General features: G+C 46.7%; 1 protein-coding gene and 1 long non-coding RNA gene across 3 annotated transcripts; one reads left to right on the top strand and one right to left on the bottom strand.

Moving 5' to 3' along the window:
• The first annotated feature begins 17,509 nt into the window (after nt 1-17,509).
• LOC146335022 (uncharacterized) lies at nt 17,510-21,984 on the top strand. Its single transcript, XR_014786165.1, has 3 exons — nt 17,510-18,710; nt 19,697-19,838; nt 20,405-21,984. It is a non-coding gene; the product is annotated as an uncharacterized LOC146335022 (long non-coding RNA).
• A 1,747-nt stretch (nt 21,985-23,731) lies between these two features.
• Nucleotides 23,732-66,998, bottom strand: YWHAG (tyrosine 3-monooxygenase/tryptophan 5-monooxygenase activation protein gamma). 2 transcript variants are annotated; one of them, XM_084823004.1, is made up of 3 exons: nt 61,644-64,880; nt 58,198-58,265; nt 23,732-36,422 (listed from the first exon to the last, which is right to left on the bottom strand). In XM_084823004.1, exons 1-3 carry the CDS (start codon nt 61,657-61,659, stop codon nt 35,766-35,768), a joined length of 741 nt encoding a protein of 246 aa, XP_084679130.1. In that variant the 5' UTR covers nt 61,660-64,880; the 3' UTR covers nt 23,732-35,765. The 2 variants fall into 2 exon arrangements, with proteins under 2 accessions (XP_084679130.1, XP_084679129.1); XM_084823003.1 differs by lacking the exons at nt 58,198-58,265; nt 61,644-64,880 and adding an exon at nt 66,383-66,998.
• Between the last annotated feature and the right edge of the window lie 5,091 nt (nt 66,999-72,089).

Raw genomic sequence — 72,089 nt, 5'->3', positions numbered from 1 at the left:
TTGCTTTTTTCCCTCCTCCTTCCGAATCCTTTTTCCTTTGGTGCCGTGTCTTTTAGATTGTAAGCCAGGGACTGTCTCATTATCAGTCTTGCAAGGCACTCTGGGAGCCTTTTTTGGCTGAAGGGCAGGGTAAAAATGCTGTAAATAAAATTATTATTATTATTATTATTATTATTATTATTATTGATGATGGTGATGATGGTGATGATGATAATGACCAGTCACTTACCTGGGAAAGGGAGCAGAACACATGGACTGTCCCTGGTAAATATGAACAGGCAAGGCATACATACACCTTGCATCAGCCATCCCAGACCCCGTGCCCAGCAGAATCATATGTCAGACTACAAACCCCATAATCCCCTGTCACCATGTACGTGCTGGTTGGGGATTATGGGAGCTGTAGTCCAACTCATCTCAAGGGTGCCAGTTTGGGAAGGCTGCCTTACAGATTTATCCAATAATAATAATAATAATAATAATAATAATAATAATAATAATTTCATGTCTATACTGCCCCATAGCCACAGGTCACAGCAATTTATCACACACACACACACACACACACACACACAGCCAGGCACAACGTTTCCACCGGGGGTTAAATTTGGGCCCCAGAAGCTGTTTCAATATCCAGGCCGAACCCTGAAACAGGCTGTCTGAGAGGACATTGATCGCTTCTTCGGAAAGACTCCTGACTGAGTCTGTGCAAATGTGATGCAGCGTAATCTATTTTCCCCACCCACCCCTAAACCCCAGGTGAATTTTCCAGGGCTTCATTTCGCTCGGAGGGAGCTGGCAATGGGTCAAGTCTCTGGCTGGTAGCTTATGCAGAAAACTCCCCTGCTGCCCAGGAAAATGCATGTCACTTCTCCATCCTCACCAAACTCACTGTTTTGGCAACCTCTTTGCCTCTGGGACAAAAGCTGCCCAAGGGGAGAGAAAGAGAAGGGGGGGGGGTGGAAGAAGAGAAAGAGACGCCCCTTCCTGCTCACTCTGCCCTGTTGCCACACTCAGAATGAGTAACTGCTTTGTGCGGGAGGGAAGGGGAGTGAGTGTTTGTGCACGCACATGCATGTGCTTTCCACTGCAGCGTGTATGTATGTGTGTGTGTGTGTGTGTGTGTATATATAGATATAGATATAGATATAGATATATTCTCACAGCTGGCTTCACATCTTCTAAGCAGATGGAGGAGGAGAGGCAGAGAGGCAGGAGGGACAGAGGGCGGGAGGGAGATGGCTGGCGCTAGGCTCTGCTGGCTGCAAGAAAGCCAAGCATGGATTGTGCTGTCAGGTTGAAACACCGACCAACCAACCGAGGTGCTGTGGCACTCCAGTGTGCAAGAAGCACAGCATCGTGTTGGATGGACCCTGAAAGACGTCGATCCTTCCTTGGGGGGGCGTAAGTGAGGACATGGAAGGTGCGAGGCAAAACTGATCAGGATTTGATCCGTCGTTCCTGGCTCCTTTTGGTTTCGTTCCTCGGGAAAATATGACAGAGCCGCGCCCAGAGGAACGGCCTATTAAATCATAACGTCACCTTAGCGCCCTTGCCTGTAGCATTGGATGCCGAGCTGTGCGAATCAGGGAAGGAATCCCCAGTTTGAACTGGGCCTCACTCCGTGGAGGCTGGAGGCTCCAAGTTTCAGTCAGATCCATTCAGAACTCTGAAGGAGCTGTCCAAGGTGCGTTGGTGTCACTGAGATCGGAGCCCCCAGCTTCCAGTGGCCTCACTAAGGGGCTTTGCGTGAGCCCCTCTGTCTTGCAGCAATACGAAGTGGTGCTGCAATAAAATGTTGCAGCATGGAGTGCTTCTCTTTGGGCTTCCAGCTAGCCAGGCAGTGAAGCCTCTGCTGGGACACTCCGTTTCATTTCTCCTGCTTCCTGGTTTTCCATCCCTACCCTCTCCAACATGCTCAGTTCTATTGGGCTGTTGGGAGGGGGGAGCATCCTGCCATCACCCCCATTAGGGTTTTTTCCTAAAGGTTTTTTCTTTTTGTTTTCTGCAAACCTTGGGTTTCTGGCAGGAAGGGGCAACGCAAGCTCCCTGCAGCTGTACCTTCTCTGGCTGGTGGGTGTGGCCAGGCTGGTCACCCCTTTGTCATGATGTTCTTCATGGGAGATGGGGGATACAACCTCCCCCCAATGACCCTCAGTCTGCTGACCAATGGCAGAGGCCAGAGTGTGCTTCCTTTCCGCTCTGCAGCGCCAGGTCAACTGGGAATTGGAGGAGAGCAGGGGTGCAGAACCAATTTCATCCTGATGGCCAAATTCAATTTCCGAGAAGCTCTCAGGGGCTGCATTCCGGTGGTAGGTGGAGCCCAAGGCAAAAAGGGTGTGGCCAAACCCTCCAAAATCCAGCATATTTGGGCTTGAAGCTCTTCCTGCCACTAACGGAGCATTAGGAGAGGCAGTTCAACCTTTTGGAATGGGGAAAAACCCGCACAAAAGATGGGAAACAACCAAAAGATTGGTGGCTGGCGGAAAGGGGGCGTAGCCAAGGCAAGAAGCAGTGGATGCTTTAACACTGCGATTTTATGTGCAGAATTTGCACAAATTGCACAGAAATTTGCACAAATTGCAAATCTAGTAAAAAAGGCAAAACAAAACCAGACATCTGCCCATCCCTAGTCTAACACTAGGTGTACAGTGGAGGCTGGTGGCTCCGATTTCAGTAGGGCTATGATTCCACTCTGGGTTTTAGTTAGAACTGGCCGGGACTCTAAAGAAACTATCCAAGGTGATGAACCCCATCCCCAAAACGGGTTCAGCACCTTCAATAGTTCCTTTAGAGTTCTGGCTGGTTCTGACTGAAACCCAGAATGGATTCGTGGCCCCACCAAGATCAGAGCCACCAGCTTCCACTGGACCCAGTGTCAGACTAGGGATGGGCAGATGTCTGGTTTTGTTTTGCCTTTTTTACCAGATTCGCAATTTGTGCAAATTTCTGTGCAATTTGTGCAAAGTCTGAGCATAGAAATTTTCTCAAATTGCCGAAGCCGCCTGTGGGGAAATGCACAAAAATGCTCGGAAAACCCATGAAATGGCCCAACTTGCTGCAGACTGACTCAGGAGCTGCAGCGAGAACCAGAACGAAGTCTGGGGTGGGGGGCAAACCTTGAAAAGTTTGTCGAGCTCCACCCCACACCTGGATTCCTCTGACATCCCTGTCGCTGAGATCAACCCAACGGAGCCTGCTGCAAAAGACACGCACGTAGAATGAAAGAATTCTGTGTGCTTCTGTTCAAGATTGCAGCCAGCCATGCCCTTTACAGATTAGTCCATTCCCTTTTCCCCCACCTCTGTGTTTCTGTCCCCACCGCAACAGCCAGCATGTCCTGCTCAGTTGTTAGAGGGTCTTTTTCCCCCTAAATCTTTTTTTTTGCTTTTGTACTTCTGCAAACCTTGCGTTTTCCCCACACCTGCTGATAATCTCTTTCTCGTGTGTGTGTGTGTGGTGCCATGTTGGCTACATAAAGATCGACACTCAGGGAATGAGTTTGCTATTAGGATGTACCAGCCTTCGCCAACCTGACACCCTCCAGATATGTTGGACTACAACACCCATCATCCACCAGCCAGCATGGTTGTTGTAGTCCAATACATCAGTGGGGCACCAAGTTAGCGAAGTCTGGTATACAGCAGGAGTGCAGAACCTTCTTTTCACTCAAGGGCTGAATTCTATTTTGGAGGCGTTCTCGGGGGCTGCATTCCAGTGGTGGGCAGAGCTAAAGGCAAAAGGGGCGGGGCCAAAAATACCCCACATCCCAGCCTATTGTAGCTTAAAGCTCTTGCGGTCAGTAACTCGGCTTTAGGAGAGGCCTTTCAGAATGGGGGAATAAAACAGGAAACCACCAGACAATCAGTGCTCAGCGGAACGAAGCGTAGCCATCTGGGAAACCGTGGAGGGCCTGAACTCCTGGCATAGAGGATGGGGCACTCCATGGAATTCTACAATTTGTGATCTGTTGGAGGTGCTACCCCATGGAGGAGAAGTGTCGGGAGCTGCCCCTTTTCAGCATGTAACTCTTTTGCTGAGGGAACTGCACTGGCTGCCCATTCGCTACCAGGCCAGGTTTAAGGTTCTAGTACTAGTGTGCAAAGCCCTAAACAACTTGGGACCGGGATACCTGAGAGAGCGCCTTCTCCCTTACCAACCTGCCCGGTCACGGGATCATCAGAGGGCATGTTCCTGGTGGTTCTGCACAGACCCATGGCCCGGTTGGAGTCCACCAGGAGAAGAGCCTTCAGTGTGGTGGCCCCCTTTCTTTGGAATTCCCTGCCCTTGGAGGTCCAGCAGGCGCCAACACTGCATTGTTTCCAGCACCTCCTGAAAACAGCACTCTTCCAGGAGGCGTTCCGTAATGAATCAGTCACAGTTTGTATTGGTATTCTGTTTTTAAAAATAGCATGATTTTAATAATTATAATATTGTGTTTTATTCTTTTTTATTGTTGTTTCATTTTATCCCTCATTGCTCACTGCTCCAGAATCTGTTTTGATGTGGAGCAGTATATAAGTATTGTAAATAAAGAAATTTTAAAAATGGTCTCCCTGCGCAAAGGGGACCCTCAGAAGTCTGCGTTAGACCATCTGGCCACAGTTTACTCTCCTGGCTATTTGCCCACTTGGATGGGATGCCAGGTCTTCTTTCTCAGCCCCTGTCCCCTGCCACGCAAGGCGAGGTCGTGCGTGCCATAGTCTGAGCAACTGCTCCTAAACTTGGCTGAGCGCCGACGTATCGGAAGCAGTGAGGCCACGGGAGACCGGGGCGCTGAAGGGAGCGGAGGACACGCGAGGAACGGAAGTCTTTCCAAATCCACACGAATTCTCCGGAACTCAGCCACCGGGGAAGTGGATGGAGAGACAAAGCGGAGGGCTTTGCACGTGTATGTGCACGCCTCAGGGATGCAAAACTCTGACCCGCTTTCAAAATGAAAGAAAAGAAAGAAAGAAAGAAAGAAAGAAAGAAAGAAAGAAAGAAAGAAAGAAAGAAAGGCAGGCAGGCAGGCGCTAAAATATAATGTGTGCATGCAGCACAAAGGAGGTGTTTGCAAACAGCTGTCTCCTACAGATACGCACATCTGGGAATGTCTGGGGCTCTCTCTTGAGTTTGCTGGCCAATGCAATTCTGTTGTTGGGGGGGGTGTCAAATGCCCGCCCTCACCTATTGCATGTCAACTTTCCACCAGCCCATCTTCCTTAAAGCAGAGGTGAGCGACCTGGCTTCCTCATCCCACCCCAGATGCTGTTGCACTCTGACCCCCATCAGCCCCAGCCAGCATGGCCCATGGTTGGGTTGATGGGAGTTGTAGTCCGGCAGCATCTGGAGGGATGCAGGTTCCCCATCCCTGCCTAAAAGCATGTCACTCTTTTAGAAAAGAAAAAGAAAAAAAAACTTTTAAAAAGCCATGCTCACCAGCAGGGGCACCACAACAGCTGGGCTCACGGGGCCAGGGCCCCGTATCTATTTCCTTGGGCCCCAAATCTATTCCCCAGTGCCCCAAACCTATTCCCCAGAGCCCCATTGATGCCAATGGAAGATTTTCTTTTAAGTGCAATTGTATCGGATGGGGGCAATTTCCTACAAGAGGAAAAGAGAGAGAAGTGGGAGTGAGGAGACAGGAGAGAGAAGTGTGAATGGGACAGCAAGAGCTGGCAAATCGCAAATGAAGAGGAGGTCCCCTCCTTAGATATTAAGGGTGCAATCCTATGCATGTTTAGACAGAAAGAAGTCCCACAACTCCCAGCATGCCCCAGGCATGCTGGGAGTTGTGGGACTTCTTTCTGTCTAAACATGCATAGGATTGCACCCTAAAGCACTTTTCCCAGACTATATAATTAAGAGAAATGAACAGCCGGGGGCGGGGGGTAATTGAAGAGGAAGTACTGATTTGGGTTGTTCGGGGAGGGGGCAAATTAAATAATTTGATTTGAGATGATGACTTGCATGAGAAATTATAATTGGCTGGCTTTGCCATTGGTGAAATTTAAATAAATCCTAGTGCTTTTTTCTAAATGTTGAAAAACTACAAATCAGCATATGCACATTGGTGTCCTATGGGGCTACGCCCCAAATCTGGGTTGGGTGCCCAGCAAGGCCCCTGCTCACCAGCAGCTTGTCACAAATGCTCACTTCAGGGAGGAATCCTCTGCACTGCAATCCCCAACCCCAGCATGGCTGAATGGACCCGACCCAGATTTATACATATTACACAGACTCCCCTCCCCACTCCTTGACCTGCAGCGCTGGCCCATTTTTTCCCTTGCTTCAGTGTTCAGCGCTTGCATCGCAAACAGGCCTGAACTAGGCAAGAATCAATGCCCCCCTGGGCCGTCAGAGCATCTCTTAAAACCACCTAATTGTGGTGATGGATGGTTGCTATTAAGGAGTTGCCAGGAACCTCATAAGCACGTCCCTCTGGGGGGTCTGTATACCATCGGCCAGAAATCAGCAGCTGCTAAAGGGCCTCCATTTACGGGGGGGGGGGTGAGCTTTTATAACAGGGGCGGCAGGCGGGAGCCTTACAGGACCCCAAGGATGCCAAATTTAAGGTAGCCTTAGACTTCTGGTAGATGATCCACTATTTTTTCTTTTTTGCCGAGTTAAAATTCACACACACACACACACACCACAAAGGTTATCTTCTGAATCAGAAGTGAGGAATCTTTTTTATTTCCTGTTGTGGGCAGTGGGTAAGGCCGTCCCCTTCTTGCTCTCTTTCTGATACTCCTATGTTCTCTTTTTTTCTTTTTCTGCCTCTCTCTCTCTCTCTCTCTCTCTCTCTCTCACACACACACACACACACACACACTCCTTTTTCTCTCTCTCCTTCTCTTTTTCAGCCACTCACTTTCTCTCTCTTTCAGCCATTCACTTTCTCTCTCTCTCTTTCTGACACCCCTTCTCTCTCTCTCTCTCTGCCACTCCCTTCTCTCTATCTCTTTCTAACAACCCCCTCTTTGCCACTCCCATTTTCTCTTTCTTTTTCTCTTTCTGCCACACCCTTCCTTTCTGTCTTCTCTCTCTCTCTCTTTCCGCCACTCCTTTCTCTCCCCCACTCTTTTTGACACCCCTTCCCTTTCACACACACACGCACTTTCTCACTCCCCTTCTCTCTCTCTGCCACTCCCTTCTCGCCCTTGCCCTCGCCCCTCTCCCTCTTTCTCACACCCCTTCTCTCCCTGCCTGCCCAGGGGGCTGCCAGGGGAGGGACAGATCACTCAAGAGAGTTCTGAATGGATTGCTTGCACAGGGCTTTTGAAATTAGTCCATGGGTTACATGAAATTAAGCGGAGGGCTGCAGGTTGCTCACTCCTGTCCTAGAGTGTGTAAGGATAAGAAAAATCTGAATAAGGCTACTCATTCAGTGGGTAGGGAAAGGGTAGGGGAAAGCCCACAGACCGCAGGCTCATGCAGAGAGGCAATAGACAGGCTCCTCCAAGGGAAGAATCCTGCAGTGTCACTGCTGCAGGAGCAGCAGCAAAATGATCTAATCAAATCTGCTGCAAGAAGCAGAGGAGAGAGAATGAGAGCGGACTTGAGGGGGATAAACCCAGAGCACAGACTCATGCTGGGGTGCTCTGGACTCCCTTCTCTACCTGTGTGTGATCTTGGACACACACGGGAACATTTAGGGCACAATCCTATGCATGTTTAGACAGAAGAAAGTCCTCCACCTCCCACCATTCCACAGCCAGCATAGCTGGCTGGACTTCCTTCTTTCTAAACATGAATAGGATTGTGCCCCTAATTATTTAATTCATTAACTTGTTACCATGCACCAATCATTCTCTTGTGGCACCGCAGTGAGTGCATGGTTTGGGAGATTACTGACTTAGTAACCAGGGTGCCCCTGTGTTCTACTTTAGAGAGGGCAGTCCTCCATTGGCAGGCATCCTCTCTGCAGGGGTGCAGAATTGCTTCTTGGCAGGGAGACAAATTACCTCCCACTGGGTCCTCTGTGGCCTGGATGACAACACTGGGCGTGGCCATGCCCTCTGATGTCACCCCACGCCCATGACCATTTGGCCTTTCTCCACGCTGGGAAGGCAGTCCTCTGGAATCACAGAACCATAGAACAGTAGGGTTGGAAGGGGCCTATAAGATCGTCCAGTCCAACCCCCTGCTCCATGCAGGAGTTAAAGTCAGAGCATCCCTGGCAGGTGGCTGTCTAGCCTCGTCTTGAATGCCTCCAGGGTGGGAGAGCCCACCGCCTCCCAAGGGAATTGGGTCCATTGTCATATTGCTCTGACAGTCAGGACGTTTCTCCTGATGTTCAGCCGGAATCTTGCTTCCTGTCACTTGAGCCCATTATTCCGTGTCCTGCATTTTGGGATGATCGGGAAGAGATCCGGGCCTTCCTCTCTGGGACAACCTTTCAAGGACTTGAAGAGCGCTATCCTATCTCCCCTCAGTCTTCTCTTCTCAAGGCTAAACAGGCCCAGTTCTTTCAGTCTCTCCTCTTGGGCTTTGTTTCCAGTCCCCTGATCATCTTTGTTGCCATCCTCTGAACCCTCTCCAGCTTATCTGCATCCTTCTTAAAGTGTGGTGCCCAGAACTGGACACAGTACTCCAGATGAGGCCTAACCAGGGCTGAGTAGAGCGGAACTAGTACTTCCTGGGATTTGGAAGCGATGCTTCTATTAATGCAGCCCAAAAGACCATTGGCCTTTTTTGGAGCCGCATCACATTGTTGGTCATGTTCAGCATGTGATCTACAACAATTCCAGGATCCTTCTCGCTTGTAGTGTTGTTGAGCCATGTATCCCCCATCTTGTAACTGTGCATTTGATTTCTTTTTCCTAGGTGCAGAACATGGCATTTATCCCTATTAAATGTCATTCTGTTGTTTTCTGCCCAGCACTCCAGCCTATCCAGATCACTTTGAATTTTGTTTCTGTCTTCCAAGGCATTAGCTATCCCGCCCAATTTTGTGTCCTCTGCAAACTCTAGTTTGAAGGTGCCCTTTATCTGAAGGGGGTTTTGGTCCAAGTGAGGTTTAAAGATCAAGAACCATCAGAAGGTAGAGCAGGCAGATGGGCCTCGCAGTACCTGGACAACAGACAGAGCAGGTAGGCACACAGCTCACCTGGTCACTGTCTTCCCAACTCAGGTGAGATGGATTGTATTTCAGCTTCTATCAGGGGTTCATCAGGCCCTTTCCACCTGTGTTGCTGGGCCTTCCTTTAAGTCCGGGGTGTTGGTTTTTATTGGCAAGTTCTGTTTATATTGAATTTACGTGGGCAATCTCTGTTTTTATGGATTTTTTTAAAACATCGTATCCACTGCGTGTGGTTCTTATCTTGTACACTGCCTTGAGAGGGTTCCAGCCTTAAAGGTGGTGTAGAAATAATATTAGACAGGTATGAGAGAGAGAGAGAGAGAGAGAGATGAGATAGATAGATAGATAGATAGATAGATATTATAATCATTATTTCCACATTTACATCTATATGTATACATTAGCACAGCCTTCCCCAACCTGGTGCCCTCCAGATGTTTTGGATTTCAACTCCCATCAGCCCCAGAAAGTGTGGCCAATGTCAGAGATGATGGGAGCAGTAGTCCAAAGCATCTGGAGGGTGCCAGAATGGCAAAGGCTTGTCCATTACAACAGGAACAATGACGAATCTTGCAGCATCTTAAAGGGGTAACCCATTCGTTATGGCAGAAGTTCCCGGGCACTAGGGTCCATCTCGTCCGATATGGGATGATTCTGGATAAACACAACCTGGGCCACCCCGCTCTTTCCTTTGCGCAGCTCCAACGAGATGGCTTAAGGACAGGCTGTATCCAAATTGGTTCAACAAATGGATGAATGGATGAGGTCAGTGGAACAATGCTGCACGTTAGATACCGCCTAGTACGGCCTGTCATCTACGAGATGCTGTTAAATGTAGATGGCTATGGCCCATAATCCCTGGGCATCTAATGCCAATATCGAATATCCAGGAGGGATGGAAAGACCGTCCTTAAGTATTTGCGATTAGGCCTGCCACATCCCAGCAGACCCGTACACTGGTGCCTCTCCATTCTGAGACCATCCACAGGGCTGGCCAGTACAGGATCTGACCTTTGGTCAAAGATTTCATTTTATCAGGTCCCTTCTAACCCAGGCTGTGATGATGGTGGCTCCAATTTCAGTGGGGCTCTGAATCCATTCTGGGTTTCAGTCAGAACCAGCCAGAATGCTGCAGGAGCTATCCAAGGTGCTGAATATTTTGGATAGCTCCTTTAGAGTTCTGGATGGTTCCGACCAAACCCCAGAATGGATTCACAGCCCCACCGAAATTGGAGCCACCAGCCTCCTCTGGTTGGTGCTTTCACAATTAAGTTGTGCTCCCTTGCGCTAACCTAATGTTGTGCTAAGAATCTCGGGGCCCAGAAGGACTGACATTACCATATGGCACCCTCGGGCAGGTGCCATGGCCTGGCAATGAGCCCTGCACCAAAGCCTCCCTTAAAATATAATGCGGGTGTTTTGCAGTGGAAGCTGGTGGTTCCCATGTCGGTGGGGTGGTGAATCTGCTCCGGGTTTCAGTCAGAACCACTCAGAGCTCTAAAGGAGATGTCCACGATGCAGAGCTCTAAAGCTCCTTTAAAGTTCTGACTGGTTCTGATGGAAACCCGGAGTGGATTCACAGCCCCACTGACATGGGAGCCACCAGTCTCCACTGGAGGGAACTCAGTAACTGGGGAAGGGGAGGGGGAATGTGATGGAATATCTTGAGAAAGGGTATGGCTGGCTGGCTGGCTGGCTGGCAGGCAAAGGGTCTGAAAATGGAACAACCTAAAGCAGAGACTAAGAATAAATGGTCAGTTCTCAGAGCAACTCAGGTAGAAACCCTCACTCCAGTCAGATTTCCTTGCTCAGCGCAGGAAGGGTGGAGACTAGGGAGCTACAGATTTTGTTAAATCCATTCCATCTGTGTTTCACGCATCATCAGGCAACTTTTGTTCTGTCATCCACTCATTGATGGAATTGAGTAGAAGTAAAACATCTTTTTTAGGGATGTACAAGAATTTCATTTCTGTTTGTGCTTGTGTAAGTGCGCACCTCTGCTGGTGCGCATCAGTGCTGATGCACACTTCCCAAATTCCCCCCCCCCAAGTTACAATCCATGGAATCCATCCAGTTCAGAAAAAGCCAGTCCACTGTGGAATGAAAGACAGCTATGTTTTGCTACCTTATGGGAAACTGTGTGCTTGTGTGCACATTTGATAATAGCATGACATGTTCGTTGATGCTGGATATTAATTTCCTTGCCATAAAAGACTCCTTATGCAGTCATGGCCAAAAATGTGAATTTCCCTTATAGGTTAAAGTATAGGCTAAATGCACATTGGGGGGATTTGTGCATGTTCATGTGTGTGAATTTGCGCAAATGCAATTTTGCACAAATTCAGAAACAAAAAGAGTTCTGATTCCGTCGATGGGTGGACAACGGAATGAAAGGCAATTGACAATCTGCAAAACATAGACAGAATGGATTTTATCCAGCCCATTCATCCATAGCATCAAGGCGTTCTCAGTAAACACAAGTGTCCCTATTTTCATGTGTGAAATGTCTGAAGGTATGATGCGCATTTAGGATGGTGTCAGACTGAGGAACATTATCAATGTGCCTCCAGTGGGTTAGACTAGATGGCCTTTGAGGTTCTCTTCCAACTTTATGATTCTATAATAAAAGCACAAGGAAAGGACACTCTAGCAGTTTCCATCCGACAAAAGAACAAGAGCCGCCAACTGCTAGTCGAGCTAAAACACCAGCAAGGGAAGATTAACCTGGCCACTTATGCCTAACTTCCTTCTGGCCTTGAAAACTAACCTCCTTCCTCTGCCGTTTCTTTCTGCTCCCCTTCCCTTATGTGTCTTTTTTTACGTTTGTAAGCCTGATGCAGGATCTGTCTCTCAGTTTCTTATTTAAATTGATGTGAGTTGCTTTGAAAGGCAATAATTGCCCACAAAGCAGGGTGAAAATGTAGTCGGTAGATCAATAATAATGGGTCAGCAGCACAAAGATGGGGGGGGCAGCTTGGGGGTAGGGGGGAGACAGTTTAAAACTGGCGAGGGGACAGCCTTGCATCCACAGATTAACTCCTAACAAGAAATATTCCCATGCTGGGATCCAGAGGAGCTGATCCAGAAGACCTGGCAGCTGCCATGCTCCAGCAGACGGAGGGAAGGGAAGCAGGGCCACTATGTCGGCTCAGCTGAGAAGCCAGGTCCATCAGGCCCCTCTCTCATAGCATCAGAGAAGAGTAGGGTTGGAAGGGTCCTGTAAGACCATCAAGTCCAACCCCCTGCTCAGTGCAGGAATCCAAGAGCATCCCTGACAGGTGGCTGTCCAGCCTCGTCTTGAATGTCTCCACTGGGGGGGAACCCACCGCCTCCCCAGTTCATGGGATTCATTGTCGCATTGCTCTGACAGTCAGAAAGTTTCTCCTGATGTTCAGCCAGAATCTGGCCTCCTATCCCTTGAGCCCATTCTTCTCCATCCGCTGTCCCCTGGCAGCTGCCATGCCATCGGGCTCCAGCAGAGGGAGGGGAGGGCAGCAGGGCCGCTCCGTCGGCTCAGCCAAGGGAAAACTGCCTTTTCAGTCTTCCTGTCCTTGAACTGCTTCCATTCCAGCTAGTCATTCTAAGAACTGTGATGTGGCTGCAAAAAAGGCCAATGCGATTTTGGGCTGCATTAACAGAAGCATAGCTTCCAAATCCTGGGAAGTACTAGTTCCCCTCTACTCGGCACTGGTTAGGCCTCACCTGGAGTACTGTGTCCAGTTCTGGGCACCACACGTTAAGAAGGATGCAGACAAGCTGGAGAGGGTTCAGAGGAGGGCAACGAAGATGATCAGGGGACTGGAAACAAAGCCCTGTGAAGAGAGACGGAAAGAACTGGGCATGTTTAGCCTTGAGAAGAGAAGACTGAGGGGAGACAGGATAGTATCTTCAAGTGCCTGAAAGGTTGTCGCAGAGAGGAAGGCCAGGATCTCTTCTCGATCATCCCAGAGTGCAGGACACGGAATAATGGGCTCCAGTTACAGGCAGCCAGATTCCGGCTGAACATCAGGAAAACCTTCCTGACTGTTAGAGCAATACTAGAATGGAGCCAATGACCTAGGGAAGTGGCGGGCTCTCCCACCCTGGAGGCGTTGAAGACGAGGCTGGACAGCCACCTGTCAGGGATGCTCTGCCCTCCCTCCCAATCCCGCTTCCTTTTGCGTCTTGATGTTCAGGCTGCAAGCCCCAGGGCAGCCACTGTCTTATTATTGATTTTTTAAAAGCCGCTTGGAAAGCCTTTGGCGGCCGAGGAGTGGTGTAAAAATGGTTCCGATGAATTTTTAAATATCATTGGGACAAGCACAAAATGGGAAGAAGATATAGAGGAGACCCGAAGCAAAGGAGGACTGGGCTCTCTATCTTCCACAAGGAGGGAGAAGAGGGAGTTCTGCAAGGCTGTAGTCTGGATAGGGTGGTCATGTGTCCTATTTTTCAAAGGACAGTCCTCTGTTTCAACGGCTGCCCAGCATGGCTGGCTGGGGAATTCTGGGAATTGTAGGGCTTTTTTCTGTTGAAACATGCAAGGATTATAGGACTTTTTCTTTTGAAACATGTATAGGATTGTAAGACTTTTTCTTTTGAAACATGTATAGGATTGTAGGACTTTTTCTTTTGAAACATGTATAGGATTGTAGGACTTTTTCTTTTGAAACATGTATAGGATTGTAAGACTTTTTCCTGTCAAAACTAGGGATGTTAGAGAATTCCGCCACAGATCCCAGGGAGGCCGAAGTCCAGTGAATTCGGTCCCCCGGAATCCATGGCAGAATGGAGCAACCCGCCCCACAACCCTGCGAAAGCCCTGCGAAACGGAGCCTACCTGGCTGTGGCTCCGCCGGCGGCGGCAGCGGCTCCAGCCGCTGCCAGGCTGTGGCCATAAGTGGTGGCTGCTACACTGGCCACCATTTGCGTCCATGGCAAGCCATGATAGGCTATGTAAGTATCTACATAGCCTATCATGGCTCAGGGCAGGGACGCAAATGGCGTAGCCACCGCCATTTGCGTCTGTGTCTTTAGCCATGATAGGCTACGTAAATATATACGTAGCCTATCACAGCAATAGGAAGGAATGCAAATGGCGGCCGCCGTAGCCACCACCATTTTCGTCCATGTCTTTAGCCGTGATAGGCTACGTATATATTTACATAGCTTATCACGGCTAAACACACGGACGCAAATGGCGGCAGCTACGGCAGCTGCCATTTGCGTCCCTGCGCAGCCCAGTGGCCAGATGTCCGGCTGTGGGCAGCCCCGGCCAGCGGCTCCGCGGAGTTGCCACGGAACGGAGCTGGCCGGGGAGGATTCCGGGGGGAGGGACGGAGCGCCTCCCCCCCACCGCAGATTGCCCGGCATGGAGCCAGGTAAGAGTTTTGTACATCCCTAGTCAAAACGAGGGTAACGAGTGGGGTACCGCAGGGCTCAGTCCTGGGCCCAGTGCTCTTCAACATTTTTATTAATGACTTGGAGGAGGAGGTGCAGGGAATCCTGATCAAATTTGCAGATGACACAAAATTGGGCGGGATACTTTGGAAAACAGAATCAAAATTCAAAGTGATCTGGATAGACTGGAGCGCTGGGCAGAAAACAACAGAATGACATTTAACAGGGATAAATGCTAAGTTCTGCACCTAGGAACAAGAAACCAAATGCACAGTTACAAGATGGGGGATACGTGGCTCAACAATACTACAAGCAAGAAGGATCTTGGAATTGTTGTCGATCACAAGCTGAATATGAGCCAACAATGTGATGTGGCTGCAAAAAAGGCAAATGCTCTTTTGGCCTGCATTAATAGAAGCATAGCTTCCAAATCCTGGGAAGTACTAGTTCCCCTCTACTCAGCACTGGTTAGGCCTCACCTGGAGTACTGTGTCCAGTTCTGGGCACCACACGTTAAGAAGGATGCAGACAAGCTGGAGAGGGTTCAGAGGAGGGCAACGAAGATGATCAGGGGACTGGAAACAAAGCCCTATGAGGAGAGACTGAAAGAACTGGGCATGTTTAGCCCTGAGAAGAGAAGACTGAGGGGAGATATGATAGCACTCTTCAAGTCCTTGAAAGGTGGTCACAGAGAGGAAGGCCAGATCATCCCAGAGTGCAGGACACGGAATCATGGGCTCAAGTTACAGGAAGCCAGATTCCGGCTGAACATCAGGAAAAACTTCCTGACAGAGCAATACGACAATGGCACCAATTCCCTCGGGAGGCGGTGGGCTCTCCCACACTGGAGACGTTCAGGACGAGGCTGGACAGCCATCTGTCAGGGATGCTCTGACTTGGATTCCTGCATTGAGCAGGGGGTTGGACTCGATGGCCTTGTAGGCCCCTTCCAACCCTACTATTCTATGATTCTATGAAAACATGCATAGGACTGTAGGATATTTTTCTGTTGAAACATGCATAGGATTGTAGGCCTTTTTCCTGTTGAAACATTGATAGGATTGTAGGATGTTTTTCTGTCAAAACACGCATAGGATTGTAGGATGTTTTTATGTTGAAACATGCATAGGATTTTAGGCCTTTTTTCTTTTGAAACATGCATAGGATTGTAGGATGTTTTTCTGTCAAAACATGCATAGGATTGTAGGATGTTTTTCTGTCAAAACATGCATAGGATTGTAGGCTGTTTTCTGTCAAAACATGCATAGGATTGTAGGACATTTTTCTGTCGAAACATGCATAGGATTGTACTGTCAAAGATGAAGACTCATGAAAAGGGACAGCAGGCTTAAAGTTGTGTATCCACACTTGGCACCTGGGCAGCAGGCACAGAGGTCACCTGGACAGGAGTTCCACAGCTAGAGTGCCACCACTAAGAAGGCAACTTCCATATTCCAGGCCACATTCCTCAAGGCCACCTCAAGCGGCACCTCCCCAGCTGATCTTCAAATCCTGGGTTGGTTGGTACTGGGGAAGGCTGGGCTATAAACCTTCAAGGTTTATAGCAAAAGCAGCCAAAAGTCTTGTGGCACCTGAAAGGCTAAGACATTTAATTATGGGATAAGCTTTTCTGGGCTGCACTCCACTCTGTTTATAAAATTACAGTATTTTTGTATTTTTTATTTGAAGTATTTTTGTCTTCAGACAAAAAGGCTTCCCACAGCAGCTACGAAGACTCATATTGAGAGAGTCCCCGCCCCCAGGTTTATAATCTAAATGACACGACACAAAAGGAAAAGGGATTCGGAGGGAGGAGGAAGCAAGCAAAACTCAGGCACCAGCTCTTCGTCTCAGAGTTCTTATAGGTGTTCTTTTCTGGCAGAGAAACGTGAAATGAGCTTCCTGCAGCTGTCCTTTCTCTGGCTGACATATGGGGCTGGGTTCATCTTCCCCTTGCGGTGATGTTTTTCATCACGTGCATTTTTTAAAAGTAGCTGTTTCTATTCTCGTATGTTTCTGGGACTGACAGTAAAACAGACACTAAGTGCGCAGTCCTATCCAGATAGATGGCCGCCTCCAAAGTCGGAGGCGACCGCCTATCCGATGCAGGGCAGAAGCACGGAGGGGATCGTGCTGCCTGCGAAGTGCGGAAGCAGGGGGAGGTCAGTTCTCCGGGAGCTGACCTCAGAGCGTGGGCTCCGGATATCCTATGGCCATCTAGCCGCTGACTGGCAGCCACAGGTTTGCTCCCTCCAGGCGCAATCCTATGCACGTTTATACATCAAAAGGCATCCTACAATTCTCAGCAAGTTGTTCTGTCTAAACATGCATAGGATTGCACTCAAAAACACACAAACCTAGAAATACATTGGGCTGAACAAGCAGGCTGTTTAGCAGGTTCCCCCAGCCTAGCAACCCTCCAGATGGGTCGGACTACAACTCCCAGCATCCCCAGCAGCATGCTGGGAGTTGTAGTCCGACCCATCTGGAGGGCGCCGGGTTGGTGATGGCTGCTAGAGATGTTTCTGGGACTTAGGAGGAATTCTTATAAGCAGGAACTGCAGCAGCCCCACCGAGTCCAAAAGGGTGCAGCTCAGGCCCCGAGTTTTCAGCACCCAGCACAGCAAGTGGCTTCGGCCAAAGATCCGCCATTCAGCACTTCTCTTAATGCCGTGTCCTCCTCGGTGGCACGGAAAGCCCTCCGCACATGCTCAGGAGCACTCTTCAAGCTGGGGCTTTTTCCACAGGGGTTCGGAGCATCCGGAAGCCTAGTCCCACAAACGATGCCTCCCCTAGACCTCTTGCGCAAAAGCTGGCTGCGGTCACATAAAGCCCCACACGCAGAACAAGGCGCAGAAAAGATGTGTGAACTCCCCCCCTCCCCGCCTTCTTCCTTCTGCCACAGTTCGGGGAGTGCCATCCCTGCCTGCACACATGCGCGCATATGCACACGCACCCTCCGAAATGCTCCGGCCTTAGCAACAGAGCGGTGATTTGCCAGCCAGCTGCACACTCCCTCTTGCCGATTGGCTGCCGAGGCTGTGCAGGGATTGGCCCAAACCGGCTGTGTGTGCAGCACTCTGTGTGTGTGTGTATGCGCGTGTGCGCACTGCGAATTGCGTCAGGCCCGGAACAAAGGGTGTGGTGGAGCGGGAGGGTGGTGGAGGGAGGGAAAGTGGTGTGTTGCAGTCCTGTTGCGCTGCAGATTTTTGCAAAGAAGGGAGGCGAGGCCGGGGTCTGCTTCCGGAACTGCCACTCCTGCGCAGTGCCGGCTGGAGGCTTTGGAGGGGACGAGGCCCCCTCCACGGCCCCCCTCCCTCAGCGAGTCTGCCTCCTCGCTGCCAGGGTCACCTGCTGCTCTTGCTCCTTGTCCCCCTTTTCCATCCTTGCGACCACTTGCTTGCTTGGCAGGAGGAGACCCAGGGAGCAAGGAGGCCGTGGCATCTCCCCCTCCTCACCAGGGGCTCTCGTCAGCGGCCCCTGCCAGAGTGTGGGCCCCCAGCAGTTGCCCAACTCTGCTGACCCTTGGCGCCAGCCCTGGCAGGGAGAGATATCCCAGAGTGTGCTGATTCCCAGCAGAATCGGCGCCGTTTCCCTGCAGGATGGGTCTCCCGACAGGGGGCTCTGGCCAATGGGCCCGTCCTGGGGTGTGGGCCCTCGGCAGACGCCTGACCATGCTTACCCTTCACACCAGACTTGCTCCTGCTGCCCCTCTTTCCCCGTGACGTGGAGCAAGCAGGATGCGTCCCTTGCAAAAAACACAGCCGTCGGGCCAGCAAAGGTCTGGAACAGACAGCACAAGCGTGCTGGATCTGTGCCCCCCTCCCCCGGCATCTCGCAGGCAGAAATACGGGGATGTTCCTGTGCACGTGTAACGGCCGGAAGGCTCTTTGCTGCCCACTGTAGGTTTCGCTTATTTGCCCTTCAGCATCCTGTTCTGCACCCATCTGAAAGGAAAGAAGGCAACTAGGGCTAAGATTGTCAACTGACCGTGGGGAAAAAGGGCCTGACCTACTCCAATGCCTTACGCCAGGGGCAAGGGTGGGGACATCAGGCTTGTGGGATCTATTTTGTTTTTAATTAGAAACCTCCCCCCCCCCAAGATCCAGGCGCAAAAGGCAAACACTTAAGATTCAAGAACAGAGCGCCTCTGAGCATGTGCAGAGAGTAGGAATTCGCTTTGAGTACCAGAACTGAGCTGAGCTTCCAGGCAAAAGCCGAGACTCCTGGTTACCCCAGGCGTTCTTCATTTCGGCAGCTTAAGGTAGGTGGTGGTGTGGAAGGAATCATTTCCCTGTGTTGCTGGCGTTAAGCCATTGGGCGCCGGAAGCTCTTGAAGTTCTACTGCAAATCACCCAGAGATCTCCCAGTAGATTGCGGCTGACCTTCTGCCCCCCCCCCCCGCCAGAAACAGGCCCTTGAGGTAGAGAAACCACAAAACCGCCGGGAGGACTTTACCACCTGAGAATTGCCTGCACACGCATCCGCTCTCAAGGCACAGCTGCACTGGGAGGCTGAAAAGTTGGCAACCCTGGTTGTTCTTACCCACCAAGTCAAACAGAGCTCACCCGGCCTATCGGAGGCATATTGTGTCTGATCCTCGCTGCTTGCTTGGGACTGCAAAGAAGGGAGGGCGAGTGTTTGTCAAGGACCCTGAAGGCCATAATTAGAATTACCAAAGAGCTTTGGCTCTCGGGTGGTACAGAAATGTAAATAAAACTGATCACTTTGTGGCAGGCTCAGTCAATTTGTTTTTAATTAGGGATGGCAGAGAATTCCGCCACGGATCTCGGGGAGGCCAAATGCCAGTGCATTCTGCCCCCCGAAATCTGTGGTGGAACGGCCTGCCCCCCCCCCCGCGGATCCCCCCGGGACGAGACTTACCTGGGGTGGATCTTCCGGGTGGCTGCGGCTGCAGCTGCAGCGGCTGGTCTACCGACCAGCTGCTGCCGCCGCCATTAGCAGGTAGTTGTGTTGTTTTTTACACCCTCGTGATAGGCTATGTAAGTTTTTACGTAGCCTAAAACGTCTGGGTAAAAAAAAAAGCGTACGCAAATGGTGGCGGCTACGGCCGCCACCATTTGCATTCCTTATTTTGGGCTGTCTTAGTCTATGTAAATAATTACGTAGACTAAGACGAAGAAAATAAGGGGAACGCAAATAGCATCCACTACGCTATTTGCGTTCCCCTTATTTTCGCCATAGCCGCCCCCATTTGCGTACGCAATTTTGTTTTTGTTTTTTTCCCAGAGCCCTCCGCGGCCGGAAATCCAGCTGCAGACGGCTCTGGCCTGGCTGGGCCTGGCCGGCTGCTGAGCCGGCCAAGGAGGATTCCGAGGGGGGAGGGACAGAGCGCCTCCCCCCCCCCACCATCAGCATAATCCGTGAACAGGTAAGTGATTTTCGTACATCCCTATTTTTAATCCTCTCGGTCATGTGCCAGATGAGAGAGGAGTAATGCAGGACCTCCCGATCCCCCACTATCTGACTTCCTCGTGCCTATTATTATTATTATTATTATTATTATTATTATTATTTTAAAATATGTTTAATTTTAAGGAAAGGGTGGAGGAGAGACTAAAATCAGACAGGAGGCCATATTATCTCACACACAGCCCTCCAGATTACATCAGGGCGTGGGGCCCAATCAGCTCCCCACATGGCCTCAGGCGGGGCAGCTTCACCTGCCCCACACCTTTCTCTATTGAGGAGGACGCAGGGCAGGCAAAGCTCTTGGCACCCTTCTCAACTTCCCAGTTGGAATGGTGAGTGCCACACTAAGAGAATCGCCGTTGGTTATCTCCGATCCCTGGCTGGAGATAACAGCAGGGATTCCTCTCCCCACCAGCCCTGAATGGGTGGGGCTTAAGGGTAGGGGAGGAGCCTCAGCAGAAGCCCCACAGGCGTGGACGTTCCCCATCCCTGTGTTAAAGCATTGCTTATTCATTTCTCCACCAGGCAAATGATCTATTTGGCATGACAGCGAGATGGAACCTCCCTGGAGAGAAGCAATGTACCTCTGCATTGCAGCTTGAGGAAAACACTTTTGCCTCTGTGCTTTGCTCATTGGCTTTCCAAGAGGCACTTGGCTGACAAATGTGGGGAGCAGGATGTTAATCCAGACAGACAGACCTTGGGTGTGATGCGGGGACCCAAGCATTATTTTTAGGTGTTGTGGGGGGAGGGGAGTACAAATTTGCAACACCCCCCTGCACGTATTTTCCAGTCCCATATATTTAATCTTATGATTTGCATTTAAAGCCATTCATAGCGGTGTATGCGAATGTGTGCGCATGCAAAGGAATGAGGCATTCGCTTGCATATATTTTGGGCCTCTAAATCCTAGCAGCAGCACTGGCAGCCACTGTCCCTGGGATCAATGTGGCTAATTATTATAACACTGTGCCCCTCCCACCACCTCTCTTTCTCTCTCTCTCTTTCTCTCCCCTGCCTATAGGGATTCTGGGACTGGTAGTTCTGGAGAGAGTGGGTCAAATGGGGAAGCACCATTTCCTCTTTTCCAAAGAGGTAGCCATGGTGGTCTGTTGCACCCAAACAAAAAGGGGTCTTGTGGTACCTTAAAGACTAACACATTTATACTGGCATAAGCTTTTGTGGACGATAGCCCCCTTCCTCAAGTGCATGGAGAGTGTCATGTTTTTATACAGTACTTGCCATATATTGTATAATACAGGCTAGCTGGGAATGATGGGTGTTGCAATCCAGCACATCTGAAGGGCATCAGGTTGGAAAAGGCTGAACTGGTTTAATTGCACAAATACTCTCTCTGTGTCCTAGAGAAGGGCCCGATCCAGCAACTCACTATTCAGATTGTGTCTTGCTCGGCTTAGGAATGTACAGATTTTGTTAAATCTGTTGTGTCTGTGTTTCACCCATTGTCAGGCTTCTTTCATTCCATCATCTGCTCATTGACTGAATCGGATCTTTTTTAGGGATACACGAGAATTTCATTCCACATGCGCATTTGCGCTAATGCGCACTTGCAGTAATACGCAGTAGCGCAACTGCAAATTTGTGCAAACTCCACCCCCCACACACACCCCGGGTTAAAAACAAAACAAAAACAGTCTGCAAGTCCACAGAATCGGTGTGACTCTGAAAAAGCCAGTCCGTTGCACTATCCGCAGTTTGGATGCACAGAAGTCCAAACTCATTTCAATCTATTGTGAATTTCTCCGACATCCCTAGCTCTGCTTAACACTGCTGTCCTGACAAGCTCCAGCAAACCTCACAAGATCTGGAAAATGGGTACATATACTCAGGGAAATAAGTTTCCATACACATTTTGAAGCACCATCTACAATTTAGACTATTTGTTTTTCCCTTGTGATAATGGGGTTGCTGGGGGGTGGGGGAGCAGACCTGTGGACCCCAATAAAGTGTGCCGTCCCATCCCCCCCATGCTTGGGCCCAGTCTGATTCAGATGGGATCTTCTGCTATATGTAGCATCTCATGGCCCGGTGCAGATCACTATTACTATCCACTAATGAAATAATAATAATTCACTGTAAGGTTTTATATTGTGTTTTACTATGTTAATGTATTTTATGGTTTTAAGTTTTGTTTTGTGAATGCCCCAGGGAACTCTATCAGGCAGCATAGAAATGTAATACATACATACATACATAATTCTTGCACCTCAAGCTGCAGTTAAAGGCACAAAAGCAGGGTCTAGTGGGGAATTTTAAAAGTTGGCAACCTTAAGCAGCCACTGAGCATCTGCTGGGTGGGGAGATTGGCTTCCTAAAACAGCACAAGGCAACCTGGTGCCCTCCAGATGTTTTGGACTGCAATTCCCATGGTCAGGGATTGTGGGAATTGTAGTCTAAGGACTGGGTGCATCCTATCTCGTCTGATCTCAGAAGCTAAGTAGGGTCAGCCCTGGGTAGTACTTGGATGGGAGACCGCCTGGGAATCGGGCTGCTGCATGGAGCAGGGGGTTGGGCTTGATAGTCTTGCAGGCCCCTTCCAACCCTATGATTCTATGATTTAACTATGATCTATGAAAACATCTGGAAGGCACCAGGTTGCCTATTCCTGCCCTAAGCTAGGGGTGGGCAAAAGGAGATCTCCAGATGTTTTGGACTTAACTCCCAGCAGTCCTGACCATTACTTAGGCTGGCAAAGGCTTGTGGGAGTTGAAGTCCAAAACATCTGGAGATCTGTCTTCTGCTGTGAGGCAGTTCGGTGCCCTTCTAGCCCCCACTGGAGAGCCGCAACTATGCCCACCCCTGCCTGCCATGAAAAGGTGACAATCTGAAACAAACATTAACTGTCCCCCCACCCCACCCCACCCCACCCTATACAGTTTAGAGGATAAGGTGACCCTCCCTTGCCTGCAAAGCCCAGTAGAGAGGTACTGAGAACATGGGAGCATGCTGAAGTACGGTGACACAGAGATGGGAGGAGACTCCACCCATTGAGTTTCTGCCTGCATTTGTCAATGAGCAGCAGCCCTGCTGGGGCCTGGAGTGCAAACCACCAGGCGGCGGCAGCAGGCCACTCACAGCCCCATGCACATACAAGCATAGGTGTGGTGTCACTTGTGCCAAAGCTTGTGAGCCAAAGCTTGTGACACATTCATTTCTCTGCTGTTTATATCAACTTGCTGTTTACCAGCCAGTGTGGTGCAGTGGTTAGAATGTTGGATTGGGACTGGACAGACCCAGGTTCTAGTCCCCACTTGGCCATGAGGCTCAATGGGTGACTTTAGGCCAGTCACCGACTCTCAGCTTCACCTACCTCACAGGGTTGTTGTGAGGATAAAAGGGAGAGCGCGAGGAGGGCCATGTCAGCCACCTTTGAAACAAACAAATGAAACCCCATTTTATGTTTACTGGCTTCTGACGATCGAGCTGGTGCTGAAAGTAGAGGAGCAGGTTTGAAAGCAGTCAGCTGGCAACCCTCCACCCCGCTTCCCGTTTAGCACCTCTCCTGGGCCAGCTCCCTGGGGAAAGGTCTCCCTTGGATGGCACTAGGCTCCCTGATCCGCAAAGCCTCTTTGCTGCTAATCCAGAGACAAAAATGAGCGAGTTCGGCCAGCGGTGGAATTGGTGGGATGCCGCCTGAGCGTCAGAAAAAGGCAAATGAAATGGTGATGGATTGATTTGGTGTTTTTGAGGGGTGGTGATTGTGCTGTTCCCTCCATACTATCAAGGGAAATGGAGGACAAGCAGCTCTGAATGCCTCAGAAAGAGAGGTGCCTGCGATCAGAGCGCCGTAGAAGGTGCGGTTCTTAATTCCAGGAGCGTGGGTGAGGGAAAGGCACTCTGCATGTGCTCAGAACTCCTTTATTACATCCCTTCCTCTAAAGAGGACAGAATGCCCATGGAACTTTAATGGCCTGAGGGGGCTTTAAATGTGGGGGGGGGATTAGAGAAATGCATGGATGGTGGGTCTTCTTAACCACCAGCCTCCAACACACCAACACACTCCACCACTCACACCAACACACTCCACCACACACACACCAACACACTCCACCACACGCACACCAACACACTCCACCACACGCACACCAACACACTCCACCACCCACACACTCCACCACCCACACACTTTTTTTGCTGGAAACTAGATGTGCTTTGGGTCGCATCAACCCGAAGGTGGCGGCCCCGACGAGCGCACTCCAGGCAGGGATTGGAAATTGCTGCCACTGCAGCGGCGGGAGGTGCCTGGGGCAAAGCACGCCAGCACAGCCTTTCTGCATTGCAGGGTGGTCATTACTGCAAAAGGACCACGAAATGGGGGCGGTGGGGAGGAGAGGCGACTGGGTCAAGCAAGACGCAGACACGGGGCGGGCAGCAGATCTGGGGACGAGCACGCCTATCTCCGAATTTGACATCATTGGGAAGGGATCCTTTTTCACCGATGCAGAAACCCAGCAGGCGTTGCCTTTGTGCGACTCCGTGCCCCGGCAGCGTGCGTGACAGCCACTGACTCAAGCGGCATTGAAAGAAAATAAGACACATCTGCCACAAAGTGCAGGGGTTGCAGGGGACCCCCACACCCCTCTGTTTCTGTTTAAGTGTTCTGTACTTCTGCACATCTCAAGGCTCACCTGAACATGTCGACACCGCCTTTTTTGTTTCTCGGTGGCCCCGTTTTGGCACATATGCGGTCGGCACAGAGCTGCGGAGTTCACAGTTGGAAGGAGGGATAGCCCTGTGCCAATACTTAATGTAAGCTGTCAGGGCCCTGAGCATGTCCATTCCCCCTCTTGCCCCTGATATTCAAAGATGCTAGAATTTCTAACACCTTGGGGATGGAGGCCGGAGTGCATGGAACTGGAACTCCAGCCATGGGCCTACCCTTGCCCCAGGGAGGTACCTCTCTTCAGTATGCCCACCCTCCATGCTGCTTCCGTGAGTCAATAAACTGGAGTCCACAGTGAACAAAACACGAGTGTCAGTTGACATGTTTCCTGGCGCTGCGCCTGTGCTGTCAACAGCCAATAAAGAGCTGAGGAAGAGCTGGTGACCCAAGCCACCAGCCTTCCGTTTCTATGCCTCCTGTGCATTTAAGATCTCTGGAAAAAGCAGCACAGAAATGCAACAAAGAACAGAGCTTCACCTGTCAAATTTCTGCCTTTTGCCCAGCTGTTAAAAGGCACAAGAATTTTGCCCCAGGGGAAGAATAAACAGCTGGAAAACCTAACCCCAGGTATGGAACATCAGACTAAACTGGGCTCAGATTAAACTCTGACCAGGAGTTGTGTTTTTACAGATTAATCCCTCCAGGGGTTGGATCCCAATTTAGTCATGCTTAGAGTAGACCCACTGAAATCAACATGACGAAACTTAGTCATTACTTACTTGCCCTATTGATTTCATCAGGTCTATCCTAAGCAGGACGAAATCTGCACTCAACCCCAGATGTGTTGGAGTGCAACTCCCATCATCCTCAGCCACTGGATTAACCAATGCCCCAAAGGACCTTGTCTTTTCTCCAGGTGTAACATATCACTGCCCTTTCCAGCTGTGTTTCTGTAAAGCAGGGGTGGAGAACCAGTGTCCCTAGTTGGACTGCAACTCCCATCACCCAACCACCAGCCATGCTGGCTGGGGCTGATGGGAGCTGGAATACAACACATCCAGAGGGACACAGTTCCCCCACCCCTGTGAAGAACATTTGAATTGCTTTGCAGGAGCAGGGCCGGGCTCACATATCTCGTCATCCTGTTTCCAACAACCACTTAATTCCCAGATTTCTTCAGGCCGGTTGTCCCAAAGTGTTGCATGCACTCATGTTAATGGAACAAACAAATTCAAAGATCTTCTGAGCCTCAAATACCCACTCACGGAGGAGGCTGTGCGCTGCAACTCTGCATGAGCCACTGGTCTGAACTTGCCTCCTCCCCAAGTAACCCTGCCCCATCTCCATCCAGCATAATTGCAGCCTCCAGTCACTCCGCATAGGCAGAGGATGGCCCACCCTGAGAGGCTGCTTGTTGTCTCTCTAAACGAGTCACTGCTGTGGAATGGCTCCCTTCCAATCTGGCAGCCTGCCTGGAGCACTGGTTTAGACAGAAACATGACCCTGGCCTTGCCAGACAGGTGGGAAACTTACAGCACTCCAGCTCTTTTCGGATTCCAGCTCCCATCAGCCCAGCCAGCATAGCCAGTGGTCAAGGAGAATGGGAGTTGTTCATCAAGGCCCCAGCTCCTCTGTCTCTGCCTTGCACCCCCCTGAAAATAAATCTGCTTGCAGTAGCTCATTTGTAGCTCCAAGGTATCAATGCACACTTGCGCCAAAGTTTGGCAAAGAGGCGCTTTTTCTTTTAGGGACAGTGGGGTGAGTCACCCATGCCAGACAGAACTCTGGAGCGAAACAGACACGATGGTGGGGCTGCCTATGTTAATCATCACAATCTACTCATGAGCTCAATTTAAAAGCTCCCCCTTCCCAATAACTCTTCTGGGATGGTTATATTCCTGGAAATATAGTGAATAGGGTTTCCGACGGTGCACAGCTCCTGAAACACCCCTATGGCTGCAGAAACCCTGAGCAAAATGCTCTTTCAGCAGGCCAAACTGGGAAGAAATCGGTTTGCCACATCCCTAGTCAGTGCTTATTTAATTTCATTTCTATACCGCCACATACTCAAAGTTCTCTGGGTGTTTAGATGAGCTTAATGTTTGTTGCTAGAGTTCTTCAGATTTCCATGTCTTCCACCTGATCCGTAGACCTTCAAGGGGGTGGAGAATGATCCCCTTGAAGGTCTACAGATGACCTTCAAGAATGACAACCAACCCTAAAGTGCTGCAGCCCTAGTGAACAGGGCCTATCATTTTAGGTGCTGCTGTCCAGGGAGTTGGCAGATCTTTAACAAAGTTCTGCTTTGCTTTTAAAATCAGAGTGCGGAGGAGACCCAATACAAGGGTGATGTTATGCCTAGGGTGAGCATAGGGGTGTTCCAAGTACACAAGCACACCCCAATTTTAATCTTTTTAAAATATTGATATTTCTATGCTTGTAATTTGTTTTCCTTTTTTTTCCACGATTCATTTTTGGTTTTGTTAAATTCACAAGAAAAAGATTAATTTAAAAAAAAAATTGAGAGGTTGGAGCAGGAAGGGGAGACTCCAACTCCCATCAAATTTTCAGCAAGGAGAGCCAATGCCAGGGAGGACGGGATTTGTAGTCCAACGCTGTTCTATTGTTGGATGTTTTGATGCTGCTGTTACCTACCTTGCGACGTCTTTATTTTTTAAATGAAGGGCATGAGAGAAATAAATAAATAAACATATGGAGAGCCACAGGTTTCCCCCTCCTGGGTTAGAGGCTAAGCAAGACACAGGCCCCAGAACTCTCACAACGCCACCAAAATCTGCCCTGTATTCCCTGGATCTCTGGCAATGCCTCCGACACCCACCAAGGTTTAAAAAAAATAAACAAGCAGAGACCAGAATGTTAGCCTTTTGGCCTGATATTAACATCCAAGGGAGTGAGACCACTGCCATGATGCAAGGTGAGGTGCCAGAAAGAAAGTGTAGCAGAATGCCTTTTGGGGTCGATACCTACCATCCCATGTTCATTAGTATTTGGATTTTTCCTGCCACCGGCACCGAAATGTTTTGGAGCCAGCCTTGATGGGTAGAGGCAAAGCTGGTGTGTGCGCGGGCCATCAGCACAGAGGTATGTATGCATAGTAGAGAGCCGAGCATCAAAATGAGGTTGGTTGCATTATTGGTGCCATGTAAATACTCGTGCTATGAACTCTGTACCCTGAAAATGTCTCTCTAGGCACAATGCTGTCCCGGTGGCAATCTCACCCTTACCACCACCCTGAAATCTCTGGCCAAGAGGCAACCAGAAAATCTTCTAAAGAAATCCGAAACAAAAGATAAGCAGCACACGGATGGCATGATGTAGCACTGGTACCATTTTGAAAGGCCCATCTGATGAGACGGCAAGTCCAATAGCCCACCGCAGAGCTTCAGCATCGCCCCCTCCGAGTGACCAATTTCATCCCAAGCCGCAGCTTGGCCAGTGCAGAACTGGTGGCCTAGCCTCATTTTATCTAGGTTGGTTTTTCCAGGGTCCACCTTCCAAGGAAGAGGATGGAACCTTCCTTTCACAAAGCAAGGCCATTTTGCCCTTTCAAAAGAAGCTCATTTGCTGTAAGAGAAAGGGACTCTGCGTGCAACTGAAGGCATGATTATTTTTGCAGAGACAACAGCACTACATGCCAGAGAGGAGAATAAGCCACTCCTGATGAGTGCAGTTTGAGAGTTGTGCTACCTGGATAAGTCAAAGGTCCCCTCTTGGCTCATGCTGTTTATCAGCTGAAGCAGAAACCTATCAGCTACCCTGCCAAGTTCAAGGTTTTGCTGTTGGCATATAAAACACTGAACGCTTGGGACCGGGTTACCCGGCGGATCGCCTTCCCTGACATAGACCCGTGCGACCGGCAAGATCATCGGAGGAAGCTTTGCTGGCCGCGCCGTGGCTGCAGATTGCCAGCTGGAAGTCGACTTTCTCCATGGTGGCACCCACCGTATAGAATGCCTCCCCCCTTCTCTTGTTTGGGAGGCGCCAACTGCAACATGTTTTAAGCACCTGTTAAAGACCCACCTCTTTACCCAAGGTGTCCCTGAACAATGGTGCTGCCCAGTGAGGCTGTCGGCTCATTATTGTGCTTTTAATGTTGGTTTTAAACATTCTAACCGATTTAGATATAACATCTTTTTGTATTTATTGTGCTGGCTGGGGGATTCTGGGAATTGAAGTCCAACACATCTGGAAGGCACCAGGTTGGGAAAGGCTGACTTCAGGCGCAATCCTATGCATGTTTAGACATCAAAAAGTCCTACAGTTCCCAGCATTCCCCAGCCATAGCTGGCTGGGGAATTCTGGGAGTTGTAGGACTTTTTGATGTCTAAACATGCATAGGATTGTGCCCTTAGAGGTATTTTTTAGATATGGTGAGCAGTATATAAATTAAACAAAAAGACAATCTCAAGTAACTGCTTTGGAAGCTCACAGGGAGGAAGAGAAAGATGGTGCAGCACAGTGGCTGATAGGAGCTACAGTTGCAAACAGCCCCGCTGGATCTGTCCAGAGGTTCGTCTGGACCAGCATTCTGTTGCCCAGACAGGCCAGAAGGATGGCTCCCTGAATTTCACCAGCTGAGCATGAAGGGGAACGGCTTTCCCCAGCATCCAAGGCTCAAGATACACCACTGTCGTTCACAGACCTACCCTCTGTGAAATGCGTCTTGATCCCCTTTTAGAGCCCTCCAGAGACAACCGGATTTTGTACACTATGAAGTACTTTCATTACAGGCCACAATTTTCCTTCCATGTTGTATTTTAAGCTCTATTTCAAGCAAGGTATGTGAAGTTACCATGGGGTACATTGTCTTTTATCTTTGTCCCCATTTTGATACTCAGAATTACCTTTTTAAGAACTGTGCTAATCCATAAATTGTCCTCTTCGGAGTTCAGCTTCCTCCTGGTTCTGTAGCAATGCAAGCATCTGAGGGGGGGGGAGAGGAAGCCATGTGTCCTGGCTCTAGCATGCCTGCCCAGGGAGCCCAAACACCTGCAGTTCCATTGTAGCCAACTAGGTAGTTAAATGCTGCTGAATTGGTGCTGTCCTATCAGTAATTCTCTCCTAAATATTAGTTACTGGCTGCAATAGGTTTAAGCTAAAATACACAGGACTTTTTTTGGTATTTCAGCCTCGTCCCTTTGGCCTTGTCCACTACTGGAACGCAGACCCCAAGTGCTTCTCCAATATGAAATTCATCTCTGACTGAAAGAGGTTCAAGCAGTGATCCTTGGTGACAGAACAGAAGCATTACAATTATGCAAGCGTCCTTTTCTCCCGTGTCAGCGTTGGGAGGGCGTGCAAGATGTCATTGAACTGAGAAACAGAAGTGGTTGCAGTGGAGGAAGAGCTGGAGACAATGTGGCATCTGGCTGCCATAACAGTGAACAGAAAGCCAGCCAGTGGATAAGCTGGCCAACTCCCCTGTCTTTGAATTAAAAAGGAAGCGGGAAGCCATGAAGAGAAACTCATCCCAGTGACTTAGCTGGAAGAAGGCAGTGGCACCACAGGCCTCTCGCCTCCTCTCAAGCATACAGCAACACCAGCCGCCCAAAGCATTATGGCTTTTTTTGCCAAGAGAAACAGCTGCTCACCGCCACTGCCACAAAACATGGGTGCTCAGAGAAAAGCATTGTTTTCGAGCATTACTCTTGACATAGGCAGCTCTCTGGTGGAGGAGAATGCCTCCGGCATTGTAGGTGGTTAAAACATGGCTGGACAGCAACCGGAAGAGCAGTTTCTGCAAGTTTAGGAAATGCTTCAAGATATTTCGTTGCCCTCTTTAAGCTGGCTTTGAGTCTGCCACTCATTCTCATTCAGCTGGGCAGGACGAGGTGGGGAAAGGACACAAGAGGCTGAGTGATGGGAGATGCAGCCAAGACTACAAAGGAAAGGCAGGGACACACCATCCTTCTGCTATCCCACACCATCCTACACTGCAACACATCCGGAGGGTGCCAGGTTGGGGAAGCTGTCCAACTCCAACGAACAGCTGCAGGGAAGTATTGCTCACTTCCTCTCATTTGGGTTAATTCTCACAGCTGCCTGCTGAGAGAACTGGGCTAAGGCAAAGGAGATAGCATGCCTGTTAAAATTCACACCCACACGCACATCACCTGTCAGCTGGCTGGTGCAAGGTAGGGGGAAGTCACAGAAAAAGGAACAGTTCACGAAGCCCAACTCATTAAAAAGGTTGCAAGTGCATGGGATTAGCTAGAGAGCTCTAGGGAAGAATTCTGCTCTCTCCTTCAACTGGCCCTATACAACTTGTTTCCAGCAAGATTCAGAGCACAGCTGCCAGGCTGTGTCACAAGTGACCACTGGGGGCCAGACAAGATCCCTCTTGGGAGTTTCAAGAAGGGACTTAAATTCATCTTTAGCTCTAGTTAAGCCTGGACAGAGTTGAGATCCAGGGTTTTTGAACACAGAGGTTACACATCTGGCTCCCGTGCCTGGCATCTGTTGCAGCCTCCCCCAACCAGGCGCCCGCCCCGCGTTTTGGATTCCAATTCCCATCAGCCCCAGCCAGCACAGGCAATGATCTAGAATTGTGGGGGGTTGTAATCCAAAACATCTGGAGAGCACCCAGTTGGCCAAGGCTGGTGAATGGTAAGTTATCTTATGATCCAACATTTTAAAACATGTATACAACTTGACATTGTCGTCCCGCTTGCTGGCAGGAAGTCCCACAGGCGGCTTGTGTTTGTATCAAGTTCCCAGGTACTACACCTTAAAACAGAGGTGGACAGAAGGTAGGTTGTAGACCACTTGTGACCACCTGGTGCTCGCTGGAGTGCCTGCAACAAATGCTGCGTCTTGGCCTGATGCAACAAGGCAGAGTATGCACAGAGTATTGGCTATACCAGCCTTCTTCAACCTGGTGTCCTCCAGATGTGTTAGACTACAACACATCTGGAGGACACCAGGTTGGGGAAGTCTGAGCTATATACTGTAGCTATTCAGATACCATTACTATGCACTCTTGCTTTATGAAATTTAAAGGAGTCACTCAGCCAAGACTGAATCCTGAAGTCAGACTTACCCCTCTTAAACCCACGCTCTCACTTCCATTTCCGTGGGCGGCGACATCAAACCTGCGTGTTTTGGGACCCACAAGAGCTCTCTAAGGCAAGACCGCCAAAATCTCCAAGGATTACGTGCCTCAAACACCACCTGCACTACCATCGTCGTTTTCCTTCATGTCAGAAGATGCTGCAAGGCAACAGAGGCAGCCTGGGATTCTAAAGGGAAATCGCAAAGTTGGCCTGTCTAATTAGCATTGGTTTTGATGTACATTTTTTTTCAGAATTCCCCAATTTCACTGGCCATGTATTTAAAAAAAAAAAAAAAAAAACCAAGTGGGGGATGCAGTGGTGACTCATTTTATCCTACCTGCTAGACCTTCTGAGTCTTACATCCAAGGCAAGAAAAAGCAAGCACAACCTATTCAGGGAGCATATAGTAACATGGCACATTAAAGCCACTCATTTGCCTAACCTAGCCTTTGCTAACCTAGTGCACTCCAGATCCTTGATAATATGCTACATGCGCCCGATCTCATCTGATCTTGGAAGCTAAGCAGGGTCAGCCCTGGTTAGTACTTGGATGGGAGACCGCCTGGGAATCAGGCTTCCTGCGCTGAGCAAGGGGTTGGACTCGAGGGTCTTGTAGGCTCCTTCCAACCCTATGATTCTATGTTTCTATGTGTTGGACTGCAAGTCCCATCACACTTGGACGGTGCCAAGTTTGGGAAAGCTGGCCTAACCCCATTCATCAAACAGGCTGTAGACCTTTCTGGCAAGAAGTGGGCTTTAGCTTGCTTCCAGGGAAAGGGAAGGTACGTGAACTAGCAATGACGTGAAGGCTCTTGCCTTCACTCCTTGTCCTTAGTTGCTTATCCTTGAGCGTCCGCTGAATGGGCAGAGCCACCTCCGCTGAAAAACACGCATATGTGAGATGGTCTGAAAGCATGCGCTCAGAGTTTGATTCGTGATGGCTATTTTACAGACGAAGCTTTCACCTCGTAGGTGATGAATATGAATATCCTAACTGTGCCAAAGATGCCAAAATCCTTCTTTGGGAGGATTAAGTGGGGAAAGGTTGTGACACCCCTTGTTAAAGATATTTTTTAGAGATGACAGGATAGGATATTCCCAAGTTGGGCTCCATAATGAAAAACTTGCAAGATGGTGCTTGTGAAGAAGGACACTTAGCTATTATTTCCTTACTACAATGGACCTGTGGACCAAACAGCACCTCACCCCTTTAGACAGAATTCCAGGACAGGGCAGAAGCTTAGAGGATCCTACACATCTAAGGCATATTTTGCACTCAGAGGATACAATAGCAGCCAGGAACATTCCCAGACCCCCTGCCCATAACTAGCAAGAAGGAAGCAGACTGTAGCACAAGACCATAGTGAAGTAGCAGTGACATCAGATCTGTAAGTTTATTTGCTCAATGTACGACGGCTACATAATGACTCACATTCATGATATTCCATCACTGAGGAAAACTGCTAAGAATGGTCCGTGTGTGAAATAATTCCTTACAGAAACACGGAGTTGGAAAAATAATCACTGATTAGACCTTAAAAAGAGTTCACTGCATAACATGACAGAAAAGCACAAACAAAGGCTCATTCAAAGAACATAGTCATTTTTCTCCTACACTGTAATAGTTATAATTTCACCATGACGAACACCAGACATTAAGATTAAGCTAACACTGGTGTTTTCTTTTGCTTTCCTTTTTTTTAAAAAACAAAATAATATATAATTGCATGTCACTATAGCAACATCCATAACAGATCAGTTTTGTTACGATCACTATTTGGTAGAGCAAACTTTACCCCCAAAAAGGAAAAATAAAATAAATTAAAAAACCTTAAAAAAAATTGTTGAAGACTATTGTCATAGGAATACGTAACATCTACAGTATAAGTTAATAAATGTCAAGCTACTTTATAGAAATACAACACCAGCATGCACAATATTGTATCAATAGAGTAATGGAGCAGTTATTCATTTCACTGGAGAGACAGTTATCATAGGCAAGTGCATTTCTTTAACAAAAAAATTGAAAGAAACCATTCAAGCTCCTCGCAAGTCCCCAACCCCCCCACTCCTTATTTAGCCCTCTTGTGCGATCTTTTTCCCCTGCATAAGGTTTTCCTAAAGCAGCCAGAGCTAAAAGCTGGGGGAAAAAATCAAGGAAGGTTTTGTAATTCCAGTAAACCACTTCCAAATCAAAGCCAGGGACACGCACAGCTCACATGACATGATTGCAAATTAAAAGAGAAGCCTAAAAATGTCCTTCCAGTCCATAACACTTCCTAGAGGTTTCAGTCAGTTACCCAAGTTGCGAGCCTCTCCTTCTTGTTAGATCCAACAGGATGCAAGAATCAGGATACTGGCGCGGCACTTTAACTGTGGCAGCCCAGAATGAAGAGTCACTGAATGCAAACTGTCACGCTGCAACGAAGTACAATTAAGTTTTTTTTTTAAATGTATCTGCATTGGATGCATTGATTCCGACTAAATAGCATTTTGCCAGTATCAACCCATTTTAAACTTTGACTGCAGACCACTAAAGAAGCTCATCCCATCGCCCAGGTTCACTGTACCAAACATAACAATAACAAAACCCACTATACCACCGTGTGAAACAAGATGTTCTGTTTCCACAAAGGAAGACAAATGCGGTTTGTACAATGGGAGTCATTAGCAGCCAGTTTCCTTCTGTGGAGCTTTTGATGAACAAAAGCTACATAATAAAACACAATTCAAGAAGGAAAACAGCAATGAATTTCCAACTACCATGATTTTTTGGTGAAAAAGAAAAGGGGGGAGGGAATGACAGAATATTTCCTGATCAGCTACAGTATTTCCCCTCCTCCCCCAGCAAATAAAGACTTGCAGATGTACAGATTCTATTTTAAAGTACAAGTTCTAGAGTGCCTAAGATTTAGGTGTGTGTTTTTAAAAAGGACATTGGCAACAAACTCATCTTTGTGGATTTCTCTACCAATCCAGATTGTTTCACTTGTACCACAGGCTTACAACAGATCAAAGCTCCACCTCCAGTAAATACAAAGGAGAAAAGTCTGGGGAGATCTGCTGATAACCTTGAAGTACAGTAGGAAAAACTCGGGCTATGAGCAGAATGGCAGCATGTTCCCAGAAGAAGGCTATGACACGCTTCTCTTCCCCCACCCCCACTTTTTTGTTTTAAGGGAGGCATCAGGATGATCTTGGAAAATACCAGAATCATATGAGACATACAGACCTGAATTAGCGTAAGTCAAGCAGCATTATATTTTAGCAGCTTCCCCTGTGTCCGATTCAAATTCTGAACCCTCTTTTGCTTTGGACTCTTGGTACTTTATACAGCCGCTTGCCAAGCACCTATTAAAATGGCTAGGAATTATAGTGAGATGAATGTTCCTCAGGCAGCATTCAAGCATCTGGGGAAACTGAATAGGGTGGGGTAAGCCCATCCACAGGTGCAGGGCTGGAGGAGGACGGCAAGCCAGAAAGAACAAGCAAAGCAACTTCACACTCAATGGCTTGATGTCAAATATGGCTGTCATGTAGAAATACTGTAAACTGTAATTTAGTGTTAATACTGCAAGCTATCTTAAGCATCTTGACAATAAAGTGCCAAGGGGCTTATGTTTTCTTGAGTCTGAGGTTCTCTCTTTTAAAATTTTGCAATAATGAGTGAGGGGGTGTTCCAAAATTTGGAGCAGGTAGTAGAGAGAGGAGAGACACAGCTGTATCTTAACAAAAGTGTGTGACATTTCAACTGAAAAGAGATGGATGGAAACTGGAACCACAGAACTGCTTCTCAAACAAACAAAACAAAAAGACAACAAATCAAACAACAAAAAAGAGGGCCATTCCATTCAAGTTAGTCATCATCAACTTCATGTATGTCTAGCGATTAAGATAACTTAAGGACAGCTCCCCTTGAATTAATAGTCTACAGAACAGTCCATATGCCATTGTGAGGCTGCCATTCCTTCCATTCCATACCAGCACAACCAGCCTGACTTTCCACTAGTGGTGTTTTGGCAAAAGTGTCAAAGAGGCAATCAAAGACAGGCTGCAGGGAGCCTCCCTAGAAGGTTGCCCACTCTTTTCCCCCTCCCCCACCCCTTGCCCCCTCCCCCCCACTCGTGGGAAAAAAAATAAAGACTGCAGTGGTAGCATCAGCGTGCGGCTGCCAGTCCATCCGAGGGGTCTAGTTGTTGCCTTCGCCACCGTCATCATCTTGCTGGTCGCTTGTCCAGAGCGTTAGGTTATCACGGAGGAGCTGCATGATGAGCGTTGAGTCCTTGTAGGAGTCCTCGTTGAGGGTGTCTAGCTCGGCAATGGCATCATCAAAAGCCGTCTTGGCCAGGTGGCATGCCTGCTCGGGGGCATTCTGGATCTCGTAGTAGAAAACGGAGTAGTTAAGCGCCAGGCCAAGCCGGATGGGGTGAGTTGGCTGCATGTGTTCCTTGCTAATCTCATGAGCTTCGCTGTACGCCTTCTCAGAGGATTCCACCACAGTCGCTCTCTTCTCCCCCGTGGCCACCTCAGCCAAGTAGCGGTAATAGTCCCCTTTCATCTTCAAGTAGAAGACTTTGCTCTCATACTGGGTCTCACTGCAGTTCTTGATCAGGTAGTTGTCTAGGAGGCTGAGCACATCCTGGCACACAGCTTCCAATTCCTTCTCAATCTTCTCACGGTAAGCCCGCACCATCTCAATCTTCTTCTCGTTGCCATCGGCAGAGGTTTTCTGCTCAATGCTGCTAATGACTCGCCAAGAGGAGCGTCGGGCTCCAACTACGTTCTTGTAGGCTACCGACAAGAGGTTCCTTTCCTCATTGGACAGTGGCTCATTCAGTTCCGTCACCTGTATTCGAGAAAGGATGACACAACAGGACTGTTAGCCTTTACTTCTTGATTGGAAGCTTGTCACTTCTAAACTCAACTCACCCCTGCAACAGATCTCTCACCAGCACAGGAGTAGGCAGAAAGTGGATCTCCAGATGGGACTTCAACTCCAAGCATTCCTGACCATTAGTCATGCTGGCAGGGATTTCTGTGAGTTGAAGTCCCAAAAATCTGGAGATCTGCCTTCTGCCTACCCCTGCTCTAGTAGATATCACAGATTTTGGATTTTTAATGAGGTGTCATTAAACACCTTTAACAGAGTTCTATCTGAACGGAACATGACAGAACTGGAGAGGGGAAGGATAGAAGAGTGGGTAAGAATACAACAGGTCTAAATGCTTTTCAAGTGTTCTAGGGAGCAATATGTTAGCTATTCATATATATGACCAGTAGCTGGTTCAGAAACTAGAATTTTTTTTAAAAGCGGAAACCACTGTGGTTGACCTCCTTGATATGAAAATATGGTCTTATTTTGCATTTGTAGACTTCTACAAACTCTTTCCCAAGAGTTCACAACAGTGCCTCATACAAGAGACAGAAAACTTGGAGGGCCTTTAGGTTGAATACTGTCAATAGGAGCAACTAAATTTAATTCTGAGGACTAGCAGGAAAAAACTCTAATATGCTCCACTATGGGAATCAGTTTGTGCATGTTTTTTAAGCTACTGGTAACAATCCCACCCAATTGGGTACAAAGAAAAAAAATCACACCTTGCTTCAGGAAAGAAAGTAAGCCCCACAGACTACTAGAAACAATTATTAGCTCCCAAACCCAGGAAATATGTGTGGATTGGGGGCACTAAAAAATGGGATAGGAAGATGTAAGCTAACTGATTTTTAAGATGTAGACGCTAGTAATGTTATTTTACTAGGGGAGAGGGGGGTGGATTCATGAAGGGTAAAGACAGCCCAGAACTAAAGAAGAACCCGAGCCTGGAAAAACAGTGCTGGAAGTCAAAACCACACAGTAAGCATGGGAAAAGGATACAGGAAGAAAGCCACCAGGGATGGACAAATATGCTAATAGAGATGTGAGAAATGCTCCAGAGATAGGGCAAATGGAGGAGTTTGAGAGGGCAGTGAAGTCAAGACCACTGAGACCCTATGTCCACTGATTTTCAACCTACACTCCACAGCCCACAAGACCTAGAAATTGTTGGTAAACAAAAAAATGAACTTAAAATTCAAGATATTTGGACCACCACCAGTTCCTAAACTGGCAGGATGCTATGCTGCACAAAGGGTAGCTGAAACCCTCCTAAGATTCAGCATGGACAACATGCCTGAGTTTGGCAAGCAGGTGCCCAAAACACAACTTTCACCATCCTAAGCAACAGCGCCACTGTTTGAAGTACAAAAAAGCTGCCCTGGCAAGTGAACCACATCATGTCAACACAGGAATACAACAGCTACCAGAGTCCAATAAGGAGAAGTGCCCGGCTCTAGCACCCCTGGCATTCTTCATTAATGCAACGAAAAACCCACGCTACAGTCCTTGCAGAAATTCACCAAACGAGAGCACAAGCTCTCCACACAGCTAACAAGGCTGCCATCTTTGAGTGCATTAAACAACTGCAGGTTGCTTGGGGAAGAAGCATGTAGTGGTCACTGAGGAATATGGGGATGACTTGACAAATGCAAGGTTGCATGTACTTCCTCGCATCCCTAATCAGAGGCAGACATCAGCAGAGGCTGTCACACTGCAGCCTCCAGCAAGAGCACAAAGATAGGATCTCTGTGATGACAAGGCAAATGGATATCATATTTAAAAATGTCACTCTCCCCCCTCCAGGAACTGTGCACGCAGCAGTTCTCTATTTTGGGCCATGAAGCAATTAAACCTTTTGATAATTTGTTTTGGACAGTGTTGCAGGGAGCTATTTGGAGCTAGTTGGGCTTATTTTAATTAGACAGCCTTAACCATGCTTCAGGGGACATTGTCTCTTGGCAGTTACCCTGATATTTGGTATCTTCTGAGAAGCAAAACGTGGCCTCTATGCAGCTTACAACCCCGCAAAGGGATGGGGTGTCCACTTTAGGTGGGCAGTGTTGTGTATGAACTAATCCTTCTCATTTAGGATATTTCTGGAAGATCCAAGGTCTCCCAACCTTCTTGGACAAAACCCCTACAACTTTCAAGGGTTGCACAATGCAGCCCTTGTAGTACCCAGTTAATTTTATCCCTGACTCTTTAAGGCTAGATAGTAACTACTGGAAATAAGGGTCCTCCATATACAAGTAACTAGCACCCTAGCAACACAACCTGCCAGATTCTACAGCTTACAGCAGGTTTGTAAATAGCTACTCACCTAGGGTGAATATAATGTTCGCCCTCCTTGCCCACCACAGCTGTTAATGTGCCACAAATTAACTTACACGGATATGCACCAGCAGGCGGGCAAGTAACTCCTACACACTAATTTGCAAGGCTGGTGTGCAGGGCAAGTGTACCTGCCAATAATGTATCAGCAGTGTAATTTAAACCTTTCTAATGCTCCAGTTTACCCATACGCAAAAGGAGCAGCCAAATCTTTCTATATCTACCTCTCTCAAAGTTTTCATGGCATAGCTGGAGAGATGCACACATTGACTGCTCGTTTTTCTTTCTACCAAAGGCTCCATAACAAAATGGCATATCTTTGAAAGTATCCATTTTCTCACTCCATCCATAACCCATCCAATATTTCAGCCTTCTCCAACCTGGTGCCCTCCAGATGTGTCAGATACAACTCCCAGCATCCCCCAGCCTGCATGTAATGCAACACATCTGGAGGGCATCAGGTGGGGAAAGGCTGAGATATCTGTTTTACAAACTGGAGTCAAACTTTAAAATGGACATTCTTCCTTCTCTGATTTAATGGTTGAGAATTCAACTGTTCACCAGCTTCACTGTCCTAAGCTGATCTTGGCCAATGGAATAGAAGCAGGCCTGAACAGATATGTCCACTGGCTTCTTTTTACATATGAAGTTCACCTCAATTAACTTAAATGGATACAAACAGAACATGAATGCGAAGAAGGACGAGAGACATTTTGGCTGGCCTTAATCGCCAGTCCAAAACCTCTGGGGTTGCCAATACATGTGTTCCTCGGGGGAGACGGGGCTTAGAGCCCCTGGCCTGTAGGTCTGCAAGGCAAGTCCCTGCTCTCCTCTCGTAGCTCAGAGCTGGGCAGGAAGTTGACCTCAAGTAAGCACTAAGCCCGAGAGGTTTCTCTGTTCACTGCTCTACAAGCACCTTTGTGTCTCAGCACAAGGTGTGGGAGATCACAGGGAACCACACCAGGATTAAAAAGTGAACTCACCCATGGAAAGTGCATAGGCCTGCCCTGTTACTCAGATCTGCCTCACTGAGACCATTCTGCAGGTCCCCCTGCTGTCCAAGGTGGTGGATGGTGACTCTTGATTGGGCCTTTTCACAACTGTGGTGCCCTGACTCTGGAACACTCTCCCTATTAAGGTTTGCCAGACACAAACTGACTTTTTTGAAATACTATTTTCATCTAGCTCTATGCCCAACTACTTCTGTTGCATGTTTTTATATCGGCCTTCACTGATTTGGCACCCTCCAAATGTACAGGACCAAGACTCCCATCATCTGCAGCCAATGAGGCCAAATGGTCATGCTGACTGGAGCATGATGGGAGTTGCAGTCCAACACACCTGGAAGGCGACAGATTGGTGGTAAAGGGTGTTTTACATGATTATTTTACTGTATATCTTTTTAAATTTTGTGTTAGTCACTCTGGGAGGCTGCTGCCTGAAGAATGGGGTCTAAATCTCCTAAGAGAAGGGTAACAAATATTTGTGCATGGGAGTAGGGTGGGGATGTTCAACTCTACAGGCTTTGGTATTTTCAGGTGCCACCCCTTCTCTCTCTCTCTGCAGTGACCGATTTTCTTGCATTCTAGATCCATTATTGTTGCTAGGGAACATCACCTTTGTCAGCAAAGGCTTTCCTGAACAATCACTTTGCCTAATAATGCTTGTAAGCACGGAGGAAGAATCCATGCCACTTCTGCATTCTAACAGAGTAGCACAGATGGCACTGAACATTTCAATAGCAATAGTGACAACTCTGATTTATAGGCTACTTCAGTGAAGTGTCATTCAAACCAGCCTCAACAGACTACTTCATTTTAAGGTATATTTTTCAAACTTTTTCAGCAACCACCCAACTTTGATAACAGGCATGCTTTCATTGTAGTAAAACATTTAACTCTATGGAATATTACACTCTAATTCTCAAGTTCTCCCTTACCATAAGGATTCTCTTAGGGACTAGAAGAGACAGGAGATGCTCAGCACCTCTACCAGCTATCAGACAGAATGCAGAAGCAACTTTGATCCCATCTTTCCTTGCACTGCAACGGACCTGTCCAGTGACAAGCTAACAAAGCACTGAGCATGCCACATACCAATATGAAGTTGAAAAACCAATAAGGATTAGCTAGTACTAAACAGGGCTGAGAGAGAATTGTGTTGTTCAAACTATGGTTTAACTAAACTATGGTTTAACGTTACTAAATGAGCGTCTCTGGCACAGCTGTCAGATCAGAAGCTTTTGCTTCCATTTTTAACTAACCAGTGCAGTTTATTGTAATATCCAAAAGTAGATGAAATATGGTTAGTTTTAGCTATGGTTTACAGAAACAAGCCAACTTCCTAAACCATGGTTTGAAGTTGGCTTGTTTCCGTAAACCAACCAACAACCCAGGATGGGCTGCTTTGGAGATGCTGGGAGAAGGAGTCATCTAAAAGCTCCTCATTCCCTGCTTGACCCTGTTCAGGAACACAGCTTCCCAGCTACAATTATTGGCAGGAAACCAGCAATCCTGGCAGCTTAGCTCAAGTTCCCCCAGCCCCCACTGGGATGCTGTTCCCTATAGCCCAGCTGATCATAGTGAAGACTAAACAGTTTTAGGTTCAGATGCAACAATAAATCACAGTTAACTGATAACAGAAATGAAAGCTTCCACAGAAATTAACACTACTCTGCATCAGACAGGTATCTGTAGAACTAGGATTTCTCTAATGCTTACATGTTTACTTGCAAAAGTCATACATAGGAGAGAGCTCTGCTGCTTTTCTGCTAAGGCAGGATAATAATAAACCAGAAAGGTGGTTTTTCAATCAGCAGTTAAGCCCCAAACCCCAAGATTCAACTCGCTGAGCTTTAGAACTAGAAAGGAAATAGCCACGTTTGGCACCATACTCATTGTAATTTAGTATCTCTAGCTAGACCAATGTGATGGTCTGGTGCCAAGACTGTTGTAGAGATACTGTTACCAACCCCCTTCAAAAGGAATTTCTGCTCTAATTTCAGGAACTATTAAAGTAGCAACTGTCTGTATATAACTTCCTACCCTTCCCTAACCTAATCAGGGAGTGATCACCCCCAGAAGTTTTAGTGGAGTCAATACTCACAAAAGCAGCAAATTCACTCTCACCTCTCTAACACGTGCATCTCCACAGGTCCAATATTCCCACCATCTGAGCAAGCCTTTTCTTCAGAGGTTCTTGGAGACCTCTTGAGAGTGTTTAGAGAAGCCTCAAAGCTTCACTAGGCATTTAAGTCCACATTCTGAAAATGGCTTCAAATAAAGCTTGAAATTGCCAAGGAAGGATTTAAGAATGCAAGACAAATGGAAGAATTGTAACTTCTCTCCTAACAGGATGTTTTTGTAGCTGCACACTTATATATGTTATGTGCCAAAATGAAATTTAAAATTTGAACATTGTACCTGAAACACTGTACGAATTTCCATGACCCATGTCCACAACAGAGCAGAAGTGACACAAGGTGAAACACGCCTCCAAAGATGGCTTTCAAATTCTATGCAAATGAAGCAGTGTGTTCCAACAGGCAGGGTGGTGTAGCACTTAGAGCAGGGATCGGGAACCTCTGGTCCACTGGCCAATTTTGGCTAGCCCGTTTGGCCCACAGGAGAAGCCGCTCCCCAAAGAGCGAAGCCAGGTGTACCTGGAAGGACTGTCTGAGAGCACTTCACTCTTACATCTTTCCCACATGGGGAAGGAGAAGCAAAAGGATGTAAAATTTAAGGAAATTTGAAAGCCATGGGGGGGAAATGGGGGGGGGACAAAGGAAATTTTGGGGGAAACTGAAAATTAAGCAATATTTTTAGCACTCTTTATGGATCTAAAGTCACTTTGTTGCTTTAGGACAGCCTTCCCCAACCTGGTTTCTTCCAGATGTTTTTGACTTCAGTTCCTATCATCCTCAGGCAGCATGGCCAATGGTCCAGAATGCTGGGTGTTATAGCCAAAAACATCTGGAGGGCACCAACTTGGGGAAGCTGCTTTAGGAATGTAAATTATATTATGTATATCTTGGTTTGCTTATAAAATTATCATTAAAACTAAAAATGTGTAAAAGTAAACTCAGTAAATTTGTAATTATTGTCTGAATGAAGTATTACTTTTAAATTTAATATGCCAAACATAATTTTATGAGCAAAGCAAGTTATACACAACACATTTTAGGTTCCTATTTTATGTCTAACCAACAGGAACTTCAGCAAGTAGTCCCTGAACCATCTGAATCATCCTAGAGGCCAAAAGAGGCAGGAAGACCTGGAGGCAGAGGAAGGCTGATGTACTGAGTTTGTTCCTGTTTATAAGCAAGCTTAGGGAAAATCCTAAACTTGTTCCTGTTCGTTGGTGGAACTTAGGGAAATCTGGTCTGAAGGAAAAGCTACTGCGATTTTATTTAGCTGGGAAAGAATCAGCTTAGGAATGGTAAGCACCCATATTTAAGAAGCTTTTAAGCAATCTCAACCTATTATTTGAAGAATGACATTTGATTCAGTTTTGTAAATAATTTCCATTAATGAACATATTATTTTTGTTCATTTTGAAAGGCTGTCTCTAGTGGTAGTGTCAGTCCCTTGCCTATGCCATAGGATTGAGGTGTTGTTGTTTTTTTTAAGGTAGAGAGGGTTTATTCTAGTGGCACCAGTTAAAAAGGTTTTTATAACTGAGGCAACATTCCCTAGTGATGAGGTCTAATTAAGAACTTAACTAAAACTGTGGCAGTGAGTTCTACAGACTCAAGCCTCAAAGTTAATTATAAAGAAAGAAAAGAAGCACAGGTGGGATAACCCACACGCTATTTCGTCGCATATGGTGGCAGTGCTGGGACAGCCTACAGTGTTTCTTTCACATATGAGTTTTAGATTAGAACTACATTAATTGACCGCTATAGCATCTAACCAGAACAAGCCCAGAAACACAGGACTATATAGAAAAAAACCCAAACTGTCAAGAATGCATATGTTCTTCCATATTATGATATAGTGACTCTACTCACATGTTGGGAAACTGAGTATGACTTGGAGCATCTCTAAATGTCTATCGGTAAGAGATAATTAGATTAATAGTTTTAATAAGGAATGGAAGAAATAACTATGCTGAGAATCTTACAGCGAGGATAAAAAAACACTTTCCCCAACAGCTTCATTATTTCCAGACATTTTAAAGCCCTAGTCTTTCTATAAAAGTCTTATTACACAGTTTTGAGACATCATCTGGGGGAATAAAAACTGGGGAACAATATATAAACACCGTGTCTTAAATATTTTATTCATCATTCTAAAAGAAAATATTTCATAATCCAAAGCTGTTCAATTTTTCAGAAAACAACAAAAACAACCCTTGGGGGGAAAAGACCATTTTCCCTAATTTTTCTGGGCCTTCACATCTCTACTGCCAACTGAAGCACCAGCTGGAAGCGCTCCAGCCAGTGCTTCAGCCATGGATACAATAACATCAGGGGCAGAGCCATGACCCCGGACATCATCCGACCCACAGGGAGTCCTAGTTTCCCACCCCTGCTTTAGTGCAGGGGTGGGCAGAATTCAGGCTTCTGAAATCTACTTTTTTTTTTATTAGATCACCAGGATCCATCAACTAGAACCAAGCATTTGCATAGTGGCTTACGCGGGTATACACACTCTTAAGACTTGAAGAAGGGTATCTTGGACCATACTCAGCTCCAGAATTTGTTTTCATTACCAGAACTAAGCCTTTCCACACAAAAATCTACTCCTGTTTTCCCCCCTCCCCAAGTTTTCTTTGTCTCAGCACAGAGACTTTCAGTTGTTGCTGTTATGAAAAACTGGAAGCCAGCAACCCTTGCTGATCTACTGCAAGTCACCCAGAGATCTACCGGGTGATAGAAAAGGCTGTGTAAGGCAGAAGCCACACCGTTAACTCACTAGGATCTTCTACAGAGTCACCGCCTGGGTCCTATTTTATGTCCTCTAAATACTGAAGTCCTACAGTGTATTCCACAGTCAAGCGATTATTATTTTCTTATTATCAAGGAATAATAAGAATAATAATTACCATGAAAGACATTGAATCTCCCTATTACGGCATTTGCTTCCAGAAAAATCTGGATCTTTAGTCTTCAAAAAATGGCCTTAGGTGTCCATGCATTTGTACAGAGAGAAATAAACAGAGGTCATTAAACTCAATGTGCCCTTTTATATAGCCCCCTTCAGCTGTTCAAAATAACCTTGTGAAAGGGGGAGTGGGGTTGTGCACGTTAGCCCCACTCCAATGTCCCTTTGGAGGGATCTTCAAGTCTTCTACGCTCCTTCAGCAGAACACACTTAGAAGCCTCTGAGGGATCAGGAACCCTGGTAATGTAGGGTTACTGATTACACAGAGGCTTCTAAGTGCATTCAGCTGAATCCAGATAGAAGATGCACAAACATCTGAAGTTCCCTCCCACAAGACCAGGGACATTGGGGGCAGCCTTGCTGCCCTCTCCATGTACTCATTTTTATCTATTTATTTAATTTATATGCCACCTTTCTTCCATTGTGGAGCTCAAGGTGGCTGCATATGGTTCCCAGGTAGCCTACCCTCCAAGCACTGACCAGATCCAGACCTGCTTAGTTTCAGTATGGTGGCTGCCTCATGTGCCTTCAGGCATGCCCTGGAGCCATTTTGAATGCCCAAAGAGGGCTTCACACCACCTAATAAAAGGCTCTTCCCATACACACACATAGCAGACCACACAATCTACCACCTATGGCATTAACTGCCACACAATACAACAGGTAGCTTTTGCACATTAGGTCCATCAGTGGGTACCAGTGGCCTGCAGTGAAAGATTTAACTGATATGAGAAATTCTCCATCTACTCTTGCCCACCTTTTCCGGCTCCTTGAGTCACAGCCTCCAAAAATCCCTCTTCAGTTCATTCAACTCTTGTGGACAACAGCATGGAATAAAACCCTCCTCCTGTTCCCAAATATGCATGAGAAATGAAGACCTCATTGGCCAACACTGAATTGCTTAGGTCTTTCTTCCTTTAATGCCATGATTCCCTTGCAAGGGGATTCTGTGATGTCAGATGGAACACTGGGTGGGTGGAGGCAGGGAGAGAGTCCCTGGAGTACCCCTGCCTTAGTGGCAAGGGAAAATTGGAGCCCTAGAACAATGAGGGGACTGCCAAGAATGGTAAAGGATGGATCTGGCAAGCACACACGCTCACATACCTTAAAGGGAAATGCCTGCAGTGAGCCAATGGAGTGAGTACCACCCCTGTCTATTCCTTGGTAGGCCCTGAAGTCTCACATTTATCTCTATCTCCGTCCCCTCCAAGTGTCTCTCAGGACTCCTCAACAAGGCCCCTATCGCCCCAAGGAATACACTGTTCGTTGAGAGGCTTCGTTGTCACAAGTAAAACAGGGGTACATGAGCCATTATAGCCAGGAATGGAACTGCCATGGCCTGGATACTGGGGACAAACAACATGATAGCACCAACGTACATCTGGCTGGCCTGCCACAAGTCAAAGACAAGAATTCTGGGTTATGTGTTTAGTCTGACTTAGCAAGACATTTCCCCATGTCCAGCAAGAACCATACCAAGTTGCTTTCTACACTGGCACTGACCTCATTATAGGAAGAAGCATGCAATTGCTCTAGGGGGCTATTATACTCCACAGTTCCTAGTGTACATCAAGCCAAGGTATGGACAACCTTGAACAGCCATCCTGCAGCAGATTTCTGGGCTATGGCCTGCTGTTCGCAATGGACCTTGCTACCTTAGCCTCCAAAGCACACAGTTCAGGTCTAACAAAGGCTTTTAGGTGCACACACTGAGGTTAGTACTTCCAAACTGCAGGGGTGTAACCTGCCTCCATGCGCTTACTTCTTAATCAATTGAGTTGCTTGAAAAAAATCTAAGTCAGCCTCCCCCAACCTGGTGCCCTCCAGATGTGGACTACAACCCCCACCCCCCTCATCCTCAGTCCTCATGGCCAACAGTCTGCTACCTGGAGATTGTGGGAATGGTAGTCCAACATTAACAGAAGGAAACCAGGCTGGGGAAGGCTGGCCTAACCCCATTCGTCAAACAGGCTGCAGACCTTTCAGGAAAGGAGTGGGATTTAGCATGCTTCCAGGAAAAGGGATGGTACATGAACTCTGCTAATGTCTGGCAAAAGCCATTTTCTGCTGCTTTTATGCAGGGATATTCCACAGATAGGTGGAATATGGGGGGGTTGAAATCTCCTACAACCAAGGAGCACAAATGGAGACCCTCTCAGAATGAGCCATGCACCCACTCATTAAACCCCCCACTGCCTGTGAGCCAGTGTGGTGCAGTGGGCAGTGTCAGACACAAATCAAGGAGACTTGGGTTCAAATCCCTGCTCAGCCATCAAACTCTCTGGGTGACCATGGGCCACTCTCTCCACTCAGTCTACCTCACATGGTTGTTGTGTCCCTGACTTTATCCTCACAATGCGCACCACCTTGAGCAAGTGTCTTGGAGGAAAAACAAGATACAAGTTCCTACTACTACGCAGGGGGGATTTACAAAGGCGGGTCCCTTCTAGGCCACAGAGGTAGTAAGGCAGGTGGGCTAACCACTTTTGTAAGCTCAATTGCAAGGCTGCTGTGAACTACTCCCAGCTCTCCGAGGGAGTCTTCAGATTCTGCAGCAGGGCTGGGAACCAGTGGCCCTCTAGATGCTGTTATACTCCAATTCCCATCAGCCCCTGGACAATAGTGAAGTACGATGGGCGAAGCAGGTTATCAACATCTAGAGGTCTGCAGGTTCCCTGCCCCTTCTCTACTGTGTGCATGATAGAGGCAAGGGAAATGGCCCAAAATATACAGAAAGAAGTCTCCATATGGGCATCCAAAAAGGCAGCCATGTCATAGAAAGGACCTGTTCAAGCGCAACTGCCTGCGCCACTTGAAAGAAAGTGCCATCACAAGGTAAAGATGGTTTGGATTACTAACCAGATTTAAAATCATTGGCATGGTTAATTCACGTGTCTAACAATTCCAAGATTGAATCTTCCTTGATACAGAACTCATATGTTTCCATTCATGGGTTTGAGGGAATCTTCCACTTTTCAGCATTGTTTCCATTCTCACAGACCTCAGTGCCAACACTCTTACGTGACACCCACCAACCAATATCCACCGAGTCCATCCCTGTTTCCCTTTAGTGTTTCCCTAAGCTGGATTTTGTAGTCCTGCCTTGAGTAACTAAGCCAGCATGTGTGGGGCACTGCTTCAATTCCAGCAGAACAGAGCTTACCTAATAGTTTCAGAATGTTCTCACTATGCTACAATCAAGATTAAGTAAGAATGGGCAGAATTCTGGAGCTTGAGCAATTCCAGCACAAGGCCAGGACCTGCTGCTTTCCAGAATGTTCTAGGACCGTTCTGGAAATTTGTGGGAGGGTGGCAGAGGATAGCTCAGATTGCTCTCAGCTGTGCTACACCCACTTCCCACATCTGGAGGCCGCTGGACACCAAAGGGGCAGCAATATCTCTGAAGGGGAGCATCTCTCCTATGAGCCAGGAGCTCAAGAACTTTGCTCAGCTTCTGAAAGAAATCCAGCTAGTGGGGACAAGGGAAAAGGCTTTTTCCATTGTGGTACTTAGATTATGGATATTCTCCCTGGAGAGGTTAGGCTGGAACCCTCATTGTACATACTGAAGTGGACATTGAAAACTATTAACTTAAGCACTTTAAGTTACTTTTCCTCTCGTTTTTTATTATAATTCGTTTACTGTTTGGTTATACTTCATATTATTTTTCCATGTTGTTTTATCTGAATGGCCATTTTGCCTATGAAGGTACAATATACATTTTAACATAAATAAGAATATGTTTCTTACAGCAAAAATCAGTTGCTTTATTTTGATGCTCTCTGCTTACATGAAAGTTTCACAATATGGTTTTTGGGGGTATAGAAATTTAGTTTCTTAGCGGCACATCAATACCAGTAGGTAGGCTCATTCCTTATATACCACTTATCTAGCCAGCTAGTTGCTTAAAACAAGAACAAAAAAAAAATGCCCTCTTCCCCAGATGCCCAAAATCAAGGCAAACATGCCTGCTTCAACTGGATGCAACATCTTTACAACATTCTGCCTTGTGAGGCTTTGCTTCGAGTCACCCAAGTGTTGGCACGGTAGGCAACAACCTGCTGCTACAGTCTATGCTGCATTAGTCTACACCAGCGGTCTTCAATGCAAAGCCAGAGGACCACTGGAGGCTTCACGTCACCTCAGGTAGAGCTCCCCGCCTCACTCTCAGCATCTACTCACTTTCAGTAGGGCCTCTCTAACTTTATCTTGTCTGCCTTGGTGATGGGGCAGCTCCTATGATCTGGGCTACTGGAGGTGGCTTTGGGGCTAATCAGCTGTAAGGCGTGAGGAGGAGGAGAAAAGGATAATGCAGCTTCAATCAGGCAATTACGTGTGGTATGGTGGGGGAGGAGCCCAAGAGGCAAAGAACAATGCGATTGGCTAACTGCAGCGGTAGACAATGCAGGTGGTGGTGGGAAATTGTGTGGGTGCAAGAGAGGGGGGACCTGCGCTGGGAGATTTTGTCACACTGAGTAGAGCAGAGCACTCTGTCAGTGACACAATCCATCCCAATCCAAGGCCTGAGTCTATCAGAATTGCCTGCCTGGTGACTCCGTGATTGACCAATGAGGCCTTGCTTGGATGATGTGGAAGCAACAGGGAAGAGAGGCCAGAAAAGACTCTGAGCTGAGTCTCATGCCTAGCGTTGTGCTTGACTGGACAGAGGGGCGCACCCATGGCCTCGTTGGTGGTGCCAGGAACCAAAGTGACTCCTGCTTGAAAAGTAGTGAACATCACTGGTGTATAGAATCAAGGAGGCTCTTTCTTAGCATTAGTTGCTATGAACAGGTAAGCCATTCAAAACAGGTGAACATTAAATGAGCATTTCCCATAGCCATTTTGCTTTCATTATTCTAACCAGAGTTCCTACGACAGAACTCATTGACTAGAAAAGGTTTTAAAGTGCATAAATAGCCATATTGGTCTATGACAGAGAAAAAAAAAACACCAAAATCTACAGTTTTTCTTCGTTTATTGCATTTATTATTTATAGCCTGTCTTTTTTTCTCTTGCAAGGAACCCAAGGAAGCTTACATGGTCCACCTCCTCTCCATTTCATTCTCACAACAACTCTGTGAGGTAGGTTAGGCTGAGTGTTCATGACTGGCCCAAAGTCACCCAGCGAACTTCATGGCTGAGTGGTGACTAGAACTCGGGTCTCCTAAGTCCCAGTCGAGCAGTCAAACCACTACACCACACTGGCACATTGCCTCAGTTGAGCAAAATCTTTATTAGGACCAACCAAAATATCAGTATGTGGAAGAACTCAAATTCTGCAGAACTCAACAGGCTAGGTGGTACAAAAAGCAGGGGGATGGAGGAAAAAGGGAAAGTGCAAAAGTTAGGCTGGATGCTGTGGCCACAAGGTCTAGCTTTCAGCCCTAGTCTCAAGATGATTGTAGATGGAATGAATTCATCACTGCTAGGTGCTGCGGGTATCAGGTTACTGCAATGGCTGACCTGGTTTCTGAAAACATAAAGACTGGCTGTAACCTAGTCTCTTGCCTTGGGCGAAACATATATACTGACAGAAGCACATCCTCACAATCCAAGTTTAGGAGGAAGTCGGGGCTGTTTCAGGAGTTCCCCCATCACCTCAACGTTCACCCTTCCTAGAAACATTGTGGGCCTCTGGCACTGTTACTATCTTTGTTTGTGGGAGCATGGATTCACTAGTGACTGAAAAAATTAACATCTGAAATACTTACAAACAGACACCCAGGAATGAGTCAGACAGGAGCATGCCAACTGATTCTATCAGACAGTATGAATAATTTTAACGCTTCTCTCCCTGAATGGCAGAGGTCCTAACCAAACAAGGGTGCAGAACCTCTCCTGAGGGCCAGATTCAATTTTGGAAAAACTCTTGGGGGCTGCATTCCAGTGGTGGGCAACACCAAAGGCTAAAGCAGTGGGCCAAAGAGAAAGAGATGGGGCTAAAATACCAGCATACTTTAGCTTAAAGCACTTACTAACTTGGCCTTAGGAGAGGGATTTCAAACTTTTAGAATGGGGGGGGAAATGAACAAAATCTGGGAAGCCTCCAGACCATTGGTGGTTGGGGAAAAGGAGACACGACCAGGTGAAGGAGGCAGGGCCATCTAGGGAACCCAAGAAGAACCAGATTGGGGCTCCCGGCTTGAAGTTTTGCACCCCTGAGTTAAAGCAATTGTGTCCTATTCCTATGAAGTGAAATGACAACACCTACGCTAATTAGTGATACATTATCTTACAACAGCATAACTGCTAGTCTCAACTGCTTAATGAAAGCCTGTTCCCAGTGCAGGTATCATGAAGAGAAGCAGTTTACTTTATTTCAAAGACCAAAAACCTAGGATTGTTTTCTCACATTAGTCACCCTACCGAGGCAGACCACTGTCCACTTCTCAGTCAGGATAGACAGTACTGGGCTAATTGCACTGGAGTCTCAAGGCAGAAGCGTCTCTTCACCTTGTTGAAATTTTAACTGGAAATGCTAGAGTTGAAACTTCCTTCAAGCCAAGCACCGACTGAGCTGTGGCCCTTCCCTTCACGGCTATCTCTAAGTTCAGGAGGTACATCACAGCAAGGCTCTCACATCTTCAGCACTGCGGTTTTGGTTAAGGGGATGATGAATACAAGAAATGTCAAAGTTGCTCAAGCAATGACAGTAAGGGGTGCAAAGATCTAGAATCATGGAAGAGTAGGGTTGGAAGGGGCCTATAAGACCCTCGAGTCCAACCCCCTACTCAGTGCAGGAGTCCAAGTCATAGCATCCCTGACAGATGGCTGTCCAGCCTCGTCTTGAATGCCTCCAGTGTGGGAGAGCCCACCACCTCCCTAGGCAATGGGTTCCATTACCATATCGCTCATTGCCTTTACCTCCCTCCTCCTGAATCCTCAGAGATGTCTGGTCGGAACTTATACATAGTAGTAAGGTATATATCAGACTAACTGCTTGACCTATTAAGATGCTGAATCATGCAAGATCTTTCAGCTTACATGGCCAAGCTGCTGTGGCCAAACAGGGAATTGAATCCAGGTCCCCCCAACCTATCCGCTATACCACAAATGCATACTAGTGGATCACGAATCTATCACTGAACAGTTCTTAGATAAGGTAGATCGGGGTGGGCAATGTCCATGGGTTGCAGGGGGGGCACAGCAGTGTGCTCCTTGTTTCTCTGCTGAATGGGACTTCCGACAGACAGCCAAACAAATGCTAGTCAGGCTGTTGAAGGCCCCGTTCGGCGGAGAAACACTGAGACTGACACTGGCTGGCAGGGCAGAGGGAAGTAGAAAGAAAAGGGTGGCTCTGCCCACTCGCGAATGCAGGCCACCAACCCCCAAATTGACTTCTCACATGGGGTACTGGCTCTTCACAAGAAAAAGGTTCCCCCATCCCAGGGTAAAGCATTAAAGACACAAAAATATTTGGAAACCAAGGAAAGGCTTGCCTGAATACAGAAGTGATGATTACCTCCATTTTACTCATTCAGAAAGTATGAAAAATGATTCCGGACATATTTAGTGCCAGGGAATAATGAAGTTCCTCTTTTACAAATTGCACAGAAAAGGGGGGAAAAGAGGGGAAAGGGAATTTACTGCAGTCCTGAACAGAAATCCTTTTCTCAAGCTTCAAATGACACACACACACACACACACACACACACACACAGAGAGAGAGAGAGAGAGAGAGAGAGAACCTGTAGTAAATCTCCCCTCCCCCTAGACTTCATTATGAAGTTAGTCAGTTATCCAAACTTAGACCTTGCTTCACTGCTTTAGGAAACCATGCCATGGCATTTAATAACATCTGATCTATCCAATGGGCCCCAGAGTTCTACATGACCTCACCGAAAGCTTTAATTTGGGTCTAGCTAAATGGTTAGAGATCTAATTTTCCAGATGCATTAACAGCAAGAAGAATGCTTTGAAGTTGGTAGTATGTGACTTAATATTGGAGTATTATGATATCCTTTGGACTCTGAGGTGAAAAATATAACTGTCTCAACCTCACCATGCAGTTACACCACACCCATTTTTAGAATACTACTTGTAAAATGTGTATCTTCATCGCTGGAGAAAGGATAGTTCTGATTTCCTCAAGTTTCTCTTAAGTTTCTTTAACAGGCTATGAAGGGCTTAAAACCGGAAAATATTTAAAGACAGATTTGCAAGCACTCTAGCAGTTCATATTGTTAATTGCTGGCAAGTCAGTGGGCCTGCGGGGAACCACCCCAATCATTCTCTCCTGTGCCTTAGGAAATTAAGATGGGTGGGCCCAGTCTACCAGTGTCATACCATGCTTTCACTCTCCTGGCCAGCAGCCAAGGCTTGGCCACTGTAGTACGTTTTAAATTTGTCTACCCTTGAAGAGGGTTCAGAAGCTGGTGTGAGCTTCAACAGCTTTGTGCCATGAACATACAAACACTTATTTAGAACATACAAACACTTATTTGCATCAGCCGTCCATTTGCTTTGGGGCACATCTCAAGTTGTTATTTAATGGCCTATGTACAGCATTTCTCAGGCCTCCCCCCTTCAGTACGTGCCCTCTGGCTGCCAACCCTTCACAAGGTGTAACAAGCAGAGGTAAGAGTCTTTTGAGCAGCAGCATGGGCGCTACACCAACATGATCCCCAATCTGCCCAGATGACCCAATACAAGGTGTAAACACTCTAGACCAGTAGTCAGGTGGACAGGGAGCCTGCAGAGGGAGATCGAATTCCTACAGACCAGAGCAACCCCCCCACCCCCCATGCATACCCTGAAGCTGAACCAAGTACCCTGGTGGGCAGAGCTGGGAGAGACTAACTCCTCCCTGCTCGGTCACCCACCCAGGACTCCATTATGCATGCCAGATCTGCTGCCTCATCCACTATTAAATCAGGGATAAGGGAAGTCTTATTTTGAACTGAACTGGCATTTAAAAGCAGCATCCAGGGACCTGAGGGTAGGAGGACAGGGAAACCAACAAACCTACGGGGGGGGGGGGCAACATGGCACAGCCATTAACTGCCTGAGCAATGGTCCCCTAACCTGGCTAGCCCTCTCCCAATGCCATATCTCCCTCGCCCTGTAACCACACTAACTGGGGCTCCCTCATGCCTGCTCTCACCCTCAGCAGGATCTAAACAGCTCCATTAAAGGCAACCAGATTCTCCTGCCTGCCCAACCCCTCTGTGACACTCCAGCAATCACCACACAACCACAGCATTTTACAGTACAGACTGTAATCATTTGAAGCGCCTATGATTTTAGTAAGTATATTTTTAAGTAGCTGGCACAGTTTAGTTTTGCATCATCTCATTTGTATTATTATTCAGTCATTCAGGCAATTATGGAAAGAGAACCTCCATGTACATGTGGTAGCTCTCTCAACCACAATCCTACTATTCACACAGACTATTTGCTCTTGGCAACCTCAAAATAAGCACTAATCGTGCAGAGTTGACTCATGATTTTTCAACATCATGGGGCTTCTACCTTTGCGAGATGGATGTGGAGTTTTAAGCCTGAAAGGTGTACTTGTTCTGCTCTAAAATCCCTAAGTCTTTCTTGGAAGTGATGCCTCCTGGTCGTTTGCCTTCCATCACACAAGTCCAGGATGGGGTGGGGTGCCTAGACCATTCAGCCTACAACCATTATGCCGCCTAGTTGGAGATCACATACCCAGAGTTTGCTACGGGGTGGATCTCTCAAGCACTTGATTTTGTCAAGCGGCTGAATGATGCCGAAACATTTCCTCAAGCCTACAGCAGCCCTGCAAGTCATTCAAGCATCCTCTCTCATTCTCTATAGCAACAGTACAGATGGTTTAAAGCTTGGACAGAAGATACAGGATGTGCCTCGTGTTTTACTAGTCTTTTTGTTTCCCTCAGACAATGTCTGTCTGCTCTTCAAGAGGTGGTCTTGCTCAAAGGACATATTAGTTTTCGCTTCTACTTGTGCTTGAATACTGCCAGAACAGCAGCAATGTTCTCATTGTGTTTTTGGTGTGGGGAAGATTTAGAAGCACTCGTCTGGAAAGGTTTACGTGTTATTCGCAGTTTATTTTTTATTGCTTATTCAGAATATTTTTGAATTGCCCCTCTACTCAATGAAAGCTCAAGGTGGTATACTTGAATACAAAGAATAAAATACTTAAAAATTTAAAGAGGTAAAACACTTTAAAACTGGACAGTAATAAAAACAGAGAGCAGCACTGACTACTAAAAGCTCAGTGGGATGATGTTGCTTTCACAACTGGGGTGCTGTTATGCAAAAGGCCTTGTTATAAGATGGGACATGCAACAGGGCCTCGGATTATAGCTTTAGTTTGGTTTCTGGTAGATACAAATCCTCAGAAGAAATATTAAGAGTTAATTTTGCAATAACGTAATAGGCAAACCATATGAGGTCACCACATGGCATCTCTGTGGAAACAGGCAGGATCATCTCCACAGTGCCTTGGGTGTGATGCACCCATTGTATTTTCTTAGTCTGTTGAAAAACCTCAAATACACACTGCTTCATGTGAGGTACTTTAGCAGTATTCAAACTAGAGCAATAGAAGTAGAAACAAAAGTGAATGAAGCCAAAAAGATAACACTTCAAACATAAATTATCTGCATCACAACCTCATCCGAAATAACAGACAGAGGGGGGAGACTACACTGGCATCAGTTTTGCTACCCATATTCTGTTCTTATTAAGAATTCTTATTACTTTCATTAATATAAAATGGACATGGGCCGAAAACTCATCCAATACAGGAAGAGAGAAAAGGGCAGACTACTAGAACAAACAGTCAGAAGACTCTTACGAGTCCCCTGGACTGCAAGGAGGTCAAATCAGTCCATACTAAAGGAAATCAACCCTGAGTGCTCATTGGAAGGACAGATACTGAAGCTGAAGCTCAAATATTTTGGCCACCTAATGCGAAGAGAAAACTCTCTGGAAAAGACCCTGATGCTGGGAAAGACTGAAGGCAAAAGGAGAAGGGGACAGCAGAGGATGAGATGGCTAGATAGCATCACCGATGCAATGAATATGAACTTGAGCACACTCCGGGAGAGAGCGCAGGACAGAAAGGCCTGGCGTGCTATGGTCCATGGGGTCACGAAAAGTCAGACACGACTGAACGACTGAACAACAACAAGACACACAAGAGGCCAAGTGCAGAAGAACAAAGAGGATGATGGGGTACAGGGGAGAGGCAGAGGGAACACGATGCAGCAGCATATTCCGTTCAATCTTGAAACTAAGCAGTAGTGTTGCTATGGAGAAGGGGAGGGACCGTGCCCACAAACGCCCTCATGTTTAGTGGCCTAAAATATTTTAAACCTACGAATGTCTGCCTACAAGCCGCCTGGTTTGAGCACTTATGAGCTGGATCATTAAGTCCAAGCCAAGCCAAGCCTCCATGACCCCACAAATTTCAGGCGTTCATATGTGAGTGAGGCAGCATTGAAACTAGTTATATTCTTTGCCCTTTTGCCAGGTTGAACTACCTCTGACCCTCAGCTCCCCTGCAGCTGCCTCAGAGTCAGATGTTCAAAGAGTCTGTCTTTACCCCAGTGGTCATGGCTACACTTTAAGGCGTGACCTCACTGCCAGAATACAGGTCAGTTGGAAAAACAAAGGGTCAGGGGAGACACGATAGAGGTGTACAAAAGTATGCATGGTGTGGAGAATGTAGATAGGGAGACGTTTTTCTCCCTCTCTCAAAATCCTAGAACCCGGGGTCATCACATGAAGGTGATTGGTGGGACAGACCTCTACACACAGCACAGAGTCAAACTATGGAATTTGGTGCCACAGGATGTAGTGATGGCCATCAACTTGGATGGCTTTAAAAGTGGGTTACACAAATTCCTGGAGGAAAAGGCTGTCAATGGCTACTAGTCCTGATGGCTATGTGCTACCTCCAGAACCAGAGGCAGTGAGCCTATCTGCAACAGCTGCTGGGGAACATGGGTGGAAGGGTGCTGTTATGCTCATGTCCTGCATGTGGGTTCCTGGTCAACAGCTGGTTGGCCACTGTTTGAATAGAATGCTGGACTAGATGGACCCTTGGTCTGATCCAGCAGGGCTCTTCTTGGACAGCAGCTTTCACCTTACTCCATGACATGGTTACATATGCATCAGCACAGAATCAGATGGATCTACAATTTGATTATCACTGAACTTTTTCAGAAAACTGGTTGTTCGGTAAGATGCATTCAATTTTTGACAAACACAAGTTTTATTCAGCAGGCACTCTACTCTGTTGCATCAACACATTTTCAAGGATTCCTAGGAATTCTCATCTGGGCATGGAGAAGTCTGCCTTGTAGCAACAGGCCACTTGTGTCAACACATCCCCTACGTAAGTGCAAACAGTGATGTTTGAGACAGTTCTAATACAGCCTTCCCCAACCTGATGCCCAGCAGGTGTTTTGGACTTCAACTCCCAGCATTCCTCTCCACTGGCCCTGCTGACAGGGGCTGATGGGAACTGAAGCCCAAAACACCAGGCTGGGGAAGGCTGCTCTAGAATCAAACTTGGATATTCTTCCGATTAAAAAACCAAACTATACAGGTTTGCAAGCAGCACATCACAAGGTTTAAGACTTGTACAATTGGCACCTCTCTTTCCCAACTCTTTCACGGAGCTCATGAGTTACCTTGCACATGCCCAATACAACTAGGCATTTCTGAAATATTAAGCAACCAGCTCATTCACTAGTTTGCAGAAGCATTTCATACACTGCCTTGAATATAAATGCAATAGAAATACACCTGCACCTATTCTCACTAAGCTGCGCTTGGGAGTTGAAACAAGGACTGGCAACATCCTTGGCGAGACGAAGGAACTTCTCTCTTGATTTAAAGATTTGTCAGATGAGAGTAGAACAAGACAGAAGCACAAGCAGGATAAATGTCACCAGAAAGTAACATACACAGACAGGGTGAGAATACAGAAGTTTAAAAGCTAAAAGCCTTCCTATACTGACAGACCAGCTTCTCAAGCAGATCCCATTCTTTGTAAGCAGCGGCTGATCAACGCTTTCCATTTCAGTAGTCTGCTATTTCCCTAGTCCAAACAGGATGTTGTCTACAAGGCTGAACCTCTTACCTTAGAACTGCAGTATTGCAACACTATATAGCTACCCTACAGTATAGCTTCAAAAGCCTATAGATCTTTCAAGCTATATAACTAGAGTTGCATAGCTTGAGAGAAGCTGGAGATCATCTTGTTCATCATTCACTACAAGATTCTCCATGCCAAGTGCTGCCAGTAGGTTAAACAAGATCATACGACCTACAGTACACCACATGAACAGCAAAAGCACCGAAGATACCTGTTCAGGACAAATGAAGGATTTCAGCAAAACTTGTAGAGCATAACTTATTGGAACACTGGCTCCTACTGTAAGAAAAAAAAACCCACTGAGTATGTATGCTATTTATCTTTCAAAAAGCAAGTAATCAAGAAGACGTCACTAAAGCTGCAATCCTATACACTAGGGGTAAGCAACTTGTAGGCTAAAAATTTGGAGGGCCACAACTCCCAGCCCTATTCAGCATAGGCAATGATGAGGGATGATGGGAGTCCTGGCATTCCAAGTTGCTCACCCCCATTATACATTTTTGGCTGGCAGTCACTGAATTCAATGGGGCTTAACTCCAAGTAGACACGTATAGGGTTCGTTAAATAATCCATAAGCTTTATTGTTTTAAACTGTTGTATTATTGTACATCGCCCAGAGTGGCCAGGTGACCGGCCAGATGAGCGATTATGAAATTTAATAAATTAAATAAATTAAAAAGCCACCTTATAGAAACTGGAACACTTTTTACTTTTAGGACACTAGTTAAAGAGAGCCTTCTATGACTGCTTAATGCAGCCTTCCCCCAACCTGGTGCCCTTGAGATGTTATGGACTACAACCCCCAGCCATTCGTGGCTGGGACTGCTGGGAGTTGAAGTACAACCTGGAGGATACCAGGTTGGGGAAGGCTGGTTTAAAGCATTATTTAGCATCAATTGCATCAACTGCATATACAGTAATTATATATTATATACAAGAATGTATTTCTGAACCATTCTAATATCTGAATGCCAAGTTCTTTAAACACCATGGCAGAACTCCCCTACCATACTAAGGACAAGCAATGTTTAAACATGCAACACTAACAAGTGACTGGAAGGAATCACTACAACATACCACTACTAGTTTACTTCATTCCTCAAAACCTTTCATTTACCTTCCATTGCTGAGCTTTGAGAAAGATGGTTCAATAATTAATCCGTTTCCCTTTTAGGAGTCATGTCAAGTCAAGCTGACTTTGCCACCAGATGCTCATCTTGGCCTAACACCACCTTTTCCTCAGGTTACCAGATGCATCAACCCAGTGGTAGACAATCTGTGGTTCAGATCTGGACCACCACTATTTGATCCTTTCATGTAACTAGCTAGCCAGTTCTGTTCACACCGGCAAATGTGTTTGGTGGCAGATGGGGGATAAAGGAAGAGGACCGCACACTGCCCTAGACTGTCCTCCATGCACTCCAGTTGCAGGTCACTCTTTAACATCTGATTTTCACTACAGATACTTCATTTTCCTTATCAACTCAACTCAAAAACTATCACAACTTGACAGAGATTACTATTCTGACAGGAATTAAACACTGTCCACATAGCTAGGGCTGGTCACTTACCACCATGTATTACTTCTTGACCTAACCAAGGCTGGGAGTTGCAAAGGGCAGATATCTGGTCTATCTTTGTATAGCTATAACACCGTCAGTGTATGGTGCATTAAAGGTCACTTGTAACATCACACTTTGCCCTAATGCTATTATTACCTTTTGGACACTTGGTTACAGAGAAACATTCAAAAAAGGTTTCATAGTACTTCTCATTCCAAAGGAAAGAAACACAGCATCCCTTGTAAGTAGTTTTCCACCAAAAAGGGGGGGGGGGGGGAGAGCAGCACAATGCCTTTAAAAGACATGCCTGGTAATTAAGATTTGGTAACTCTGAATGTAAGAGGCTGAATCAAGATACAGCACAGTTATTGAGTTCAGGGAAGCCTAGTAAATTTTAACCTCAATGGTTCTAAAGGACACAAACATTTAATTTCAAGAAGGGAAAACACGTAAGATAAAATGGCCAGAACTACAGAAAACCTGCAAAGCTAGCAAGTGACTGGCTTTACCAATTACAGATGAACTGATGCTAAAAATAAAGGCCCAAAGGCCTTAATTTATCACGGCTCTTCAACTGAAATCTGAATGAATTCCAAATAATTACCAAGATGGAGCAGATAAAATGCCAGATGCCCAAGGCTGTTAGGGAGAGATAGTCATCTAGGCATCATACAGCTCTTATAAATTAGGAATTGGCAAGGACTTCATCTCCAGAGACTCCATCTCCATTACAACTAATGGGTATTGATCTATATATCCTGCAGTAGGCAGCTGTATGATAACATGAAGTTGATCTAGAAGTAGCATGCTGAAGCATCCATTTCAGAAATGCATTCAGCACATCCTGCCTCAGCACCAGGGGCTGGACTAAAACTTAACGGAAAGCCTTCTCATTTTAAAAGCTCTTGCATAAACCATCCTTTAATGCCAAATGTAGAATAGGTGCCACCCTGTGTACCCAAAGCAAATCGGACTCCTTTCTCCATCTGGAACGATGCAAAGTGGACCACCCCCTGTTGTTGACTTTATACCAGTACCTTGTCATCAGTCCAGGTTCCTAAACTGTATTCAGCTTGATCTGCCTTAACACCCTTCTCCAACCTGGTGCCCTCCAAACGTGTCGGTCTACAACTCCTATGGCCATGCTGGTAATCATAGGAGTTATAGTCTAACACATCTTGAGGCTACCTGGTTGGGGAGCCTGCCTTAAGATGTATTTCTTAAATGTTTAGACTAGCAAGTAAGCCAGCTGCCAGTTTTAAGAAAAGGCTGCCAATGACATTATGTAGACCTTCAGATTATGTGGATGCAGAAGATGCAGGACAGCGCATGCAATGGTCTTGGCAGTTTAGCAAGACAGTTAATAGTAGTGTGCTGCCTTCAGTATTTGGCCAGCCAGCACATGTAGCGAGGGCCTGAAGAGCAGCCATGCTTCTGAGCCTTCCTATCAGCACTTTACATCTATAATGATCAGCAAATTAATGTTCCTCTATGAATTTGTCACTGCTGGATAAGGATATCAATGGCTACTAGCCATGATGGCTATATACTACCTCCTGGTCAGAAGAAGCATGCCTCTGAATTATAACAATTGCTGGGGAACAATTGCAGGAGAGTGCTATTGCCCTCATGTCCCGCTTGTGAGCTTCCCATAGATATCTGGCTGGCCACTGTGAAAATTAGGATGCTGGACTAGACAGGCTCTGCTTATGCTCAGGTAACTGTATTTAAAGGACACAGCATGCCTCCACCACCATTTTGTGCAGTGTCAGTCTTCGATAAATCCCATACTAAACAAGTCAACTAAGAAACTAACCACAAAACTGCAGTCTGTCAGGGGCCCTGTATAACTAGATTAGGATGTGGGTGCATTTTAACTGTAGTGATGGGGCACTAATACTCAGTAAATGTTGTAAGGTATCCAACATTAATAACTATTCCCTTTTGTAGTGAAGGCTTAACTACAGACATACAATCATGAAATTAAATGTATTAGTTGTGAAAGGACAAACTGAGGAGGATCCAGCATCCGGCCGTTCTCTGGGACCAGTTGCCAATCCTAAATTCAACCACCACACTTACATTTCTGCATTACCTTGGACAAACGCCATTTGTACGCTCTCTGCTACCACCTGGGTGCACTGCAGGTTCTATTGTTACGCGTGACATCATTCTGTTGCTACGGAAATGAGTGCAAGTTCGCAAGTCTCCCACACAGCTGGATTTGGGGTGGAGGAAAATGGTGTGGGATATGAACTAGAGGAGATGGAACAAAATGTCAAGCATAACTATGTCTGATCTATTAGATGGGTTTGTAATTTCACTTCCAAGTATAACAACCCAAATGTTTGTATTAGCCATAGGAGGAGGAAGTGAGTAAAGACTTCCGAAGAGCCAGATGCTAACAGATGAACTGGAGATGCTGTAAAATCCAAGGCTGTTGTTTTAATTAATGTTTCCCCTTCTCTTACACACACAGACCCCATAAACACTTTCCTAAGAAGCCCAATTCTTGCTAAGGGACAAGAAAAAAAAAAAAAAAGCCGGAAGGCAACAGGAATCTAGAAGGCTGCCAGAGAAATCAGCCTTCAAGAAGCCATCAAATGGAATGCGTCTATCGTAATATACAGGGTCTAGTATCTGCAAGCAGCTGTTCTCAGTGAGATTACTCTGTAAGCAATGACTGGCATCAAATCATACTGCAGAGACGGGCTGTCAAATATTAACACAGTACCACCATGCCACTCTGCTGATCCTCACCACCCTCCATTCCATTTATATTGCCAGCTGCATCTTCCTCTGCTCCTAACCAAGCTTTGGTATCATCATCTGCTTGACAAACACAAGGTTACAACAAAATGGTGCAATAAGATAAAGAGCAGCATCTCAGGCAGACTGCGACAATTCCGGATCAGTATTCACTGTTCATCAGAGGGAGGCCACGCCAGCTTCTTTTAAAGGCTCAGACCTGACTAACAAGGCAAATATAAAGAACTGTTCTCCCTTTAAAAGCAACCCCTCCCTCCCTCTCTCCACCCAGTCTAGCCTCTCTGCAATATGACAAATGCAGAATCTTCTGGAATGACTTGATACTGCCTCCCACGATTGCTTTGTTTGCAAGATCAGATCAAAGATTTCCTTTTTACTTATTGGGTTGTCAAAACAGATGACTTTTAAAAAAAATAATAAAGTGATTTATAACATTTAAGAATTATGCTCTATGATCAGCTATTATTTTAAAGTGTAAAAAATATTAACACATCTTGGCTTAAGACTGAGCAAATCTCCAAATAAACATTTTTAAAAAGCTAACCTAGATAAAGATTAAGATTTAACTGGAGAAGGGAACAACTTGTCCTCCTAAATGCAGCTGTTTCTCTCATCAGAACCCTGGGAGAAGGATGCATAATAGTGGAGAAATAGCCCAAAGAAAATATTTACATACTGGTTAACCTACATATGTTATAGTCCATTGAGATTTCTCCTTGTAATACCCTTATCCCCCAAAAGAGCGTTAGATGGGAAATTGAGGGGGTGGAAGATGTGCAGATCATTATTATGCTTTTGCTTGTTTAAAGCATGATCTTTGCACGGAAGGAAGCTCTGTCCTGTCATGAGGCAGATTAAGGGAGAGGATGGTAACGATTGTGGGTGGGGGTGCCTCTGGGGGGGGTAGGAGGTGGGCACACTAGCTGAATTAATGGGAAAGGCTGGCAGGGAGTGGCAGCGCCCTAGCACCAGGGGGGGGGGGAGAAAGGGGGGGGAAATGGACTGAGTATCCACACTGAAGACCTTACAGAATTCCTAAGATTTCTACAATATGGTGACACGGAGGGAGGGGCACTAGTAAAGGTGACCAAGAAAGTACCCATACATAAATGCACCGCGCCATCCCCCACCTTTCTCAAAGCAGCAAAGAAACCATTTTAACTAGGCCCAATGATAAAGCAGAATAGCACCTTCACCCCATCCAAGGACAAGAAAAAGAGAAGGAGAGGGAAGAGGATTATGCCCATTATGAAGCCACCCGATAAGGGTATGAAATAAAGCAGGAGCTTTAGCACATATGGTGCCTGTAACTCCCAAAGACATTATAGGGAAAAAGGGGAGAACAGAACAGATCAAATATATGAATAAGGCAACCTGAAGAGACCAAAATGGTACTCAAGTATTTCAAGCCTGGCTACTGTAGTTGTAAAAGCAGAAATGAGACATTTGGAGCACCAAGCAAACTATTATATGATTAAAAGGCAAAAGATGCCTTTTTTAAAAAAAGTGTGTGTGCGGGGATATTTCTTCAGCATGTGTAGAAAGGTATGTTTGCCCTCAAAGGGGGGGGGGGGCACTTCCTCTAGGATAGCAATGGATTCTGTGAATATGGGGAAATTTCAGCCTCAGAGGAGGCTTGGGGGGAGGGGAGAGAAAAGCAAGTTCCCTTCCCAGCACCCTTAACAAGGGAGGGGCATTCACTCCAGATGTGGATCAGAAATAGTATTCTCATCCTCAAAGGTCCATTCCCCCCACCCTCACCAACTACATTATTATTTCAGGCATCACTGAAAGATGACATTTCTGCCAAAATATTAATATGCAGACAGCAGAGAACAATAGGGTGTGTGTGTGGGGGGGGTGTATACATGAGCTGTGAGGGTGTGGATGGGGTTTAAAAATGATATCTGCCCCAGGGAGGGGCACGTGCTGCAAAGAAAGGATCTCTCTCTTTCCCCCCCACTCTAGGCGTGGCAGAGCAGGGAGGAGAAGAAAGAGAGAACAGGTCTTGGCTCCTTGAAGCCATTTCTTCCATTCCCCTCCCCAGGAGACATGCATTTGGGGTGGGGATGGTAGACATAAGAAACCACCTTGCTCCCCAAAGCCTTTTTGGGATAGGGCAACAGGGATGGAAAAGAGTGGTGGGAAGCGGGGGGGGGGGATCAATACTTTATGGTATTGTAAAAAAGAGAGGGAGACACGCAACCAGATCTCCCTCCCATGAAGGCCAATTCCCCCACCCCCCAGCATGCATTCCCCTCCCCAAAAGATGATTCATCATGAGAAAAGGCCTTTTTCTCCAGTCACTGTGCCACTGGGGGCAGGATGAGCTGTAAATCTAAATTAACGCATAACTAATTGGGGACAAGGGGGAGGGGGTGAATAACAATAAATCTAAATAAATCCATAAACAGGCAGGAGAAAGGGGGGGAGAGAATGAGAACAGATCTAAGTGAATTCATAAAATAAGTGGGAAAGGGGGGAGAAAATAACAATACCCTAAATAAATACAGGTAACGGGGGAAGAGAATGAGAATAAACCTAAATAAATTCATAAATCAGTGGGGGGGGGGGAGAGTAACAATAAATCTAAATAAATCCATAAACAGGCAAGGGAAACGTGGGGGGGGGGGAGAGAATGAGAACAGATCTAAGTGAATTCATAAAATAAGTGGGAAAGGGGGGAGAAAATAACAATACCCTAAATAAATACAGGTAACGGGGGAAGAGAATGAGAATAAACCTAAATAAATTCATAAATCGGGGGGGGGGAAGAGTAACAATAAATCTAAATAAATCCATAAACAGGCAAGGGAAACGGGGGGGGGGGGGAGAGAATGAGAGCAGATCTAAGTGAATTCATAAAATAAGTGGGAAAGGGGGGAGAAAATAACAATACCCTAAATAAATACAGGTAACGGGGGAAGAGAATGAGAATAAACCTAAATAAATTCATAAATCAGTGGGGGGGGGGAAGAGTAACAATAAATCTGAATAAATCCATAAACAGGCAAGGGAAACGGGGGGGGGGGAGAGAATGAGAACAGATTTAAGTGAATTCATAAAATAAGTGGGAAAGGGGGGAGAAATAACAATACCCTAAATAAATATAGGTAACGGGGGAAGAGAATGAGAATAAACCTAAATAAATTCATAAATCAGTGGGGGGGGGGAGAGTAACAATAAATCTAAATAAATCCATAAACAGGCAAGGGAAATGGGGGGGGGGGGAGAATGAGAACAGATCTAAGTGAATTCATAAAATAGGTGGGAAAGGGGGGAGAAAATAACAATACCCTAAATAAATACAGGTAACGGGGGAAGAGAATGAGAATAAACCTAAATAAATTCATAAATCAGTGGGGGGGGGAGAGTAACAATAAATCTGAATAAATCCATAAATAAGGGGGGGAAGGGGGGGAGAGAACAGCAATAAATCTAAATAAATTCACAAGTAAGTGTGTGAGGGAGACGGGAAAGCGCATATTCAAAAGGACCATTTTCTCCTTTTTACCCGTTTTCGGGGAAGGGGGGGGAATTAAGGTCCCTTTCCGGCACCCTGAATTCCCTCTGCTCTGGATGAATCCCCTCCCCCAGCCTAACCCCCCACCCCATTCCTACCTCCCCCAAAACAGCATTTCACCGCCTTTTTTTAATTTTTATTTTTTAAAGGAAGCATTCCTCAAATCCCCCCTCCCGCAAATTATCCTTTGGGGCAAAGAAGCCCATTACCGCGACCCTGCAAAGAAAGGCCGCTTCCCCTCAGAGCACCGCAGCCGTCGCCCACCCACCCAAATTCGAGGAGCAGGCGGGTTCCCGCCCCCCACTCAAAAAAAAATAGCCCACTGCGCCCCCCCAAGATGATAATATTGCTCTCCCCTCCCTCATATATCTATATACACTGGGGAGGGGGCCGAAGGGGAAAGGATCACCTCGCCTCGCCCACCTCAGGGAGGAATATTGCCGCCCCCTCCCCATTACCAAGGGCAGCGGGGGCCGCGCGCGCCCCCCGCTCCCCAAGCCGGGGGCCGCGAGGGGCGGGGGCGGGGGGGCGCGTCGACTCACGTTCTTCATGGCGGCCGCCATGTCGTCGTATCTCTCGGCTTGCTCGGCCAGCCGGGCTTTCTGCACCAGCTGCTCGCGGTCCACCATCTTTACGGAGCTTTTTCGGGGCGGGCGGGCGGGCGGGCGTGCGTGCGTGCGTGCGCGCGCGGAGAGGGGGGGGGAGTTTTGTCTTTTCAGTAAATGAATTAATAAATTAATAAATAAAGATTTGTGTCGGGGTTTGTTTGCGTTTGTTTTTTTTTCCCCCCCCCCCTGCTCCCGACCGAGGCTGGAAGAAGAGCCGCGTTGAAGAGAAGAGAACCGCAAAAACAAAAAGGAGGAGAGGCGCGCGCCGATCAGGCAGGCAGGCAGGCAGGCGGTTGGTTGGTTGGCGCCTGGGCGCGCGCGCGAGGCAGGCAGGCAGGCAGGCAGGCGGTGCGGGCGGGCGGCTCTTTGGTTCAACGGTGCTGTCTCTCCCCCGAGCGCGAGACGACTTCGCCTCTTTCCCCCCTCGCGCTCGCGCCGCTACTGCTCGTGCAGCAGCAAACGACGGCGACGGCGGCGGGTAGTAGCGGTGGCGCTTGCGCGCATGCGTGCCTATCTGCCTCTCGAGGGACCCTCCCGCACCGCGACGGCTCCTCCCTCCTCCCTCCCAAGTCCGTATTGAAGCCACGCCCCTTCTGCCTTCGAAATGTGTGCGTATGAGAGAGAGAGCGAGAGCGCGCGCGCGCGCCACAACAGCCACTCCCTCCTCCCCCTCCCCAACAAAAGCACCATGGGAGGTGTAGTTTGCTCCCTGGGGAATGAGGCGCGGTATGAGGGAAAGGCGTTCCGAGAAGAGAGACTCCATTTCCCAGAAAGCAACGCGTGCATGCTGCTTTTTCACTCCGCATATAAAATATGACTGAAAATATATATATTTCATATATATATATATATACACACACAATATTTATATTATATATATATTATAATATATTCTGTATATAATATATATATAATCATATAATTTATACAATTATGTATATTATATAATGTAATAAATATATATTATATATAATATATATTCAGTCAAAATATGACTGAAAATATATATATTTCATATATATAATATTTATATATATATATATATTATATATATTATAATATATTCAGTATATATATATAATATATAATCATATATACAATTATATATATATTTTTTATTATATAATATATATATATATATATTATATAATATATTCAGTCAAGATATGACTAAAATATATATATTTCATATATATGATATTTATATTACATATAATATATATTGTTGTTCAGTCGTTCAGTCGTGTCCGACTCTTCGTGACCCCGTGGACCACAGCACGCCAGGCCTTCCTGTCCTGCGCTCTCTCCCAGACTGTGCTCAAGTCCATATTCATTGCATCGGTGATGCTATCTAGCCATCTCATCCTCTGCCGTCCCCTTCTCCTTTGGCCTTCAGTCTTTCCCAGCATCAGGGTCTTTTCCAGAGAGTTTTCTCTTCGCATTAGGTGGCCAAAATATTGGAGCTTCAGCTTCAGTATCTGTCCTTCCAATGAGCACTCAGGGTTGATTTCCTTTAGGATGGACTGATTTGACCTCCTTGCAGTCCAGGGGACTCGTAAGAGTCTTCTCCAGCACCACAGTTCGAAAGCATCAATTCTTCAGCGCTCAGCCTTCCTTATAGTCCAGCTCTCACAGCCATACGTTGCTACTGGGAAAACCATAGCTTTGATTATATGGACCTTTGTCGGCAAGGTGATGTCTCTGCTTCTTACTATGCTGTCTAGGTTGGCCATAGCTTTCCTCCCAAGGAGCAAGCGTCTTTTAATTTCATGGCTACAGTCACCGTCTGCGGTGATCTTGGAGCCCAAGAAAGTAAAATCTGTCACTGCTTCCATTTCTTCCCCTTCGATATGCCAGGAAGTGATGGGGCCAGATGCCATGATCTTAGTTTTTTTAATGTTGAGTTTCAAACCAGCTTTTGCACTCTCTCCTCTTTCACCCTCAACAAGAGGCTCTTTAGAGCCTCTTCGCTTTCTGCCATTAGGGTGGTATCGTCTGCGTATCTGAGGTTGTTGATAATTCTCCCGGCAATCTTAATTCCGACCTGTGATTCATCCAACCCGGCGTTTCTCATGATGTGCTCTGCATATAAATTAAATAAGCAGGGCGACAGTATACAGCCTTGTCGTACTCCTTTCCCAATTTGGAACCAATCGGTTGTTCTATGTCCGGTTCTTACTGTTGCTTCTTGTCCCTCGTACAGGTTTCTCAGAAGACAGGTAAGGTGGTCTGGTACCCCCATCTCTTTCAGAATTTGCCACAGTTTGTTGTGATCCACAGAATCAAAGGCTTTAGCGTAGTCAATGAAGCAGAAATAGACGTTTTTCTGGAATTCTCTTGCTTTCTCCATGATGCAGCGAATGTTGGCGATTTGATCTCTAGTTCCTCTGCCTCTTCGAAACCCTGCTTGTACTTCCTGTAGTTCTCGGTTCGCATACTGCTGAAGCCTAGCTTGTAGGATTTTGAGCATCACCTTGCTGGCATGTGAAATGAGTGCAATTGTACGGTAGTTTGAACACTCTTTGGTGTTGCCCTTCTTTGGAATTGGAATGTAAACTGACCTTTTCCAGTCTTGTGTCCATTGTTGAGTGTTCCAAATGTGTTGGCATATTGAGTGCAGCACTATAACAGCATCATCTTTTAGGATTTTAAATAGCTCAGCTGGAATACTGTCATCTCCGCTAGCTTTGTTGTTACCAATGTTTCCTAAGGCCCACTTGACTTCACTCTCTAGGATGTCCGGCTCAAGTTCAGTGACCGCACTATCATGGCTATCAGGGACATTAAGATCTTTCCTGTATAGTTCTTCTGTGTATTCTTTTCACCTCTTCTTAATCTCATCTGCTTCTGTTAGGTCCCTGCCTTCTTTGTCCTTTATCATGCCCGTCTTTGCAAAAAATGTTCCCTTGATATCTCCGATTTTCTTGAAGAGATCTCTAATCTTTCCCATTCTGTTGTTTTCTTCGATTTCTTTGAATTGTTCATTTAAAAAGGCCTTCTTGTCTCTCCTTGCTATTCTCTGGAACTTTGCATTCAGTTGGGTATATCTTCCCCTTTCTCCCTTGCTTTTCGCTTCCCTTCTTTCCTCAGCTACTTGTAAAGCCTCATCAGACAGCCACTTGGCTTTCTTGCATTTCTTTTTCTTTGGGGTGGATTTCGTTGCTGCCTCCTGAACAACGTTACGGACCTCCGTCCATAGTTCCTCAGGCACTCTATCAGGTCTAATCCCTTAAAATCTTTTCCTCACCTCCACTGTATATTCATAAGGGATATGATTTAGGTCATACCTAAATGGTTTAGTGTATATATATAAATATATATTATATTATATATATATATGTGTGTGTGTGTGTATATATGTGTGTGTGTGTGTCACAAATTCAAATAAGACTCTTATAGTGGATCTAACTGGTGACAGAATTTCCCCTACAGAAATTAAGGGTGCAATCTTATGGCCGCTAGTCAGCGGCTAGACAGCCATAGGGTAGGTCAGTTTCCGGGAACCGACCTCAGAGCTCACACTCTGAGGTCAGATCCTGGTGAACCAACCCCCATGTCCCCCACACCGCCTTGTAGGCAGCGCAGATCAGCTCTGCGCTCGTAGGAGCAGCGCAGAGCAGCGAAAACGCAGCGCTCTTGGGAGCAGGCCAGGGCGGAGAAGTAAGAAAAACTGGTATGACACATCCTGTGGTCGTCGGGCTGCTGCTTCCTGCGCTCCGAGGTCCCGCGGCCACAAAGGCAGGGCAGGGGAGTGAGGAGATCCGCTCCTCACCACTCCTCCCGCCCTGCACTGGATAGGCAGTCGCCCCTGGGCTCGGAGATGACCATCGATCCAGATAGGATTGCTCCCTGAAGTCTAAAGGCCTTAACTTTTGCCCTATATCTAGAGAGCATGACTTGCCCAAAATGAATGCTGATTTTTAAGACATTTGAGAGAAGGTGCAGGTTAAAATAATATTTCCATAATTTTAACAAAACTCATATTTTGAACCCATTCCATAATCCTCTCTCACAGTTTCTGTCCCCAACAATCTAGACTCTAAACCCAAATAGAAATCCAGTATTAGAAAACTTCCATAGATCAGTTTAAAAAAAGAATTCATGAACATAAACCTGGACGTGTCTTTTACAGTTTAACAAGAGAAGAAAGAGAGGCCCTCATCCAACTTCGAATTAGAAAAGACATGGTCATAAAACCAGCTGATAAAGGAGGAGCTGTTGTGGTAATGAAGACTGAAGCTTATATTTCTGAAGGTCTGAGACAACTAAATGACTGCAATACATAACAAACTCCTCGATCATGATATCACAGCTGACCTAAATTTTAAAGATTGGCAATGTATCATTGCCAGACAGCGCTGTATCAACTCCATCTGATACGGCGGCTGCGCCCCTTCCTTCCCGACCATCTGCTCCCATCGGTAGTACATGCTCTGGTCTCCTCTCGTTTAGACTACTGTAATGCGCTCTACGTGGGGTTACCCTTGAAGACGGTTCGGAAGCTGCAGCTGGTACAGAACGCGGTGGCTCGCCTGATTAAAGGCAGCCGCCGGCGAGATCACATCACTCCAGTGCTGAAGGAGTTGCACTGGTTACCAGTTGTTTTCCGGGCCAAATTCAAGGTGTTGGTTTTGACCTTTAAAACCCTATATGGTTCCGGCCCAGCCTATCTTAAGGAGCGCCTCCAGCAACACCAGACAGGCCGCTTAACAAGATCAGCCTTGGATGGCCTTCTCTCTGTCCCATCAGCCAGGACAGCTAGACTGGTGGGGACGAGGGAGAGGGCCTTTTCTGTGGTGGCCCCCACTCTGTGGAACTCCCTCCCTAGGGAACTCCGTCATGCCCCCTCTTTAATGAGCTTCCGTCGTACATTAAAAACGTGGTTGTTCAGGCAGGCATTTGGGGTGGGTTAGGGTATTTAAAAAAAAAAATTATGGTAGAATTTTATTGTTTTAAATTGTTTTATGGTGTGTTGTACATCGCCCAGAGTGGCTGGGTGACCAGCCAGATGGGCGATTAATAAATTTAATAATAAATAAATAAATAAAATCCATAAATTGCTGCATGAGAATTTACAGGACAGAGAAATTCCTGATCTTTTAATTAACTCCATCCCTACATGCTACCAAAGATCCATTAAGAAACCATCCAGGGCGACCTATTGTTTCATGCAACAATACCGTCACAAAGAATTTCACTATATTTTGACTCCATAATTCAACCACTAGTCCATAAACTTCCTTCATATATTAAGGACACTACAGATTTCCTTACTGAGATCGAAAGACTACATCAGGAATGTTGATTTAGCAATGATGTCATCATTGCAGCCTACGATGTTATTTCTTTATATACTAACACCCCACACAAAGATGGCCTCTCTGCCTTAGCACACTTCCTAAATAGCAGAACCTCTAATGAACCCAGTACTGAAGTCTTAACATCCCTTGGTAATCTGAGACTCACTTGTAACAATTTCATGTTCAATGGCAATCACCACATACAACTCGAAGGGGATGCATATGACCCCATCATGAGCTAATCTGTTTATGGGAAAACTCGAAGAAACTATCTGCAGAACTTCTCCCTACAAGCCTAGCATATGGTGGCATTACATAGATTACTATGGAAGGGATAGCTT

The sequence above is a fragment of the Heloderma suspectum genome, chromosome 16, assembly GCF_057233095.1.
Source record: "Heloderma suspectum isolate Gila_16-S chromosome 16, 16-S_ref, whole genome shotgun sequence".
Lineage (NCBI taxonomy): Eukaryota > Metazoa > Chordata > Lepidosauria > Squamata > Helodermatidae > Heloderma > Heloderma suspectum.
The sequence above is the reverse complement of the archived record's forward strand: the minus strand, read 5'-3'. Positions and strand labels throughout refer to the sequence as shown.

Excerpts from the sequence above, each read along its gene's own strand:
- YWHAG (XM_084823003.1), bottom strand. The coding sequence starts at position 66,469 with ATGGTGGACCGCGAGCAGCTGGTGCAGAAAGCCCGGCTGGCCGAGCAA. Across the intron at positions 36,423-66,382 it reads TGGCGGCCGCCATGAAGAAC|GTGACGGAACTGAATGAGCC; the intron begins GTGAGTCGACGC and ends TCTCGAATACAG.